This window comes from Psammomys obesus, unplaced genomic scaffold, assembly GCF_907164565.1.
Source record: "Psammomys obesus unplaced genomic scaffold, mPsaObe1.curated_primary_1811, whole genome shotgun sequence".
In the NCBI taxonomy this organism is placed as follows: Eukaryota; Metazoa; Chordata; class Mammalia; order Rodentia; family Muridae; genus Psammomys; species Psammomys obesus.
Window position 1 is genome coordinate 16609328 of NW_026585644.1, and position 72089 is coordinate 16681416.

Below are 72089 nucleotides of genomic sequence, written 5' to 3' on the forward strand. Positions count from 1 at the left end.
CTGGCTCTGGAGAAAGGGTGGTTCCTTCCCCCAGAAGAGAGGAACTAAAAGAAAAACTCAGAACACCAGCTTTGACCATTGATGTCTTTTCCAGGAGTACAAGGCTGCTGCCACCGCTGTGGCTTGTTTCTCAACCGTGGGCAAATTCTTCTGGGTGCTCTCACCCTTTGCTTGTCTTCACAAATTTTCTTATAGGTTCTCCCTGGTAATGTAATCCTATTACATATTCATGCAGGGCTCTGGCACAGAAGAAGCTCAGGCAAAGGCTAAAAGGCTGATTCTAAGGCAGGAGGCATGTGCTGGCAGCTTTGAAAAGATTGAGATTGGGTCATGCCCGGCATCTTCATCTCTGATGCCATCACTTTCTAAGAAATATCTGTCGTGAATGCAACATGCCAGAAACACATGCCATTAAGTGTTTATCTTTCCACAATGTCAGAAATTATTGAAAGTAAAGCTCATAGGGTTTAGAGGTTTCACTAGAAACAATGTCATAAAATATGCTTATCTTAGTCACCTGGATGAGGTTCTTTATTACAGTATTAATTATTAATATTAACTCTCCTATCACACAGGACACACTATATCCACATATCTATATGCATATATACATAGGTTACAGAAGAAATACAAATCAAAGATGCTGCAACCGAGTTCAAGAGGGTTAAAAGAAGGATAAGAGAGTGTATTTGGTATGATAAATCTGACCAAGGCAAAAGGAGCTGCCCTGGACTTCTGGAGCTGTTGCTGGAACTGTGGGGTCAGGTTTGAGAGCAAAGGGGCAGAACCTGGCTATGAGGTGAAAGATTGAATGGGGTCCTGATGTGTCAAGTCCAGATCCAGATGGGTGAATGGATGGACAGCTAGGCATATGAGTAGGTTCTTTTTATGCAGCAGGGGATGAAACTGAGTCTGACAAAGCCTCAGGTCCCAAATAATGCAGCAAGTATCAGAAAATGCTTGGTCTTGTGGGGCCCAACCAACATGATGATAGGTGCCCATCACTTCATGTGGTATAGAGGAGGACCTTATATCCTTTTCTTGGTCTGGTGTTTCAGTAAGTTGGTAGGTCTGGCTTCCCTGATAAGATTTTAATAATCCATGTACCTACATAGTTCACTTAACTTCACTAAATATATAGAATGACTCTCTTTTTACTCCTAAGGATGCCATTTATCCATCTTGTGGTAGATGGGGGGTGTCTAGCAGATGGTACAGTTTCAGGATCCACCCAGGATCTACAGCCACTTCTCTCTCAAAATGGAGTCACAGTCGGCTTGTGAAATGGAGTCTCCTATGGCACTGTGTATCCTGAAAAAGCAAATATACATTCCGTGTGGAGTAACTTAGAGTAGGCATAGCTTGTTCTCAACAGTGTCTGAGCTCAGGAACCACACCAACCCAACGATCTGGATGTTCTCCACCATGTTACCAGGGAGGGGGTGGGGCTAGCAGTGCTCTGCCTTCTACATCAGGCAGGTCTGTATCTTTCTAGTTACCAAAAAATGCCAAGCACCTAATAGGTGCCGGGCACAAATGTCAGGCACCTACTAAGTGCCAACCATTAAGGATGCAGATGCCTGCAGTTGGTATAATCTCTGTAGGTGATGTGAGAGGGACTCAGGACATGGTTTACTTGCTCTGCAAGCATAGGAACCTTAGTTCAACCCCCCCCCAATACTCACATAAAAAGCCAGGAACCAAGTACTGGGGAGTGAACACAGACAGATTCCAATAGCTCACAGCCAGCCAGCTAAGACAGAATGGTGAGTTTCAGGTCCAGTGAGATAGCCTGTCTCAGGGCGTCAAGGTAGAGAGCAAAAGAGAAAGGTTCCCAATGTCCTGCTTTGGCCTTTTCATGAGTATTCAGCACATACATACATTCCCCATCATCCCCTCACATGCACAAATAAATAAGTAATTAAATAAATGAAAGACAAAGCCAAGCATGAGTGTATGCTTATAATCTTAGAACCAGAGAGGTAAAGACAGACAGCTGCCTTGAACTCCCTGGTTAGCCCACTAGCCTACCTAGTTTGCTCTAGGCCACAGAGAGGTCCTGTCTCAATAAACATGATGAAAAGTTCCTGAAGAAAAACATTTAAGTGTTGCCTTTGGCTTCTACATGCACAGACAGACTGTGTGTGTGCGCGCGCGCACACACACACACACACACACACACACACACTCACACACATGTCAAATAAAGGAACAAGGCTTCAGCCTAGTCACCAGAGGGGCCTTCCTGCAGAAACGACAGAGAATCCACAATCAAACAGAGAGGATAAGTGTGAGGTGGACTCCAGGATCCTGGAACCATGAGCTTGGTTGTCCTGCTGAAGGCCGGTGAGTGGGAGAAGTTCTGAGTGGAAAGGCTAGGGCAAAGCCTGGCCTGCTGAGGGGTTCATCCCCGCAGGAGTTCTTTTGATCCTAAATGAAGGTTTTAAGCTGGAGGTTGACATAATTGGATTTTAACTTGAAAAGATCAATTTGGCATCCACTTTCCCAGATAAGACTAACCAGAAACAGCTTTTGGATCAATTGCAAGTTACCTAGACCTAGAACGGGCCATTTCCAGCCATCTTCCTGTACTTTTGCGGATCAATAGCTGGACCATTTTGCACAGATGTAGCTAAGAGCTAGAGAGATGCTGGCTAACCGGGCTCTCTCTCACATGTTTTGTCACAGAGTTTTGTTTTTGTTTTTTTAAAGTCTTTCTGAAGAGTTGAATAGGCTGGGGTAGAGTCAGGAGCAGCAACACTCAGCGTCCTTGTTTGGAGAAATCCAATAAACGAATGTAATGCGAAGATTGGCCACAGAGATTTGTCAGCCCAAGATTAAGGGAAGAATGTCAAAGAAAGTCAAAGAACTCTGATGTGTCCCCTAGAACGAGCCATGATGAAAACCTAATTGTTTATGTTTGCTTCCCCTCCCACCAGGTGTGTGGCTGTTTGAAACAGGGTCCTGGGATATCCATGGCTGTGCCATTGTTTACTGCCACTGTTTAATCCTGAAAACAGCTGTCACCGCCCTCAGCATCACCACCCTGACTGGACACGAGGAGGTAAAGTCTGAGGTTGGGCAGATGACTGGCAGACCAGGTTCATATGCAGGTTGCTGGAGTCTAAGGGATGTGCTCTGTCTCTTGTTACATGCTTCAAGCATCAAAGAGCCAAAAGATAAGTGTTTGAGAGGAGGTATGCACACAGAACGACGGAAGGGGAGTGACGGAGGCTAATAATAGCTTCCCTCAGGCTTCCTAGGGCTGTCTGGAGGATCACATTTGTTAATGGACCAGAAAGTGTACTGGATAAATAGAAAGGATTTCTCTCACGCCCACATCAGCCAGGGTGGGTTCAGAGTAGGAGTGAGAGGAACACAGACTTGGACTCTTGAATTTTATTCTTCTTCGAGGCTTTCTTGGCACCTCCTCAACCAGAAGGGAGGGTCAGGCAGCTAGCTACCTCATCCTTTTAATGGAAGGCAGACCCATCTGTCAGCTGTGTGGAGGACATTCCTGAGTGCTGTGTCCTCCAATCTCCCATGCTTGAACTCCCCCCCCCCATACAATTATGGGACATTTTCACTTCCTAGTGGGATGGCATCAAGATAAGCTTCAACCGGGGCAGACCCAGCCAGAGTTTCTGTGTTTTGGTCTCTGGGTCAGGGGAGCATGCTTGGGAGAAGAGATATGTTTAAAATCACAGGGATTTTTCCAGGCTGCCTGCAGCAAATAGGACTGGCTGGATTGTAAACAGCTGTGTCTGGTAGCCAGGGAGTGACAAGAGGGCTCTGTGACCCAAGTCTGAGTACTCTAGGAGAAATGTGTGACCTGTCCAAGGGCAGAGATCCTGCCCCAGCAGCTTCTGTGGTCAGCATGGACACTCCTGGTTTCAGCTCCTGTTTCAGTGATGGACTACTGGTTTTCTCTGCATAAAGTTCTGTTGGTTTTACAGATTTAGGCCTAAAGAAGCTTAAAGTTATCACCACTCATGAAAATCTGCTCAGGTGGTACAAAGCTCCTCCTGTTCTCTCTTTTGTCTCTAGGTATATAGAGTTGTGTTGTTCAGAATGACGGCCTGATGGTCAAACCTACACAACAGTCAGGCTCCTTTACTCCTAGGCTGCATTCTTCCAAGTCCAGGCATAGACGTATCCATCGTGCAGGAAAGGGAAGTGGAGACTTACCATCTGCTGCTTCTGCTCGCCATACCCTTTTCACTTGCCCTGGTTTCCAAACACTACCCCCTGCCCCGGATCCTCCCATGCCCCCCAAAATGCTGTCCAACCTTACAGCCCAAAACATTTATCCTTCTGCCTTCATGACAAGGGCTCTCTGTTGAGCATAGTGGCCCCCAGCAAAGGTATCCAAGTCCAGGGAGGACCCATCTGAAGGGGAGGAGGGGAAGAATTTTGTCCACACCCCAGTAGCCACTACTCAACAGAAGAGGGTGGGAAAGCTAAGGAAGTAGAAAAGCAAGAATAATAGAAACCAGATGAGAGTGTCCCCCCAATATTTTAAGGAAAGGAGAGATTCAAGCCAGTGTGATTGACATGGAACCTACTGATAAGCCTCAGAAAGACATGGTCCACATTCCAAAGAGGACCACAGGATGCTGAGGGGAAGGAGGCCAATACTTCTGACTGAGAAGTGATCATCTTCCTAAAGGTGGTCATCTTCCTAAAGAATGCTCAGTCAGGAATATTGGAATAGCAGTGCTAAGGTGGCACCAGGATTCTGAGGCCCTGGCTTTAACTATTTTCACTCTCTTTGGCTCTTTAATCTGAACTGCACCAAGTCACCTAACAATTTCATTCAAGTTTTAATTTATGTATTTACTGTGTGTGTGTGTGTGTGTGTGTGTGTGTGTGTGTGTGTGTGTGCTGGTCTTTGCCCATGCCATGATAAACACATATGCGTCAGAGCATAATTTGCATGAGTTAGTTCTCTTTTTACAGTGAATTCCAGGGATCAACTCATGTTGTTACGGCTGACAGCAAATGCCTTGACTCACAAGTCATCTTGATGATCCATTTTTCACTTAACTTTAAAACCATACTTTTTTTAAAAAAATTATTTAATCTTTAAGCCTTGGATCAAGATAACTTAGAAAGCCACAGAATCATGTGTACACCCAGGCAGGCCTGTTCAGCCCATGTCTTCTGGCTCTGTTCTTTCGTCCTGCTGTGTTCTTTCCTCTTGGAACTTTCTCTCTTGAAATGACCATGCTCCTCTCCAAGTCCACTGTTAGGGGAGGTCCTCCTCCCCTTCCATCTGACCTTAGTTTATCAGGTCTCATCAGGACTGGCTACATTGTCCTCCTCTGTAGCCTGGTAAGGCTGTTCCCCTCTCAGGGGGAGGTAGTTAAAGATCTCGCCACAGAGTTCATGTCAGAGACAGCCCCTGTTGCCATTACTAGGGAACTCACTTGGATACTGAGCTGCCATGGAATACAAAGGGAATAAATTGTAATTAACATAAAAAAAGAAATAAAAAAATAAAATTAAAAAAAGAAAATTAAAAAAAGAAAGCAATGACCGTACTCAAGTCTGTGGTGTTTGATCCCTTTTCTCCACTTAATAAACTTGCTAACTCTGAGGTACTCTGATTATTCCTGAAACTCTTCTGCAACGTAGTCAAGGATCTGATTGTAGATGAGTGCAAGTCCCTGAAGGATGAGCCCTTCCACAGGAGAAAGTGCTGGGTTGTGCCTCTCCAGTTTCTCCACTGCCTTTGACACCTTTGGTGGCACACATGCCAATGTGCATGTGTGGAGGTCAGAGGACACCTTTGTGGGAGCGGTTCAACTACTGAATGCTTGACTGCCACTGACCTACCCAGCCTCACTCTGATGGTTTTCCTTTTTCCTCTCCTTCACCTCTTTTTCTTACACATAATGAGTACTGCAGGTACCAAGAAAATGGAACCCCATAGGTATTTCCACACCTGCTTCCCTGGTCAAATAGAATACTTTGTGGCTTGCCCAGGAGTATGTCACCATTAAGTGCTAGTCCCCGAGGTGACCCAAGCTACTCTCTTGCTTTTGAGAGAAGCAGAAAAGTCATTCAAGGTCCTAAGGTAAACCATCTCTTGGTAATACCCAGTGAGCTAATGTCTTGACTTGGTACATTTTCAGACTCAGACTGCCACCTCCTTGCTAAGGCTTTTATCTTCTTTGTATGGGTTTTGGATTTCCTATACAGTTCTTCCTCCTCCTTTTGTACAGCCTATGGTATCTTAGCCTTTACCTGCGTACTGTCTCATAACCTCCTACTTATGACTTCAAATTCTTCCTTTATGTGGACTCCCCTGCTCAGCTCCCATTACTATTTTTAAATCTTAATTGAGCAGTATTTTTGGAGAAGGAACTCCAAAATTTTGCAAGCCTGAGTAAATGAAATTAAATTCCATAGATTCTCTTGATTCTGTATATATGTATCTTACTGTATCTTAATTCTGTGCTAAAGAGGTGCAACATGGTATACTCAAAGAATGTCACCCAGGTAGATAGATGGGAAGGCTGCTAGCCACGTGAGCCTTGGGAATGCCCAACACCCAGGAGATGGCTGCAGTGAGCAGAATAGAAAGAGCTCAAGGACAAACTGATTATCTCGGGGTCCCTAAAGGGGAACACAGAGAGAGGTTGAGTACCTCTACCTCGGCATTTTTATTTTCTTTCCATTTCAGTTTTGAGCCACAATATGAGCTAAAGCACAAACAAAACCAGCTTTGTCCTAAATGTTTGGGTGTGCTCCGATGTAATGTAGTTGTGTTTATGTTTTTTTTTCTGTTTGTTTGTTTGTTTGTTTAGTTTGTTTCCTTATTTATTTGGTTGTTGTTAGCCTGTGTTCATAATTTTTGCAGTAAAATCTTTGTGTGTTTTATTTTGTGCATGTGTGTTTACCTGTGTGTGCGCACGTGCACCAAGTGCACGCATTGCCTGCGGCAGCCAGATGTGTTTTCAGGGTCCCTCCAACTGGAGTTCCACACAACTGTCAGCCACCCTGTGGTGCTGGGGACCAAACCTGGGTCCTTTGCACGAGCAACCAGTGCTCTTACCCACTGAGCCTTTTCTCCAGCCTAGTAACTATTATTTTATGTCAGCACTCATGTGTCATTTTATATGTTTTTTTTTTTTTTCTGGATGTCAGTTTGTGTTTATAATGTGACATTCTTGTTTTGTAGATATATGTGCATGAGAGACTACAATATAGTCTTTGTCTAAATATCTGGATTGGATTTTTTTTTTTTTTTTGCTTTTCTACGAAAACTGGTTATTCAAGGTTGCTTTCCCAAGTCAGTCCTAGCAAAAGTGCGACACACAAGAACTAACTATACACTGGTATGAAATTAAGGAAAAAAAAAAAAGATTCATAGTTTGTCAAAGAGCAGAGCACAATTTCTTTCATTAATTTGTTGGTGCTCTTTTTATTTATTAAAAAGTATATAAGCTTTTAATTTAAGGATATGCTCATGTGTGTAACGTATGCATGTATTCATGTTTACATGTTTGCGTGTGTGTGTGTGGGCACCTATGCGTGGAGGACAGAGGTTGAGGGTGAGTGTCTCCCTCCATCACTCTCCCCTTCTCTTTTGATAGGGCTTCTCACAGATTGGCTACACTGACTGAGTAGTGAACCCCAGGTGCCACACCACACCTGGCTTTTCACGTGCATGTCAGGGATCTGAATACATGTTCATGCTCGAACTGCTGGCGCTTTACCCACCGAGGTCTCGTCTCAGCCCCTCAACAAACACGTCTTTTTAAACCCTTTTAAAATGGTGAGTGTGTGCTGCCCTATAACTTTGTCTTCTGACTGAAGATTCAGTCTGAATGCTGTACTGTCTTGGCTCACAGATGCATGTACATTCCTGCAGGTTGCTTTAGGTTATAATCTATGTGAGAAAGTACTCTCTCCAGCCGCTCTATCAAATGGCCTTATACATAAGTAAACACTCAACAGAAAATATGCTCAGATTCCTTACTTCGCGTACTCAACCAAGTATCTACAAAAAGTTAATGTAGATCTCTGGGAAGACAGAATAAATAGGCCTCTGTATATTAATCTGTATATTAATCTGTATCTGCCTGTGTTTATAAGTATAGTTTCCTTAAGGTACAGTGTCCACATTTTCTGTCTTTTACATGCAGTACCTTGGGTTTTCATTAATAAAGAATTATTCCATTTTGTTAAAAATGTTCTTTTTTTAATTTGTTTTGGTTTTTTGTTTGTTTGTCTTGTTTGGTTGGTTTTTTGAGTCAGGGTTTCTCTATGTAGCCTTGGTAGTCCTGGACTCCCATTGTAAACAAGGCTGGCCTTGAACTCACAGGGATGCACCTGCTTCTGCCTCCCCAACTGCACCGGTGTTAAAATGTTTAATTAAAAATCATATATGAGCCAGGCAGTGGTGGGCAACCTCTCTAATCCCAGCACTCAGGAGGCAGAGGCGGCTGGGTGTCTGTCTGCAGCGGAAGTTTTGGCTTCATTAAAAACTCACTTGTTATGTAAATATCTTTTGTTTCGATCCCAGGTGTGGGATATGGGACTGCCTTAGTTTATCCATAGCTGATAACAGCCTCTGTGACTCTGACAGGGGCATGGTCTTCCTGTCTGGAGTTAGTGGAATTCTGAGGACTCTGGGAGAGAATAAATACCAGAGGAAGAGGCTTCCAGGAGACAAATGGAGAAGGGAGAAAGCTGCCTGTTCATCCTGCTCTGTTTGCTTTTTGCTGTTGCTGGACTGCTGGATATCCTGATGACTGAGATTGTTATTTTCCCAAAGAACCTGATAACCCTAACCAGCCAGAAGTAGTCAAGGAGAACTCTGCCCTCTAACCTTCTTTCTCTTCTAACTCTAACTCTCCCTACTAACCTTCTTTCTCTCCTATCTAGTGTTGAGGTGTTGAAAAGATTTAGGAGTGGTAAGGCATGGAGAAGGGAAGTAGAGGCATAATGAACCCCATATAAAGTAGAGTTTTAAAAAACAGTGCCTACAAATATCCTTGAGTTCGAGGCCAGCCTAGTCTATAAAGCAAGTCCAGGACAGACAGTGTTATATAGAGAAACCCTGTCTCAAAAAACCTAAAAAAATAAATAAAATTACATAGTAAAAAGATAACAAAAAAAAAAAAAAGAGGAACCAATAAACACAACAAAAAGAAATAAAAAGTTGTAGGTGTAGACTATGGTTTGGGTAAAATGTTTTCTAAAAAGGAGACCTTCTGTGTGGCAAAGTAAAATAGTATAGACATGTTAGCAAGCCCCCACTATTGCTGTCTGTAAGACAGCTTCATTCATTAATTGAGTCATATTACACACTGTGGGGAGTTGGATGAGAAAAGTCCCCCAGAGGCTCTTTTATTTGAATAGTTGATTTCCTGTTGGTGACACTGTTTGGGGAGGTAGAGGAGGTAGAACCTCACTGAAGAAAGCATGGCACTGTGGGTAGAGATGGGCTTCGAGAGCGTCTACTCTGATTTCACTCCCAGTTTGCTGTCTCTTCTTCCTGTGTGTGTGCTTGAGACAAGCTCTCTTGGCTTTTTGTTCCTGCTGTATGCCTTTCTTGCCATTATCGATATCAGCTTGTCCCGAAGTGTGTTGTGCTCTGAATGTCGTACCCGGTTTCTGTTCTATTTAGTCTGTGTCCCTTGCTCCCCCATGTTTACAAATCTGCGATTCAACAAACACCAGTAATTTGCTCACAACCACCCTGTTGAAATGTGGGACAGGTTTTGGCCCAGTCTACCTAGTGTGGAATCATTTTCTATGTTTGTTTGTTTGTTTGAGACAGGGTTTCTCAGTGTAGCCTTGGTTGTCCTAGACTGGCTTTATAGGCAAGGCTGGCCTCGAACTCAGAGAGATCCACCTGCCTCTGCTTCCCAGAGTGCTGGGATTACAGGTATGCACTGCCCCTTGAAAAGTCCTCATACCAGCAGCCTCCAGGACTCCCGTGGCCATTCTTCTGACTCCCATTCTGTTTCCTTCTTCTCCACAGCAACCAGAACATTTCTCACGCATCTCTCTTCCAGATTAAAGAAAAATGAAATATTCATTTATGGAATGGCAGAAGAAGGATCTCTGAACATTTATTCTCCCATAAAAGTGGGAATTCTGGGGGCTAAAATGAAGACTCAAAGAGTAAAGGCATTTGCTTTTCTTACAAAGAGCCCAAGTGAAGCCCACAGCAGTTGTATCAGGCGGCTCGCAGCTGCCTGTGACTCTGGCCACAAGGGTTCTGGTACCCTCTTCTGAATCTTCCACAGGCATCGGCACTCCTGTGCATTCATCCACACATATACACACAATTAAACATAAATCATTTATTATAATGAGAACACTGGCAAAACCTTAAAACCAGTGCGCGAGTCCTGCCACACATGGGGCCCTTTTCCTTGGCCAGTTCCACTCGGAGCTCGCAGCTTTCTTCAGCCAATGATTCAGTGTTACGGCATCTCTAACAGTTTGGGGCCTTAGAAGTCATCTTCCCAGCTTCATACATCTCAGGGACTCTTTGGAAGGAATCCAGTCCTGCCACCCACTGCAAAACCTTGGTGACTTTCTGGAACTTGTTGAAAGCCTCTGTGACTCCCTTACTCCTGCCTTTTGCAAAAAACACATGGATGACACTGTGAAGGTCTGCTGTCAGATTGAGACGTAGTCTGTATCAGTGGAAAGCATAAGGTTTCCTTCTCACTTATCTATCATCTATCTATCTATCTATCTATCTATCTATCTATCTATCTACCTCTATCTGTCTGTCTGTCTCTGTGTATCTCAACAATTACAGGTGCTTTGCCCATGCCCTCATCTTCAATTTTTCATTTTCTTATGCTCCTTTCCTGTCAAACTGCACATTTTTTCACTTCGCTGCTGTGTTTGCTGCTCTGTGCTGTGCACTTGAGAAAGAGCAACACACAGCAGCTGCAGCATAGACCAAATGTTCTTCTGTTTTAAAATTTCCTCCAGCAAACCTATTAACCCCTTACTTTTTAATTCAGCCTCATTCAATTTCTCAGGACATGGCCATGATACACTATATCATTTGCCAGAATGTAGCACAGAGACCTCTAGCCCAGTTTACAATATAGTATTTGTGCCCTTGGAGCTTCCTGTGCAAGATCCCCAGCGTCTGTATTTCTTTTGATATTATGGTCTTCCAAAACCTCCCTAGAGTGTCTGGTTAAGTGCTGCTTACAACATTCCTGAGAGTCTGTACCCTGCAATTCTAAACTTCCTTATTCAACCTGCTAAGCAGCTGCGAAGCCTACAATCCACAGGTGGTCAGGTTAATTATAGCAACAACCTCACTCCTGATTCCATTTTCCAGAATTAGTTCTCTTCTATGATGTAAGAGAACACCTGACAGAAAATCAACATAAGGGATTATAATTTTATGTTGCCCTATGATGTTCAGGACACAGTTTATCACAGGGGGATAGGCATGGTGGCAGTAATGTGAGGTGGTTGGCCATATTTTGTCCTCAGCCAAGAAACACAGAGGTATGCTCAGCCCAATTTCTCCTTTGTTCCAAAGGAGATCAACAATCAGAGCCAGTATTTCCAGGAAACTGAAGAATGTATGTTTATGAAATAGCTGGATCTTGGTAAAAAGCAATGAGTTTTTGGAAGTAGTTATCGGTCCTAATTTTTGTTACCAGCTCTGAATCACCGCAAAGAGATATAAGCCTGGCATTTAGTTGATTGTCCACCATGATGAGAAAGCATGGGTCTGTGAAAGTGAGTAGTCTAATATTTCAGAGTGAGCAGAATGAGTCAGAAGTTTTCCCACACCCTTTTTCAGAGGAGAATAACTATTTGACCTGCTTGGGGGAAACTGAAGAGGTGTTTGTGCAGAAATGAACTTGAGTTGACTTGATTCAAAGTTGTTTTTCTGTGAACAGCTCTATCATAAGGCATTGGCTTGAATCCTAGTTGTGTTTGCTGGCTAAGGCTCTACTGGTTGAGACTAATAGGAAGCCAAACAAAAACATTTAAAAGGAGAAGTGGAAAAGAATATGGAGAATGTGCAAATTCTTATTTCTAAGTGATCTTAAAGGCCATATGAATAAATTCCCCTCAGGTGATGGGCACTCTCATCTCTGATTGGCTTAGCAGGCAGGAAGTGAAGGCTAAGGTGGAGCTTTAACATGCCTTCAGCATCATTGTTGCCATACTCTGTCATAGCTGTGGAACACATTCAGAAATGCTGGGAGATGGACTTGAAAACATCAGTGAGTGGAACCATCTGCCTTCCTCCAAGAATAAAGTGGGCAGTCAGATAAGAGTACTTTTTGTGACTTTGAGATTAATGATCTTTAAACAGGTAAAACCACATTAAAGGGATTGCCACATAAGATTTAAATGAAGCAAGTTTGAACTCTTGTAGCCGCAGAATGCTTGTAGAGAGCAACACAGCTCTGAGAAGTGGTACAGCTCAAAGATCTCAGAGACTTTGACATTCCAGTCAAAAGCAGTCAGTGCCTGACAGAGTGGGTGTCCAGGTCTCCTACAGGAGTAGCAGAGCAGGTCTGTGTCAGGCAGGCCTTGAAACATGGGCTCTCACCTGTCTGATGCTGTGGCAGTAATGAGATGCTTTGCCTGTAGCCTCAGGTTGAGTCCTTGAGGCTTGCTTGAGTGAACTCTCTGCTCAGATGAAAGCTTCAGGCATGAAGATGCAGGAAGTTAGTCTCTGGAGAATTCTCTGGCAGCTAGAATGAAGTCTGTCTCTGGAGAATTCCCTGCAATCCTCACACATAAGTAGCTGAGTCAATCTCGAATCTCCATCTCTTAGGGCAATACCCAGGGGGCTGGCCCTGGGAAAGGGCTTTGCAGTCTTTGTGTCTTCCTCCTCCAGTGGTGAAAGTGTGTGTTGGAGCCCAGGGACTAACAAGTCTGAAGACCAGCAGGACCCTGACCTTCTGTATCTCTACCCACATCCAGTTAATGAAAGAAGTGTTCTCAGAAGTCCCTAAAAAGTTCTGTTGTTATGGTCTTTGTATGCTGCCATCTGCTGTTTCACTGACCTGGTTATGCTTGGGGACTTTGGCTGTCAAAAACTGGGGTCTTCACTTAGCTGGGGATTTTGTTTCCCCTGGGGCTTCCGTACTCTATGGTCTCTATTGCTCCGTACCAAGACTGGAAGCTCTGCAGAGGCAAGGGAGCTCTTAGCAGCAGTGGCTCCTATCCTCATCATAATGGTTGCATACAACCATATTAAATATAATGTAGCTAAATATTCCAATCAAAGGTTGGAAGAATAGATTTTAAAATAGTATCAGTTTAGACGTCTATGAAAACCACCATTGATATTGAAAGACAGAAATAACCCAGAAGTAACAGAATGGGAGAAGGCAAACAAAGGTGAAAGGTCAAACATATAGCCCACTCATAGCTGAGTAGCTACAATCACTTCACAGAGAATGACCTTCCAGTGAGTTTTTGTCAAAGACATATCATAATGTCAAATGGGTAAGTTAGAAAATCTCTGCAATAATAAGCATATGCATCTCAGTGTTGCGCATGGAGCTGTGAAGGACACCTGGCTGAATTGAAGGAGAAACAGACAGTTTAACTGCCATGTGAAACCTGATGACTAAATGTCAACAATAAACAGCACTTAGATTATCAACAAAGAAAGACAAGACTTGAACAATACTACACACCAGTTATAGGAGCCGGTAGGCTCTAATGAGTATCGAAGGGACCTTGACAGAACATGCAGGCTTCCCACACAAAGGAGATATTCTCAGGTAGATCCAGTTATGACATAAATTAAAAAAAAGACAACTAAAACCTAAACTCTGAGAATAAGATGAAAAAAGCAGCAATGGAAAGAAACTGGGGCCACTCCCTGTGAAGTAAAAGTCGAAAGCACTTCTAGGGTTAGGGGAAGGAAACACAGAGAAAGTGGGCATTAGTCTAGACAAATAAAGCAAAAATAAAACCTATCAAAATTTAGTGATGCACAGATAGAACCCAGACAATACCAGCTCTTAATGACTCACAGCTCTTGGTTAAGAAAGATCTCAATCATGGAAAGATTTCCATGTGTAAAAGTGCAGAGAAGAGAATGGAGAAAAGATGGAGTCAATGTGTGCACAAAAGGAAAAGAGGAAAACAGAGATGAAGATCTTGCTTTCTAGAAAGAGACAGAACATCTGTGAACAGGCACAGGGAAGGAGAACAAATGTCCAAACTAACCAAAAGAGTAAGCTTGAAAAGAAACAAATATGAATACACTTGTAACTACTCAGTAGACAACACACAGTGCTTGGGGATACCTTCATAACGAGTTTGACAGAATGCTTGCCCAGCAAGTGCAAAGCCCTAGGTTCCATCCTTACCATACCCTGCTCAAGGTCAGGTGATACTGGGTAAAACTTTTTCTCCAAGAAAAAAATATACTAAAACACACACACACACACACACACACACACACACACACACACACACACACCAGAAAGTTTCACTGCTGAATCCAGCCTAACATTTAAGGAATAATTCACACCAAATCTTTTTATCCTTATCCAAAGACAAATTAAAGCATGGAAGAGGAAGTAATATTTTCGAGTTCATTTTAAGAATTCTTTATTACTCTGATACCAAAAACCAGACAATGACTTCTTAAGAAAAGTGTTATAGTTATTTTTTTTTATAAAACTGTGCTTGTTTTTCAGTTTCTCTCTTAACCTGGATATCACACAAATAATTGAGACTCTATTATGTTATTTTTAACAATAACTGAGTAATTTTAAATCTATTAGCCCTCTAAGCTAACTTGGCTTCCTCCCAGCATTCATCCTAGAGAAGATACTTGCACTTTGTAGCTTTCCTGCTGAGCTCTCTCTAGTGGTGTCTCCTAGACCTCTGCCCATGGGTGAATCTCTAACATTCTCCTCTAATTCATCCTCCCCTGGCTGGAAGAGGAAGTCCAGCCCTCTTCTCTCTTCTGCTCATCAATTGGCTATAAGCTGCTTTATTGGCATTTCAGGGGAGAGTTGGAGAGCAGTGTTTACACACCATTGAGACAGGAGATTCTCAGAACAAGGATTGAAACCAGATATGGGGGTTACAGAAGTCAACATTTGAATTACACAATACTGTTATGCCTACAGAATACTACAAACCAACTTCCTACCTAATTTTTATTGCCCTCTTTGGTGCCACACACACCCTTTGCCACCCATGAATCCATATAGCTGCCCTCTCTTTTGTAACTTCCATTAGGTCCATTCATTGATTGACCTCTGTCCATGCTACCCCGTCTTCAACTGTGCTCCCGTCCCACTTGCTCTGTGGTTCATGCCTGTTAATGAGACAGGACACACTTTCAACTTTTCTTCTCTCTTTACAGATGAGGACCATTTCTTCTCCCTTTCTTATTCCTTACCTTCACTCCAGAAATTTTCACTTCTAATTTTGTTTCTTTTTTGAGCGTTTGTGACAAGGATTGGGAATGGAGAAACAGGGAAAGAAAATTCAGAGCCTGGAGACAAGAAGACATACATGCTAGAGCATGGGTAAGATGGGAAAAGAGAGGAGAGCAACATTGTCCCAGCAGAAGGGAAGCTTTGGAAGAGGTGTGGACCACATGGGAGGAGCAGCTTCCAAGCAGGCATTAGCATGGCTCTGTGGTTTAAACAAACACAGACATGAGGGAATGAGGAGGTGGTAGAGGGCTGAAGAACATCCCTGGGAGAGGAGGTCTGTTCTCTGAAGGATCAAGTATTTTTTTTCTCTGTGTGCAGAGCCTTGGTTGACCTGGGTTGGCAGCTCAGAACAGTGATACAAATGGCCATGGTGATCTTCAATACTTTATGAAGAAGTCTCTCCTGTGTTAATAAATTTTGTCATAAAACCAAACGAAGTACCCAAAGCATTCTATTGTATATCAATGTGCATTTTAGTTTTTTTTTTTTTCACGTGAATCTATCTTCTCAGGTAAACCCACTGAAATACTTTGTGCAAATTCAACACTATGGGTTTTTCTAGATAGAAGCCACATGGGCCTCCTTATAGACCAGGAGGTTTGCTCACACATGCTACCCCATGTCCACAGAAGCTCCAGTCACATGCTGAGCTAGGAAAACCTCTCAGATATCTTTCATCTGTGCTTTTGCAAGGACTATAGCGTTACAGACAAAGGGTTATTTTCATGTCTGTCTTCATCATTATTATTGTAAGAAATTAATATCACCCACCTTATCTAGGAATGCTTCAAGGGTCTTGACCTGACCTGAACCATGAACCCAAACTCAAGTGAACCACATTGATTTGCAAAACTGCCTGCTGAAATTGAACCCACATAGTAATTGGACCCGAAACGCACACTGAGATGTCTTCTGAAAGCTGGACTTGGCCTGATGTTATTTTGAAAGGTAATTAAGGTTTGCAAGAATGCCTCTGACTGGTCGGTCATCAGAGGTCTGTGTGTAACATGAGTCGAAGCACATGCAGTGTGACCAAAATAATTAAAGAAGAGAAAAACCATCCTAGACCTTAACATGACTGAGCTATCAGCTTTCAAACTGCTGCCAGCAAGAGAAGCAGAGCATAGCCCAGTGCAACCTGGGCTATCTGCACTTGATCTCTGGGGCAGAGGAGGGATGCTGCTCAGAGTCAGCCCCAGTGGAGGCATCCTAGGGCTCCAGAGAGCCATGAAATCACATCTAGCTGAGACCTAGGCTTGGGGGTAGCTCTTGTGGGCAGCAGAATGGGAGAAGAGAGAAGCATGCACACAATAGCATAAGAGAGGCACATCTCATTGTCAGCAAATAGATGTTTTTAAAAGCTGTTGAGAAAAGATGTTACCAGCTCCTAAGAGATCCCTTTCTCTGTATCTATGTCAGTCTTTAGTTAGTGACTTGGTTTGCTTGAGTCCCTCCACTTTGGTACATGTCTAATGGTTTAGAATTTGAACTTGTCAGTCATTCAGGTCAGGGATGGGGTTTGGGAAGTAGGACAAAGAAAAGAAAAACATAGCCTCATAGTTGCTATTAAAGGCTCAGCTATCTGTGCACCTATGTCCTACTGAGCAGACTGAGGGCTTTGCATGAACTGTGACCCTGAAATTTAAACACGATAGGACAAAGGTCAGCAGCAGATGAACACACAAACAAACTGGAATGAGACCTGGGGTTGTCAAGAAGAGAGAGTTGAGTGAGTTGGGCCATGGAGTTTTTACTCACTTGTGAAAGGTGCACCCAGCAACAGCCAACCCACTTTGTACCAGTGACACTGTGGAAGAAGCAAGGAGAGTCATGCTGGGTAGAGAAGGGTTAACACCTGCTGCTGATGGCAGACTCTCAGGAGGTAAATGACCTGGATCCTTAAGACATTCATGGTACCAGTCTCTCATAATCTCCATCCAACTGTGATGTAAAAGCAAAGCGCATGGCCCTAACTTTGTCAGGAAGATCAGGGTGGAAAGTAAGCATGTGTCTAGTATTAACTTTTTCATTTATCTCTATCTATCTATCTATCTATCTATCTATCTATCTATCTATCTATCTATTTTTGTAATTTATTCATTGTATAGACTGGTTGTCACCCCCTTTCTCCACTATGCTCCTCTCCTCTTCTCCCCTATCTCCTTCCCTTAGTCCATGGAAAGTGGAGTTCTCCTCCCCTGCCATCTGCCCTACCTTATCAAGTCTCATCATTACTGCCTAGATCCTCTTCCTCTGTGGCCTTGCAAGGCCGCATCACCAGGGGTGAGTAATCAAAGAGCAGGCAACTGAGTTCATGACAGAGGCAGCCCCTGTTCCCCTTACTCAAAGACTGAACTGCCTATCTGCTACATCCGAGCAGGGGTTGTAGTATTAAGTTTTACAAGTGTTTTGAAGCCTTCAGATAAGAGAATAGAAATAAAATACAATACAAGCAGTAAACCAACCATTTTACATAGGATCTCAAACAAGTGTACATGTAAGGGGCCTAGAGGTGGAGAGAAGCTTTGAATAGACACAGGCTTATTTTCCACCCTCATCATCCTGGCAAGGTTAGCCCCATGCCCATTGCTTTTACATCACAGTTGGAGGTGGTTGCCTGGTATATATACCTGCCCTTTCCAGCTGAAAGCTCAGGCACACACTTCACAACCCATGTTTCCACTCTGAGAAGGAATGTCTACATAGGAGATTCAAAAACCTTCACCTGCTCTTGCATTCAAGACTGTCACATGTTCCAGGTTGTCATAGGCTATGCAGCCAAGACCCTATCTATCTCAAAAAGAAAACAAAAAGAACAAACAAATAACTCTTGGCTTCACACAAAGAAAAAGTCTACAAGATCAGTGTGATGGATACTCTTGATTGTCATCTTGACAGGATTTAGGGTCACCACGGAGACATACCTCTTGATGAGTATGTGAGGGTACTTTCAGAGTAATTTAACTGAGAGGGGAGGTCTTCCTTTCCTTACACCTTGATTGTAAGCATCACATGGGCTGGGGATCTAAACTGAATGCAAGGAGAAAGTAAGCTGAGCACAAGCGTTCATCTCTCTACTTCCTGACTACAGATGTCATGTGACCAACTGGCTCTTGCCACCATGGTTAACTATATCCTTTAGTTGGGAGCCAAAGTAAACACATCATTCCCTAAGCTGCTTTTGTCAGGTACTTGACACACACACACACACACACACACACACACACACAAAGTCCTGAAAATAGAGGTCATTGCTTATATAAACCTGATTATATGATTTATAGGTTTTTGGAACTTGTTTTTGGTAAGAATGTGGAAGAATTTGGATAGAGATAAAGCTGTGAGCAGAGCTTGAGGAGTGATTCTGACAGGATGTGGAAGACAAACATGGCAATTAAAACAACAAAGATCACACTGACAAGGCTCTGGGGCAGGCAGCAAAGGGCTGTGCTAGGAAATGGTTTAGAGTCCTATTATGTTACATTCTTGGAAAACAAATAGAAAACGGATAAAACAAGAACAATTGACTATTCTCTGTGTCTTGAAAACCTAATTGTTGTTGATTAAATGTTGTGGATAAGGATGTCTGGTAGACAAAATTTCAGCATAATACGCAGGCTATGGCATGGTTATTCTTAATTGCTCTTGGTCGTATCTAAAGTAAAAGAAGGCAGAGACACATGATAGTTGACAAGAAAAGAGCCTGAGAAGGTTAAAGTTGGAGACGAGGGGGTGGGAAGGGAGCAGCTGTGATTGCTGCAGGGGAAAATGATTAGATTGTTGTCACTGAAGAATAATGCCTCACTCTATATTGGGATGGTAAGAAAGGTGATTCGAGAGAAAGCTCACCCAATTAAAAGCAAATTCATGAAAATGCAAATTCATTTGTTAGAAAAGAGCCTGGAGTGACAATGACTCTTCTTAGAAACAACCACACAGGGAAGTGTTTTCTTGAGTTGAGCCACTGAGGAACACAGAGGTCATTACAGCTGTGATGAAGTTTATAGTGAACATAGCAACAACAACACAGCTATTTTTTCAGCCACAGAAGCTGCCAAGAATTGTGGGGTCATGGAGGCTTCCATTGAGGTTCCACAAAGTTCCTGAGAACAATGTGTGGCTAGGTCAGATGCCCCAAGAGGCCATTGAGTGCAGCTGTGAAGATGAAGCTTAAGTTATCACAGACCCTGGGATGTGGGGAATACCAGGACAGTGGAAGGCTATTGAAGAAAGCCACAAGCACCAAGTAGAACCATTGCGATAGAGAGGTCACATGTACCACAGAAATGGAATGGCAGGGCTCCCCAACCCAGAGGACACTGTTTCAAGCCCCAGATGTTGCACGTGGCACTGCAGAAATTCAAACTCACCCCACTGGGTTTTGGTCTTCGTTTGGTCTTACTGCTGTGTCCGTATTTCCTTCACTTGGAAATGCAATGTTGAATTTTTGCGGCTGTATGCCACAACTTTTATTCATTATCACTGTTATATCTTTTATTTTACAGGAGCTCACAGAGGAAAAAAAACTGAGTCTCAGTGGAGACTCTGCACTTTTGAACAATGTCGGAACTGTAAAGGCTTGGGGACTTTCAGAGACTGATAGTTTGGGTGCTGTGTTATGAAGTGAACCTGATTTAAAGTGATGTGTTTAGGTCCCAAATGAATAAAGGATGGACTATTTTCCATTGTCAACTTGACTGGACTTAGAAACATCTAGAAGACACGCCTTGGCCATGACTGTGAGGGTTTTCCAGAGAGGTTTAATTGAGGAGGGAAGATTCACTTGAATGTGGGAGCCACCATCCTAAGGGTTGGAGTCTAGTCCTAAATTTAAAGAATAATACAAATGGTCTGAGCACCAGCATTCACTGCTCTCTGCTTCTTCACTGAAGATGCAATGTGACAACTGCCTCATGGTCTTTTGGCTGCAGCTGAGAGCCCCTCCCACTGTCCCTTTTCCATCATGGACCCTCCAACAGTAAAACAAAACAGATCCTGCATTTTTAAAAGCTGCTTCACTGGGAGAAAGTTAAAAGGCCATTTTGAAAGGTATTCTCTAAAACTAAAACAGATACCAAATGTGTAAGGGCATGTGGATAACACAGACCCCAAACCCACCCACATCATTTTGAAGATTTACTTTTAATTATGTGCATATAATTATGTGGAGGTTTGTGCTCCTGTAACCAGTTGTCCATGTAGGACAGAAGAGGGTGTCAGCTCTCCTAGAGATACAGTTAACAGGTGGTTGTGAGCCCCCTGAGTTTGGTGCTGAGAACCAAACTCATGTCCTCTACAAGGGCAGCAGATACTCTTGATTGCTGAGCCATCTCTCCGTGTACTACCCAGGTCATTTTAATGTTGTTTTGTGCAATTAAAGAAATGAAATCATGTGACTAATAGAAATTGGCAAGGCACATAGTACAAGAGCAAAGTCTTCACGGTCTGCCTCCGTTTCTAACTCAGAACAGGAAATGAGAAAGCACATTAGGCTAATAATTATGATCTAATTAAGAGTCAGCCAAGAGGAAGTTCATTTAAAAGTAGATTATACGAAGAATTTGGAAGGCCTAAGCTGCCTGTTAACCTACTCACTTACTGTTCAGGGTCTCAGTCAGATGGCTGGAGTGTCCACTCTAGCCCTGAGACGTTTCTATGTACGTGGAGCTGTTTTACTTAGAAACTTTGATTCTTCATTGCAGTTTGCCTATCTGTAGCACAGATGCAGCTGCTAACATCTCCCTGATTCCTGTGACATGCTTTAGAGAGTCTCATTAGATGCCTGGCCCTGCACATTTGGTTTGTGTTCAGTGCTTTGACTTTAAATCTACATCTGACCAGATTGGAAGTAGCCAGAAAAAAAGCAACTCACTCAGGGAAGAAATACAATCAGCTGGCTGGGAGCTCTCCCCCATATTCTGGGATGCCTTTGCTCTGCCACATTAATTTCTTTATGAAATACTCACAGGCGTTGCTCATCTCTTCTGAAGCTGTCTGGGAACCCTGGAGGAAAAAGCCTCTTAAAAGGCTGCCCTGAACTAACAGACACATGCATGCTTGTGCAGGCAATTGAAGTGAGCTCTGTGATGGTTGGCTGAGGCCTGAAAGCGGCTGGGGAAAAGCAGATCCTATCAAGGGCAGACCTCAGTCTCCTAGCCTCCCACTGACAGCATCTTCAATCTGCATCCCTCCTCTGTCTCTCTCAAGAAGAACACTTGCTCCCTGTTGGTAATGACAGGGAGCCCCAGTCATTGATATCATAGGGACCAGATACTAAACGTCTTCTGTAACCCATTCTCAGGTGAATTATTAGAAAAGACGAATAAATGCCTCACGGAGTGCTTGGAATAGCCAGTGCCTAGATACTCCAGGGGCAACCCAAGTGGCACATAAGCCATTATCATCTATAGAGGTTACTGTGCACAGCCAGGGCTTTCTTGAGTTACCTTTGTGCCCTGTGCTAATAAATTCACTTAAAACCTGGTGAAGGAAATGAAAGATGGAGTTGAGAGCCTGAGAACGGCTGTGTGGTAACACTCCGACCCACTTTCCTGCTGGCTGTGTTTGTAGTTTATGATGCTTCATACTTTACAACGCTCTTTTTCAGAGCTGTTTCATTTCCTTTGTTTAGGGAATTATTTTGCCTTCTGAAGAGAATTGGTGATGGATAAACAGCACTTGCAAAAGGAAGGGTAGTAACCCTTACTTCTCAGAGAGGGAAAACATGGTTCGGGTGTTTGCAGCATCCTCTCCACTGACAGAGCAGCCAGGACCTCAAGTTTATTTCTCAAGTTTCTGGAGGCAGAGAAGCACAAATGGCAGGGACACTGACTGCTTGTACCTTCCAGCCTGGGCTATTGTTTCATCGCATGAACTGGGAAGGTGAGGCAAGGTATTCAGAAGTTCAGGTCACTAGACAGTGGCTATTACTGTCTATACATGAGGAAACTGAAGCCACACAGCTATGTCAAAGATCCTAAGATTGAGTCATGGTGGAGGCTGTCCTACTTTTTCTAGCTATAAGTGCTTTTATGTAAATGGAAGCAGGCTGCATGTCAGTTCAGTGTACTGAGAAAACAAGTCTTCTTCCAGGGTACCTGGTGTTCTGACCTAGGAGAAAAGAGAACACTCAGGTACAGGCAGGTAGGTTATTGAAAACCATTCCATCACCTTGTCCTTTTGTTCCACCAATAACAGGCACTAATTTGGACTGCTGGCTCACAGAACCTACCACACCACCACACAAAAGTGAATGAGTAAACAATGTGGCTTACCCACACAATTCTATATTATTATTAATCCATAAAAACAAAGGAAGTATGATACGATTCGATTATTAGAATAATCCTGGAAGTTGTCATTAAAAAAATAAAGCAGAGCACAAAGGCTATACAACACATGGTTTAACTTCAAAGCACTGCAGAGATGGAAAACAAGTTATTGGTTTTGGGGAACCATATTGGGAAGTGATTGCCAAAGGAGTGCTGGTATTTCCAGGGGGATAAGGACCACACATTGGAGCTGGCCAGTGGCTGGCAGCACTACAGCACTGTGGGTATGTGTCATGCTTCTGACTCACACCCCTTGTGTCATGTGCACTTTTACCCATTTTCCCATTCCAGCCCTGTTCTCAGTCGGCGGGCCATCCCTCATAGAACTGGCAGACAATTGCCATCTTCGTTGTTGTATCTTCAATCCCTACTTCTACACTGTCAGCCCCACCACTACACTGACACCCCTACTCCACACTGTCACTCCCCACCCATGTACTATCACCCTTTCCCCTGCATTGTCACACACACACACACACACACACACACACACACGCCTTCCTTGGCTAATATTCCTTGGCACATGCACTCATGTTTTGACATGGTGTCCTAAGACTGGCTTGTGGGCTTCCTCCTTGATCCTGAGAGACCTGGTAGAGGCTTGAAATGCCCCGTACAATGAAGCTTTTATTTTTTTTTAATTCTGCATGTATATTATTAACTATTCTGTCTGTGTAATTACCTACCTCAAAGTTCTGTGACCTAGAACAATGACAGTGTTGACTTTACTCATAAATGTGCAGTCTGGGCAGGGCTTGGTGTAACTTGCTCCACCAATCTAAAGGCTGAACCTATCTCAGGGCTCTCTTACACACTGATGTAAGTTGATGTAGTCATTGACCGGGACCTCAGCTGCAATAGTCAGCTGGATCACATAAACACAGCCAAGCCACGTGGCCTGAACTTCCTCACAGTGTGGTGGTGAGGCTCCAAGGTTGGAAGATGGGCAAAGAAGCACAGCTGGAGGTCATGGGGTGTGCCTTCCTCATCCTGCTGGAGATGCTTCCTTAAAGTCAACCCACAATCAAAGTAGGTGAGCTAGACCTCTTCCACTGGAAGAAATGGCAAAAATCTTACAATCTAGGGACAGAGGGAAGCTCTGAGATAAAATACTTGCTACACAAGCCTCACAATGTGGAGCTGATTCCCAGAATGACTGTAAAGGTGGAAGGGCAGGCCAACTCCACAAAACCTTCTTCTAGTTTCCGTGTACATGCTGTGCCATGTGGCACACACACACATCATGTACACACAGAGACACCACTCACTGTCTTGTTAAAGTCCATGCAAACACACCCCCAATCTAAAATTAAAGCTATGAGAGGTTCCTTGGGTCAGGACCCTACCAACCCTTACAATTCGAGTTTGATCCCCAGAACCCACACAGTAGATGGAGAGCAGCAAGCCCTGAAAGCTGGCCTCTGAACCCATACCACACAGTAGCATGTGCATCTGCACACGTACACCCACTCACATGCACACATGCACACACACAAACACAAACACACACACACAAACACACACACACAAACACACACACACAAACACACACACACAGAAATGTATTAACATTTTCTTTTGAAATAAAACAGTAGCTTCCATCCAAGAGCTCAGAGTCATCTTGTCCTCTGCGAAAGCCTCCTTATTCACAGTTAGTGTCTCTTATTCCTTAGACTTCCTGCTGTATGAGATCATGTCAGTTTTGCTCAGTGTCATACTGTTAGACTGTCACAGCCTGACTGAATAGTTGCTAGATGAATAAAGATGTCATGTGAGCAGTGACCATGGCCTTTGAGGGACGGTTAAATAGACATGCTATGCTGGTAGATGACTGGGCATGGGGACCTAGTTCCCATGTCATCGGTTCTTGTAGAAATCTTTCCATTTCTCAGTCCATCTTTGTGTGAGCAGAAATTAGGGATGGAGCATGAACTATGCCGAAATAAGTGGCCCACATACCCATTTGATTCAGTAGCCAGGTGAATGAATTTATGGATACCTTTGTCATCTGCTCTTATAGAGAACTAGGTTGAGGGAAGTGAAGCTCCAAATGACTAAAACCCATGCTTCATAAAAATTATTTTTAGTGTGATTTGAAATTTTCTAATATATATATATATTATATATATTGTTTTTGAACATCAGCCCTGACTCATTAGCCAGCCTAGTATGGCTATTCTCAAGGGAAGTGGATTTTTCCCCATGAGATAGTTATGATATCTAGAGACATCTCACTGTTTCAACTGAGGGAAGGCATCCCGTGATGGACTAAAGCTCTGATGGACAAGAACCTTGATGGACCAACACCTGTCACCCTTCCTACACAAAATAATTAACTGGCTACACATTTGTTGGGAAATACTGGAGCAGAATTAAAGGAAAGAAAGACAAGCCTCACCCCCTTCTTATATAACCTGCTTGTAGGAGATGACATGAATACAGGTGTCAAAGGCACTAATCAGCTGCCTGATCAGACTGCTGGTTGAATGGATGAAGAGAAGTTTTAAGATTCCTTTTCCATCTTAATTTACTGACCTGAGTAAGTGACAGGTAAAACAAACTGAATTCTTGTTTCATTAACATCACTGTTGCTATTAAGGGTAGAATATATTTAGTAACTATTTAGCAAAAAGTATATGGAGACCCACACTTTAAAAGTTTCTGTAAAATCCACATACCATTGAAGAATTGGGTAACGTGGTCAAATTTGCAGAAAGAAAGAATTAAGACTATTGCCCAGTCACCCCAGAAAAATCCTCTTTCCGCTTTCCTGCCCGTGTGTAATATTCCTTAGCTCAGGCAGTTAATGCCACAATAAACAAAGATGACGAGTTAAACATTTCTGCATTCCAAGTCATAATGAACACTAACCAGATCCATAACCTAGGGAGTAGGTACTGTCTGGTAAAGTTGAGTGTTTCTTAAATGCCTATTAAAAGGAAAATTACTTTACATTGATCATGATGAACACACAGACTATGGTATTGTGTGGAAAGTTGAATATACAATAAGTCCCAAGTAAATGCGCTTGGAATTTTGGTTAGATGGAGTTCTATTGATTCATTCTAGTTTCATTTCTATTGCTATTATAAAATACCCAGACCAAAAGGAAAAACAAAACAAACAAACAAAAAACAAAACACCAACTTTGGAGATGAAAACTCTATTTTAGCTTAAAATTCCAAATACAACAGCATAGGGAAGTCAGACTGTGGAAGGAGCTTCAGAGAGCTGGCCACATCACATCTGAGAAAGAGTCGGAGGACAGAAAGAGAGCGAATGCATACACAGACGATTGCTTGCTCAGCTTGATTTTTCTCACTTGTAGACCGTCTGGGATCAAGCTCATGAAATGCTGCGGCTGCTTGCATCCACAGTGGGTCTTCCCATCTCAAGTAACCAAACAAGAAAAACCCTTTATAGACAAACCCCACTGTCCAACCAGTCCTCTAGTGAGACTCTTCCTAACCATTACGATTGGCTAGACACAGATGGGTGGCATTATCTGGAGAGCTTCAGTGGAATTCGGTTTAAGACTGTGACATTTACTTAAAGAGATGCCTGTCAAGATCAACAGGAAACAGGATCCAGGATTCAAGGAGCAGTGGAGGCTCAAGTCCCTCGGATACAATGGAATAGCAGTGTGCATGACCATTGTCTAGGAAATCATCAGAAGAAGACCTGTCCAGGGTCAGCACTAGTGTGGTTATTTTTCAGAATATTTTCTTTCCTCTGTATTTCTAAAGCTGAGTATTAAGCCCAGGGCCTTACAAATGCAAGCTCTCTGTGCTGATGACACGCCTTAGCCTGGTATTTGAAAACCATAGATGGTTAAGCCCACAGGTGCACAGGCCATTGATACAGAGGGCTGACTGCAGCCAGATACTGGCAGACACAGCACCTATCAGACAGTGAATGAGACTGAGAGTCATGGTAGCATCAGACCTATTGACTATAGCAGCAGTAACTGCATTTATTGATCCCGTGGTGAGCTGAGCATGGTTTCTGGGTGATTGTGCATGAATCACTCACAGGGATTGCATGAGCCTACGCCCAGCTCTGTTCTCCTGTGTCACCAATGGGACACTGAGGCCGTTGCTGCTGAAATAGTTTAAGAGATATAAGGCTAAGTGAAAGGGTGGGGACTCAGAAGCCCAAGAAGCTTCGGGGATTCTCTCCTATAGAATACTGCCTTTGCAAGTTATGGGTAGATATCTTTGGTCAAAACAACCCCAAATAAGGGAATGATGCTGCTATTAAATGCCTAGGACAGTCACATCAGCAAGCAGAAACATGGGCTAGCTGGGAGCTCCTGAGGCCCAGGAACCAAATATCATCAATTTCTGTACAGTATCATGACATCACTGCTATACCAGGAACTCTGATCTCTGGAGCTTCAACCCCGTTCTTCTCACACACCCCTTTACCCTCCAGCCACACAGTCCTGTCCTGGTGTGTATCATTAACCTCTGAAGTGGCTTCAGGGTTTAAATAGCCGTGTCTCCTCCGGCAACCATATCCTTTCCTCAAGGAGTTTTAAGCAGATAAGCTAAATCCGAACAATATGCTGTACACGAGAAAGGTGAGGGTTGTAGAACTGTTTTCATGGGGGAAATGGCTTCAACGGAAAGGGTTTAATGGAAGAACACAAGAATAAACACAAATGTCTTCACACTTAAGATGCGCTGTGATTGACTTCAGTGCTGTGGTGGGAGGGGTGGAGATAAACAGCCATCCACTCAGCCTCGCTCTGCTGAAAGTGATGGCTTCCTTCTAGCTGGCACACTTTGCAGGGGTTGGTTGTGCGCAGCTAGGGGCATGAGCGTTGTGGCACCGTGGGACACTGTCTCAGCCTGCGATTTGAGGGTTATGAGCGCGGGGAAGAGACAGTTAAAGCTTCCTCACGCCAGCGAGATGAGTTGTACTACACAGCGCCCATGCCAGGCCAGCAGTCTGGATGGAGCCGAGACACTTAACTGCTCGTGCCAAGCAGTGCCAAGCACCTCTGGAAGCCCCTGCTTTAGGGGTCTAAATCTGGACCCCAGATTTAGATTCATGCTGCAGTCTGGGGGAGTGTTTTGACGTCTGCCGGGCTACCGGGAACAGCGCACTGCACACTGCCTCTGAGATGAGACAGAGCTCTCCAGCCTGGGAGTCTGAGGAAGCCGGACCTGGGCAACGCTGCTCAGGTGAGTCGGGGCTCGGGGACTCAGATGACGAGGGCAGTCCTGCCCATTCCTCTGCTGTGTTTATGGGAACAGTCATTCTGCTGAGGCTGGCTGTTGTGATGTGGCAGATTGATTCCGGAAGATTTCTTGTATTTCCCTAATTCCTTGTGAAAGAGCAGGAACCAGGCTGAGCTTGCGCTTGGGTCATAAAGCCCCCTCCAAAATCAGGAGGGTTATGTTAGAGGGGACCTATCCCAGGAGGAATTGTAGTCCAGAATAGAATTGAGTACCAGCAGCCTAGAATCTGATTAACATGTCCCCAGGGGGATTTCTTGGGAGGCTTCAAATGGGACTGAGATGGTGGCCATGGAATACACAAGGGTGGGGGTGGGGTGGCCAATTTCTAATTCAGAATCCATCCTAGACTTAGCAGGAACCTGCTTGGTATTAGGGGGAAATATCGCATAAGCTGGTAATGTCTGAATTCTTCACAGGAAAAGATGATTATCCTTGCTGCAGCAAGCTTGGGCTCCTTGGGGGATAGAATTATGCCCTGGTTTTGCATTTGTGTTTGCATCCCTGGCATACGGCCTGGTGTTTGACACACATGAGAATGGTTTGTTATCCTGAGAGTGACATGAGATTTGAGTCATAACTCCAGCACATTGGAGAAGCTGCTCAGGGCACCACAAGAGCCATACAGCAGTGTTTCTGTGTAGAGGACCACATAGGCTCAGGTTGGATCAGCTTCTGACTTAGCAGGCATATTGACCTGGTGGTCACAGCCACAGGCTAGGTGAGACTACAGGGTCTTGCAAGCCTAATCCGGGACAGTCTGGCAGAAGTCTGGCTCAGGGTAAGTGAGGGTCTGGAAAGGCAGTGATGGCTCACGGGCAGATTGTTTCATCGTCCAGCAGGTTTATCCTGTCATGAGACTTTGCTGTTTAATCACCCACTGAATCCTTGTCTACCTTTAGGGCTAGGTGCAAGAGCCCCACAGTACTGATGGAGGCGGGTATGAGCTCCTGATTTCCCCTTTGGTCTTGATGTGGAGGTGGCGTGTCTGCTTCATTCATTAACAACATGCTTGGTTTCTGTTTTCCTGCCTCTCTGGCTGTTCTCATTGCCATCCTCTATTCAGGCAGGCCACATGGCTGTATTGCCTGCATTCATCGTTTAAGCTTAACCACAGGCTTCCAAAAAGCTCCTCCAGCTCATGGCTCTTTTTCCTGGGAGCCCCCAGTGTTGTTGTATTAAATTACACTGATCTGCAGCAGCCCAAAGCCGATGTTCCTCGAGGGCGGGGTCTATATGGCTTCATGCCCCAAGAGACTGACATCAAGTGGTATGTGACACACAGGAGGGAGGACCTCATTCAACTTCAGGGAGAGACAAAGAGACAAAGAGAGTACCATCAGGAGGCTACCCCCAGATGGTACTACTGGGGGTGACAGCAGGAAACGCAGACAGTGGCAACCAGAGTCCTGATGCTGTTGCAAAAGGCTGCAGTTCAGAGACCATGAGATGCAGGCTTGGGGCCCAGTGCAGGAAGGTCAGGCAGCCTTAACATATAGGATAACTTAAAATAGGGCCTTTGCTCTGCATGTATAGAGTGCAGCTACAAGCTAGCTGAGGTTGAACTGTAGTGCAGATAAAGCAGGCTGTAGTCTCAGCAGAGCCTTTCCCAGTACAGGGTGGGTCTCAGATGAGCAGTCAACATCAACATTCAGGCAACTGGATAATCTTAAGGTTTGGACCTTTTGTCCCATAATCAAATCCTGGGTTTATGATACAGAAACTAAGTCACATGTTTTTAGGGGGACTAGTGACACCACACTGCTTTCTTCACTGTGCAGCAAGCTTGAGGACCATGGTCCCCATTAACCTTCCAGATCCACCACACCACCTCAGCCCAGATGGCAAGATGTGCACCTGATCTGGGAGCTAGGGTTAGTGCGAAGACTGTGACAGATGCACCAGAACTGGTCTAGGAAAGACACATGGGTAGCCTAGTGCCAGGGAAGATCAGCGTGCAGCTGGCTCTGTGTCCCTGTATTGGAGGCTGGAGAAGTCAGTCAGGTGAGTGGAAGGGTGAGCATGCAGCCGATTGACATGGCTGTGTTAGAGGTTCCGTGGAGTCACCAGAAACTGTTCCACTGCGTACTGTGGATCCCTTGACCTTTTTGCTCAGAGATATCCTAGAACACTGCTCCCATTGGGTGGCAAAGCTGTTGCCTCTGACAGTTCTGGTTAGCAGACCTGATCAGTAGAAAGATCCTGATTAGCAGAAAGGATCCTTCTCCTTCTTCTGTATCGGGTGTTTTCTATACAGCCTCACATGGCTTCTAAACCACCCCTAATTATACCCTGGGTCAAGGCGATGCAGTATGCAGAGGACTGAACCTGTCACAGAATATGCCATACGCCACACATTTGGACACACACAGGCACACACATACACAGGTAGGGGAGGGAGAGAGGGGCACGTGTGGGTAACTGCAACTACCATGGCCTGATGAGCCTAAATCATCCACTGGCTGAGCAAGAAAGAAGTTATATAGAACTTGCTCTCATTAGAGAAATGAGGAGGGTCATGCCATGAAAATCCTGTATACTTAGCAGCAACAACTTTGGTTTATTATACTGAATGTAGATATTCTGCGTGATGGTCAAGGCTGGAAGTATACATCTAAACATTCACTATCTTCTGAAATGCATTCTAAAGCTTTGTACATTGATTGCGAGTGCTATTTATATTTTGGAGTCATAATTCATATTTTAATCCCATTCCCAGACATCTTAGTTTCTTTTACTGTGGCTGTAATAAAATCTCCCGACATAACTAACTTATGGAAGGGAAGGTTTCTTCTGGCTTGTAGGGCTAGGGCATAGTTCATCATGGTGGGTATGTTCCAGAGGCAGTAGCTTGAGGGAGCTGATGACAACACACCCACAGGGATGAACCATGACAGCATACACTTTAGTGTTCAGCTTGCTAAGGGATGACGCTGCCCACATTGAGAAGGTTTCCCTAAAGTAAATGCCTCAAGTAATGTCATCAACCTCCCCCAAATATATACCCAGAGATCTCCCAGGTGATTCTAGATCCTGTCAAGTTGACAGCAAATCATCACATCAAGGCTTTTCTTTAAAACAGCTTAATGACCTTTGATACAATTTAAATGTGCTTATATTAGTTATTTTATGCTGCTCTATCCAAAATACTTGATGTGTTGACTTCAAGGAGGAGGGAGTTACTTTGGCTTACAATGTCATAGGGTTGAGGCCGGGTTGCTTGTGTTTAATGGAACTAGGTAGAACATTAAGGCCACAAAAGTAGGTAGCCTGACAGCTTCTTTACCACATGGTAGAAACAGAGGGTGAGGATGGAACAAGGAGGGACAACCTCCAAAGTCCTACCCACCTGCCTACCTCATGACCAACTCTTCCTTTAATTAGGTTCCCCCCCAACCCCACTGAAGTCTGCAGAATCTCCCAATATAGTACTATCTGCTAGGGACCAAGCCTTCAACAGATGAACCTCTGGGTCATTTCATCTCAAACCCATAAGTACTTGGATTCTTTTAGCTGTGTTCTGAACCCCATTCCTTCCCTCTACAGGTGGGGAAAGTCAGCTGTCATTATCATCAAGGCACAGGAGGTGGGGGAGGGGGTCTCCCTGACTTAGCTAAAGTCTCTCTTCATACATCCTCCAGAAACACAAGAGAGAGCCCTTTAGGTTTCTTCTTGGTGACTTTACAAATTGATGGTAAATAGAGAGTGAGATGTTTGACATGAATGAAATGGTGTTAGTGAGGCTTCGAAAGTAAGGCAGGGAAGTCCTTAGGTGCAGGGAAGGAGGCCTGTGAGGTGGTGTGTGGAAGGTGCCAGTAGGGCAACAGGTATGTGTGTATGGGGGGGGGGGAGTATAGCAGGTTTGAACGCCACATCCATCTATTTATTCATTAAATGCAGGAGGCCTTAAAATAAAACAAAGACATGAATGTGGGGAAAAGGCCTTGGAGGGGAGAAGGGGTGGCAGCAGTAGTCGAGAAGCAATTAGAATGCATTTTCATACATGTTTGAAAATGTTCAAAAACAAATTTAATTCACTTAAAAAATCAAATGAAGTAAACAAATGCCTACTCTCTGCGGGGTTCTTCTCTCAGCATGATATCAAGTGAAACTGTTGGGGCTCTCATGTCCAAGCAGCTGAAAGAAAATTGTACAGAGAAACAAAGGAAAATGAACAGTGTGGCAGGGCTAAGCATCTGGACGGCTGCTTAGACCACGAGGGAAAGGCTGTGCTTTAGGACCTAAGAGTGTAACAAGTGTAGAACCTGGAGGTAGGTCTCCCAGGACACATTGGAGGAACCGAAGGGAAACCGTTCCACATGGAAGACCAATGGGGCAGGATAAAGCCCAGCCACAGGTCGGCGAGAAGTCTGTGCATTGCTCAATGTGGAATATAAAGCATATTGCAGATGTTGTGGGTATGATGTACATTCAGATGTGTGTGTTGTGTTACAGTCAGGCAATGGCAGTTTCTAACCCTCCACGATCTAAGCTTCAGGAAGATTGGATTTATGGGAGCTGACATATCTACAGGTGAGGATTTTGGCAGAGATCTAGGCTGCCAGCTAAATCTGCCTTTCCCTGAGTGGGTAAGGAGTCAGGGTTGAATATCCCCTACCGAGAAGTCCCCAGGCCTGTGTGTGCCCTGGAAGGACTGGGCTAAAGAAAAGCATGGTGAGTGATTGTACAATTGTACAATGTCCTGGAGAACAGCATATTCCCTAAAAGTCTTAATGATTTCCACACATGGGACATCACAGTGGCCACTTGCCCCCATGTTCATGTTCTTCAGAAAACAAAGTGGACAGACCAGGACAGGTTCAAACCCTTGTATGAACTATCCTTGTCTGGCCTGGCATAAACACTTCTTATACTGATGATCTGTCCTATCCAGGTGAGGCTGGATAGGAGACATCCGTCTCTGGGGCTGATCTGCGGAAACCAGGGCTCCGAATCTCCTACTTCCGTGTGGTGCTAACTAATGTAGCAGGCCTGGAAATTGTTTACCCAGCCTGACTGTCAGGGACAGGGTGTCTGCTGTTGCTGCTGCTGAGCTGTACTCCAGGCTAGCCCTGGAGCCTCCTGGCAACTCTCTTATCCCCATCTCCCCTCTCCCTGAAGCAGCACTGGTGATATGTCTGTCACCGCATCAGGCTTTGTGTGTGGGTTCTGTGTGTCGAACTGGGCTCCTCCAGCTTTCTGGGCTACTGAGCTTTTGCCCAGTCAACCATCTTCCCAGCCCTCCGTCTCTCTGCTTCCTATATACTTGGTCTCACATGAACTGTCTGACCTGCCTCTCACAGTCTCTTTCCGCCACCCCCACTGTGGCTTAATGGCCTGTAAACAAGCCACTAACTGCCTCAGGGGAGAGGGAGATGAGGCGAGGATGTCTTATAAATAAGACTCCACCTGTGTTAATGGGTCAGTGAAATTAATTTTTAAATATCAAGGCCTGAAGCAAACCTCTTCTGTAGGGGTGGGTTATGGGGGATACGGTGGGGGCGGTGTCCAGTAGTGGAGCATGGAGGAGATGCTGGTTGAGGGAGGGCAGTACCCCGGGGAGAAAGAATGCAGGACTAGGTCCAGTGCTGGGGGCAGAACTTTGCTGAGGTCTGAAGCTGCTTGGTGCTCAGGTTGGGAAAGTAGGATGCTGAGCCTCAGATTGCCAATGTCCCTGACTTCAGTCTGCTCTGTGGATGGGGTTCTCCAACAGCCCTAGCCCTGTCTCCACCTCACCCCCTCTCTGGATCCTGCCCGGTTTTCTGCGTGCTGTGTTCCTCTCCAGGCCGTGAGAACGCATCATAAAGAACAGAAGCACACAGTCAGCGCACAGGACACTGTCTCCCTTCAGCTGGTTTTAGGTGCCCCTTCCCCCTGCATCACTGTGCCATTCCCTAAGCTTTCCCAGGCAGCTATGTACGCTCTGATATCTCACTAGAGAACAGACCACACATCTGTGTACGGGGCTCAGGGATGGGACCAGTCATGCAGTGTGACCTAGAAGTGTGACCTATACTCATTCACCTCTCTCTGCAGTTCTGCCCTTCTGTCTTCCTCACCTCACTCAATACCATCAGCTGAAAAAAGGCAATGACCAGAAAGAAGTGACAAAAGCCACATGTGCCCAAACAATCTACAAGAAGTGAGATAGCCTGGGGTCGTACTAGTGGGCTGATATTTTCAACAAAATGGCCGGCAGCTGCACCCACGGGGATTCCCCAGCTGCGGAAGAGGGGGGAAGCTTCTGTCTGTTAGTGATGGGCAAGGAGGCAGGAAGAAGTTGGGCCATTTTACGAACAGATGGGATTATCTCTGGAGATTCACTTCTCACTTCTTTGAGGTACACTGTGAACATGATACTTAATAAAATGGTTAAAATGTTTAGATTTAATTTAGCTCTTCAACTCTATGATGATTTCACTAGCATGCATTAATCCCTTTTAAGGGTCTCTGAAGGCGCTGGAGGAAAGGACAGGACCATGCTTTCCCTAACATATAGTCTCACCTAGGCTGCTGAGTGTTCTTGAAGAAACTCTGGCTAGTCGGGTCAGCTCTGTATGACGAGATGACTTCTCTTCAAAGATTCATTGACACACATGGCAAAAGTTATTTTATGTAGCTTGGGTAAGTGTTATGCGTGTGTGTGTTCTGAACACACAACAGCAAGTTCTATCATGCTCCTCAGCAAAAAAAAAAACTAGGTCTTCTTGGCACAGAGGTGGTACACGGAGGCAGCCACCCAGCCTAGGCAACCAATGCTCACTAGTGAGGTGGACCAGGTGTTGTGAACAGGTACAGCCTTCTTATTGGCTGCCATCACAGGCAGTGCTGGGAATGATACTTATCCTAGACTCCCACAACAGGACAGAGGCCACTAAATTAAATATGGAATCTTCGAGCTTTCCACTGTGCTGTGTATGGAAGGAATGCTGTGCAAGAGCCACCATTATTAATGATGTCTGCTTAGTTCCATCAATAGGATACAGCACCCTGAGACATCTATTTAATCCCCCAGGCAAGAAGTAGAACTCAAAGAAGAAAAACAAAACAAAACAAAACAAAAACAAAAACAAAAAAACTAAGAAGTGAAATAGTGTAAAAGTGAGTCTCTGAGAGATGGGACATGGCTGATTTTCTTCACGCCTCACCATGTCCTGTTGTCTGACATCAGGCAACATCGTGAACACGGACAGTGTTCACGTTTATCTTTCCCACTGGTTCCTTCCAGGTATCTCTCATGTTATACTGTGTACATTTTAAGGTTGGTTTCTGGATGAGACTTTCTATCTAACTGGAGCGCTAAAATGCTGGAACTTCAAAGGAAGCCAAACCAAACCGTGTTGTGCGCTTTGGGGAGGAGTGGAGCATCTTTAGTGAGCTGAGCTAATGGCCAGTCCCGAACACAAGGGATTCACTAGAAACCAACCCACAAAGAGAGGATGGCAGTGTCTGCTGCCTAACAGATACTCAACATAGGAAACACATTCTTGTTGTGGTTCTAGTTTTATGAAATTCTTTGTAGCAGGATGCCTTACATCTGGCAGCACAGCTTTTGGGAGGCTCCTTGCCCAAGTGCTTACAGACTTAAACCTGCAGACTTCCTCAGCTGGTATTCCTTATATACAAGTACAATAGTGCTGGGATTCTAAAGCCCAATTAAGTGGAAAAGGTCCCTCCAGAGGTAACAATAGGCCAGAGCCCAGCAGCAACAACAACAAAAAAAAGCTACTTAGTTGGCCTCCTTTGTTAAAAAAGAATCCTTAAAGAAAGCCCCCCTCGGAATCCCCTGAATGGGGACTGAACCAACCTCCCATCCTTCGAGTCACACACAGGGTTAATTGAATACTGGGGATGGGGGTGGGTCCTTCTTTTGTGGCAGAAGCTGGTCACAAAACAAAACCCAGTCCTGGGGTATTGAAGGGGTTTCTAGCTCACACCCCTTTTGGAAATTAAGCCTTAGAGTTCTGCCTTACAGGCCAGCCTAGAGCCCTGCAGAGAGACCTCAATCTTTCCAACATACAAAATTTCCTGGAAAGGGGGAATGCAACATTTCAAGTCATCGGCTGAATGCAGACTCCCCGACAGTCAGCTTTGCCCCTCTTTGTCCCTGGTACACTGGATGTGCAGCTGGCTCCTGTGGCAGAGTGGGTGGAGGATGGTGAGCCTGTCAGTTGTGCAGCCTCGGTCACATCCCCATCCCCCACAGTAAGCAGCGCGAGGGTAATTAAACCTCAGTGGCCTGGAAAGTTTAGAGGACACCAAGCGCCTGCTGCTTCCCAAGCCTCCTCTCTAGCCTGGGAGACTGGCTTTAGTTACTTTGTGTCTCTCCAGGTAAACAAGCTTGGGAAAGGTCACAGGTGGAAACTGAATGGCATCTTGCTTGTGTGAAAGGTTTGCTTAATTAAATACTCACAAAAGTAACTAATTGTAGAAAAAAAAAAAAAAAAGGAGAGAGAGAGCTAAATTAATTAACTAATTTTAACCCAAAATCGAGGGTTAGATTTGTTTTCACATGCCGGTTTTTTGGGGGTGCTATCTTATTAAATAGGATATTTTCTTTAAATACCAAATATTTGGGGAAGTGCTAATATTCTTTTTTTATTTTTGCAGCACACAAGCAGGGGATATGAAAAGCAGGGTTTCTTGTAAGAGCCATGATAATTTGATAATTGCTATGATATATATAAATTACAGGCTGCGCAACAGGTTGTAGTACAGGGAACTTTATTGTGGGAAAGGCCAGGGACAGTGGGAGAAGAGAGTATGGAGGGACAGGCAGTGGGAGAAGAGAATCAGAGGGCTGTGAGAAAGAGAGACAGAAAGAGGGATGGAGGGAGGGAGAGAGAGAGATGGGGGAGGGATTTGTCTCAGACACAGAGAGGGCGGGAGAAACCAAGGCAGAGAGAGGCACGCAGTGTGGGCAGGTCCTTTGTACATGGATCTGGTGCGCACACACCTAGCGGCTGCTGCTGGTGACTTCACATTGCTGAGCAACCTAGGAGTGAGCTGGTGCATCGACTCCTGCACTAACAATAATAGATGCCATGTTTTCTCAGGCAAAGCATTCCATTGTTTTGGACCTGGGCATTCTTTACTTTTTAACCTAAAAAACATTGTTTACAGTTTCATCCAAATATACAATGTGTTGTGATTATATTCACCTCCCATTACCCTCAGTCACCAACTTTCTTTTCCCTCTGAACTCTTTTTTTTTTTTCTCAAGTTGTCCTCCAGTGGCAACACCGTTGAAGAAATGGCACCCTTCCTTTGCATTGGCAAGCAATGTCACTAGCTTCTTGGGAAGGAATGGGGTTTAGGGTTACCCCTCTATCCATGATGGCTCATGGAAGGGCCCCATCTTGTGCAGCTATCCACAGCTACTGTGTGTTCGTAGCCACCATCCTACTTTTCTTCTCTGTTGCTGTGATAAAGACCGTGACTAAAAGAACATTGGGGAAGAATCGATGTGTCACAATCACAGCCCAGAACTGAGGGAAGTCAAGGGAGAAACTGCAGAGAAGTGCTGTGTTCTGGCTTGCTGCCTAAGCTTGAATTCACTACCTTCCTTATCCTTTCCAGGATCACCAACTGAAAGTAGCACGCCCACAGTAGGCTAGACCCTCCCATGTCAACCAATAATCAAGAAAATGCCACACAGATTTGTGTACAGGCCAATCTGATGGAGGTCACTCCTCTTCCCAGGTGGCTTGAGTCGGGCTGACACTAACCATCCCAGTTGTAATTGTTCTGTGTCTTACCTGAATGGCAGCCTCTCTTCCCTAGCCTCATTTCTCCCTCCCTTCTATTACATTTCCTAGGCCTTGGGGACAGGGATGATATAGGTGTCCTGATTAAGAGTAAATACTCAACAATCATTCTTTTTTTTTTTTTTTTCCAGCTCTTAGACCAGATAGATAGGCACCTCTGCATTCAATGTCACATTCTGCAAAAAAGAAATTTCTCTGCCCTGGGATGAGAGTGGCATTAATCTATGAGTATAAATATCAATATTTAGAAGGAAGTTTGACAACATAGCCACTTAGGGAAAGTTGAGCAGTATGCCCCTTACTTGGACCCATGCCCTCCCTTGTCATGGGCTTTTGACCAGGCGCAGCCTCCTTCCACAGAGGAGGTATGTACTTAGCTTTGTGAGTATTCACTGTGTCCTCAGTGATGATAACAGACGCAGCATGTGTGGAGAGTTGTGCTCTACACCTGCTCAGGCAGGCATCTTAGTTCTGTTCAGGGTACTTGTTCCACAGCTGCAAGTGAGTGGCTAGGCCAGTACAACTCGCATAGAAAGTGAGAGCCAGTTCTGCGTGAGCTCCTGTACCAGCTGTCTTCTCCAGGGAAAACATCTCTTCCTGGATGCCATACTCACAAGGCATTTTATAGATAGAGGGTCCATGTCTTCCTCTTGCTCAGAATGCTGGTTTGGAATTCTCGTGTGGACATGAACCATGTGGAGTTCCTCACTTCAAGGCTGGTTCATTATAGGACTGGGAATGAAAAGCCAAAAGAAAGCCACCAAAATGTCCTAACGAGGGTGCCTAGAATTTCCACACAGGCACTCTGGAAAAGGACAGGAGTCCAAGGATACAGCTTAGCCCCCGAAGTGGTGGCCTCTGCTTGTGGCTACTTACCCCCATCAAGTGGTGGCCTCTGCTCCCTCTCAGTGCCCTGTCGACTGCCCCCCAATGCCTGCTCCTTGAAATCTTCTAGAAATGGCCTTCCTTGTTCTATTTGCTCTTGGAAGCAGTACTGTTGAGCTCCAAGGTGCCTTTCCTCTCTGACTGGACCCCATCTTCCAACTAGAAGGATATATGCCTTGTATACATGCCAAGCAAGAAGGCCCGGAGGAGTATGGCACATTCATTTTTTCTAATCACACACCCAATGGCAGCCTACTGAGTTGAAGCTAACTTCCTCAACCACTTCCAAATTTCTTTACAGTTCAGCCCCCCTTGGGGATATTGGCAAGTTCTCTTATTGCTGTGAGGAAAGTTTCTGAAAACGTCACTTCAGGGAGGAAGGGCTTGTTTTGGCTCACAGTTTAAGGGTGTTGTGCAGTGTAAAGTCGCTCAAGCAGAAGCTTCAAGGCAGCTGGTCATACTGTGTCTGCAGTCAGGCAGGAGGTGAATGTAGGTTCTCAGCTCACTTCCTCTTTTCTATTTAGTGTGCATACTGGCTGGTTTTATGTGAACTTGACAAAAGCCAGAAGAGGGAAGAGGGAAATTCAGCCGAGAAAATACCCCTTTCAGATTGGCCTGTAGGGTTCTTGGTTGCTGATTAACGTGGGAGGGACCAGCTCACTGGGGGTGGGGCCATCCCTGAGCACAAGCTGAGCAAGCCATGTTAGCAAGCCTGTAAGCAGAACCCTTCCGTGGTGACCTCATCTGATTCTGTCTCCAGGTTCCTGTCCTCTTCCAGCTTCTGCCCTGACTTCACTCCATGAAGGATCATGCTACGGAACTGTAAGCTAAAACAAGCTGTTTCCTTCTCATGCTGCTTTTGCTCATGGTGTTATACTACAGCTATAAAAAAAATCCTAATTTAGTGTGGGACCCCAGACCATGTAATTCTGTCACCCACAATAAGGGTGGGGCTTCTCAACACAATCAACCTAATGTAGATGCTCTCAAGTATGTCCAGATGTTTGTCTCCTAGGTGATTGTAGATTCTGTGACACTGATAGTCACTGCACATGGCTTTTGTTCACAAGGGCACCACAGAACTTCGAGATCCAATCCTAGCACAAGTGTATTGGGAAACACAGCCCAAGTGTCCATGCTTCTGAGCACTTGAGTTTCTGTATTGACTAGGTGACACACTCCTGGAAAACCTCTCCACCTCCATAGTACCTATGCTCCTCCATGTTGATCACACCCAGTGTGGAAGACAGGAAGACAAGAGGGGTACTGGTGATCTTGCGGTTGTATGTGCCATAGTCAGTAGATGGTGTAGATTGCTTTGTAAATAGTAAGGACCATTTGGGTGTTTATGGGTACATGGTGAGAAGAGTACCTGCAAGTGGCATGCTATGAATGGAGCCACGTCCCCCTCTACTTCCTCCTTCCCTCCTCTTCCTCTTAGTCCTTTTTCTCCCTTCTCTTTCGTCCTCCTCCACCTTCTTCATTCTACCTTTTCTTCCTTTTCTACCTCCTCTTTCTACCCTTCCCACCTGTCTTCCTCCCCTTCCTCCTTCCTCTTTCACTTCCTCTTCATTTTTCTGTTCCTCTTCTGACTACTTCTTCCTTTTAAGGAACTTGGGTAATATGAAGTAAGCATGAAGAAGAAACCCCCTTCTCAGGCTTTAGGGACCTGCAGGAGGATGGTCCGCCTGTTCTTTAAAGTTGGGCAAGCCCCATCAGGTGGCTGCTACACATTCTGCCTTCCATTTGATAGCTACTCTTTTACTATACAATGATGTCTATTTTTGTGTAGTTGTCTCCTGATGACCTCCAAGAGTGGCACATTTTTAACCAATTCTTCCTTTCATCTCTGCATTTTGTCCTTTCCTTTTTGGTCCCTGAATGGTTGAATTTTCTGTGGTGGCTGCTGTACTAAGAGGCTGATCTCACCAGGGTCCCTAAAAAAGGCTCTTGTGTGGATTTTGATGCTGAGACTTCAGCTTTGACCCCTGCCGCTGCTAAATGCCTTTGGTGGTAAGGAGACCAAGAGCTATTCTGTGGTATCAATGGACACCCAGATTTGAAGACAGCAGAGCCCACACTGCTGCTTTGGGAAATAACTCTTTGTCTCTTTGACATGTGAGAGAACTAATTATATTATCATCACCATGTCCTCTCTGTCCACATCTTCCAGGATGGTGGGCAGCTACCATGACCTGTTATGACACTTTTCATAGTGTTTCCAGAGACAATGCCTGGAAGAAAAAGACCAGAGTACAGGACCTGTCCTAAAATTGCTTGGAGGAACAGAAAAACAGTCAGGCTTACATATTTCTTCTTTCTAGCTAAGGTTGTTTGTTTGTTTGTTTGTTTATTTTTAAGAAGGTCAGCCACCAGGTGTGATGTATCACACCTGTAATCTCAACACTGAGGGAGGCAGAGACAGGTAGATCTCTGTGAGTTCAAGGACAGCCTGGTCTACAAAGTGGGTTTCAGAACAGACAAATCTACACAGAGAAACCCTGTCTCAAAAAAACAAAAACCAAAACAAACAAAAAAACAAAAAGTGTGCGAAAGTTCTTCTTTGAGTCACCAATAAAGCAAATGTTTTTCATGGTCTTTAGGGAAGGACAGTGGCTATCAAGGACTTCTCTGTGCCTGACTCATTTTCTCCAGTTTGAAGAGGCAGCAAGCTGGAACACAGGGCTGGGAATACACAGTGAATTTGACCAACACTTCAGTTTTGAAGTACTGAGGTGGTGGTGTGAATTTGTACACTTGTAAAACAACATTGATCTCCCAGAGTTGTCTTGTTGGCGTTCTTTTTGTCTTCTCTTCATGTCTAAGAAAATGACTCTCTGAGCTTCTAGGCACACTGGCCTGGGTAGAGAGCTTGAACCTGTGAACTAAAGTCTAAAAGAGGACTGACTGATTGAAGGAATTTGCTGTAGCAGTGGTCCATGGCCCCCAGAACACTGGCCTCTCCCCCCAGAAGAGAAGAAGAGGACAAAGCCTGCTAGATATCTTAGTTTTTGTCACAGCAAGGAACAGATCCTCTGTCACAGTCATGGAAGCTACACTCTAGGGGAAGGTCTCATTTGGCTACCGAGGAAGCTGATGTAGCCTCCTCGTGAGGCTTTCTTGGTTCTGATTCTGGAAGTGATACATTTCCCATGAGGTTGCTTGTTTTCCTTGGCAAAAGTCTACTGTCTACTGCCATCTTTGCTTCTGGAAGAGGGAGCTGAGCAATGCTGGTTGCCCAGTTGCCCACTCTGGGTGCCAAGCATTTCCGTACAAACACTGCACAGTATAACCTGTGCACCTGAGTGGTGGTATCTCCTTGCTCCCCTTTTACATGGTGTAGGAGATGAAATTGCTGAAAACTGAGCAAAGGACCTACTTTCTATCATGCAACACCCAAAGTGATGAAAATAGGGTGCAAAATGTCATGTTCCAAGGCCAGATAGCTGGTCATGTTTTCAAATTTCTCACTTTGGAAGCCACTGGAGTGTATACTCTAAGTATGGTGATGGGGAAAATAATGATTTGATTTGATCCAAGCTTGGCCCTTGTGTTAACATCCAGCATTTTTGTTTGTTTGTTTATAAAGCAGAAATGGAATTGGGTAAAGGCTACAATCTGAGCAGGAACACACCTAACTCTCTCCCTCAAAGTGGTCTCAATATAGCAGGATGCAAGGTAAGAGGATAGATAGGATAGAGAATGCTACAGCAACCTTACTGAGCACAGCGCCACATGGTGCCATTGAAGTCCACTTCCAAGAGATGAAACTCAGAACACCCAACAAGAATTAAAGCCTAGACTCCTGTGAGCTATTGGAATGAGAAATGTACTCAGGCATCAGAGCTGAGCAGCTTGTCAAGCCAGGGGCTGGATAAAAATCTCACACTGTATAATATCTCCTCTCAGAGCTGGTAGCAAGAATACATACACAGACACTGGCCCAAGTTTGAGATGAGAGTCTTAGGGGGCATAGCCACACATGCCTGGTATGGAGGTCCCAACAAGCACCAACCCACATTGCCTACAAATTCTGAGGTAGGAGTGGAGCTACAGTTCAAAAGTAATCAGAGCTCAGAAGCCATCAGGGCAAACTTACTAGTGACCACCATTCCAGGAACATGCCTGCACTCTGTGAGGCATTTCTGTGAGTCCAGGGATGTAAAATGTTAGGAAAGTGAGCCCAGATCACATGTGGGAACTTACCACCAAGAACTTTTTACCAAAATGACTACTTCATATCGGATACATCAACAAGGACAGAGCAGGCCTTCGATCATTTTAAAGGAGAAAGGAAAGTGACATAGCCCAAATTACACAACATGAGTCAACAAAAGTCATGGCAACATGAAAATAGTCACTGAAGGAAAGTAAGTAGGCTGGCTTGGAGATTCCCTTTCCCTCGCTCTTTATTGTCTGTTGGAACATCTTTGATGACCTTGTCTCAGATGACCTTGAATCCAGGTGACCAGCACAGCCTGGCATTGAGCAGGAGCAGAATGTTGGTGTTGGTCTTATTGATGGTCTACCACTTTGAGTACCCTAAAGAGGTGCTGCTCCCATAATCCTCCAGACATGGTTCAAAAATGGCTGTTGTCAGGTCCCTCTGCCCCAGTGGGAACTGTGGCCACCGGCTAAAGATGCTCTGGGAAATAGCAGGTGTGAACAAGCAGCTGGTTTGTTTTGCCTGGTGTGACACAGTGGAAAAGCCCAGTGTGTACAGTGCATCTTATTACAGAGCCAGTAGAGACAGGTCCCCTCTGAGGGCTGGCTCACTGTTACCAGCCCCCTTTCTACAGCATCTCTCTAGACATTTCCTGTCATGTCCTTTTTTTTGTGTTCCCTAGTCCTGTGCTAACGAGGATCTTTGAAAAATGACTGGTATGGTAATGATCTACGGAACTTACCGGAGATAGCAATTAAACATGGTTAATGGCTGGGGTACACTGACACATTAAGAGGTCTGCAGACAGCGATTTATGAAGACAGCTCTGCCGCCTACTTGGTACCCGATGCATTTTTCTAGTTTCCGCTTAGGCAGGCTGGTCTGCGTTTGGAATGATTACCAGGCCTCTTTCAGTATCTCTCACTGCCAGGCCACCAAAAAAAAAAAAAAAAAAAAAGCATATTAACAAGTTTTTCGGTTCCTCCTGGTGTTCTAGTATCTCATGGTCCTGAGGTAGGTTTTGTCCTCATGAATCCATGTCAATAGTTCAATTTTTAGGAAAAAAATAAAAAGGAAAAAGGTGGTGAAAATGAATATCAAAAGAGAAAGTGCTAAGATCTAGGGAGATAGATGGCTCAATTGAAAATATTCTTGTCATCCAAGCATGAAGTCTCTGTGGTTTTGTGTCCAGCCCCACATAAAATTCCAAGCTTGTAGCTACTCTAGTTAGCGCTTCTATTGTTATGACAAAGCAGCATGCCCAAAGCAACTTGGGAAGGAAAGGGTTTACTCTGGCTTGCTGGTTACAGTCCGTTGCACAGGGAACTCAGAGCAAAACCTCAAAGAAAGAATCTGAAGGCAGAAATTCAAGCAGAGGCCATGGAAGAGTACTGCCTACAGGCTTCCTCTTGATGGCTCATTCAGCCTGCTTTCTTATACAACACAGGACCACCTGCTCAGGGGTAGCCCCACCCACAGTGGGCTGGGCCCTCCTGCAGCAATCAGTAACCAAGAAAGTGCCCAACAAACATGCCCATGGGCCAATCAAATGGAGACAGTTCTTCAACTGAATGAGACTCCATCTTCTCGGGTGACTCTAATTTGTGTGAAGTTGACAAAACCTAACCAGTACTTGTGTCACACACTTATAGTCCCAAGGTCAGGGAAACAGATACTGGGGAGTCCTGGGGCTTATTGGCCAGCTAGTCTAGCTGTATTGGTGAGCTGACTCCACCGTCACTAAGAGATTTTGTTTCAACAGTAAATTGGAGGGGTTGAAGAAGACAGAAGACATTGATCTCTGCGCTCTACATACACAGGCACACATGAGCCTGTTCATCCTCTCACACAGGCATACAGAAATTTTTATCCACACACATACCAAGAAAAATTGTAGATTTGACATTAGAGATGTTTTATAGGTATACAAGATGACTTGATAGTAATAATTTAAATTAATTACTGGGCTTCACTGCCCTAAACTTTGCTTGATTTCTGGCTATAACAAATATTCTTCTTCCTGAAGGGAAAAAAACAGCCTACCTCACCAGTGGTCAGCAGGTTCCAGGAACATCACTTCCTTTATCCAGCATCCTACCTCTGTGACTTGTAAAGAAACCAACCCAACTTCCAGTGGCACAACAGAGCTCATAGATGCCACATTCTTCAATATCTGCACTTCCTCTAACATTTGGATATGTTTTCATTTGCTGGTCTGGGCCTTGTAAAGACCCCACTAAGTCTAAAAGGAGTGTTGATAATTCAATTTATAAACCAACTTTCTGAGTAATCATTATGATATTCTTTTCTCTTTGTAGCCAAGAATGTATGCTCTCTTATCTTTGATGGTCCCTGACACTTTTACATCACAAGACTCAAAGCAGAAGTGTCCAGACAATTAGGAGATAACTCAAGCTGCTGAATTTGAAAGCTGGGACATGACTGGTGGAAAATCAGTAGAGGTGAAGACCCTTTCGTGATAAATTGTGAGTGCATTTGGACCATGGGAATAATGTATCTTTGGGCAAGACAATGGGTAGCTTCTTGTTGATACCTCCTGATTGCTATCTGGTGAATCTCTGAAATAAGCACTTTGCTCCCACAGGGTCATGGATAGCATGAGTATCTTGAGTGTCCTAGGGACATCAGTGATATGACACAACGTGTGGAGGAGCCCCTCTGCTTCTACTGGAACCATAATTCAATGCACAGAAAGGACCTCTGCGTTGGACTCAACTTTGACGCATCCTGTCTATAGGGATATGGAGTATTTTTGGGGAAACACTGATGCTAAAGAAACTACAGCTTGTCTTCAGAGTTTGGATCATTCTGAACTACATGGACTTATGTTCAGTGAATTTCATGTTCTTTGGAAATACGTCCTGTCGATGCTGGTATTGAAAAGAAAGATAGAGAAGACACTCTTCCAGACAAGCAAAAGCAGAAGACATGACCTTGGCTCTGTGAGCTACGACAGAGAGGAACACAGCGAAGGCCTCTGGAAACTTCCAGACAAGTGTGGGTGTGTTTTGTCAGATGCCAGAAAGTGGGTACTACAGAAGACTTCCTGTGTTTCCTGTGGATAAATACTTACACAAAACTATTTATTACTGTAATGCAAGCAGGCTACAATATTTCTTATAAATTTCATTTGTTTTAACAGTTGCATTAGTAATTTTGCTTTTGCCTGAATCCTAAGAGGTGTTTTGTTGCTGTTGTTGTTATTGTTTGTTTTTGTTTTCTTTTTCAAATAGAACCAAATACAGGAAAGAACGAAGAATGTGACCATTGCCTGGTTCTCTAGGGCACTGGGAAGAGGTTGCAAATGGTCTCTAAAGGATGGAGAGGTGACATGAGTGGTCGCTCACAAGCTTGAGGCTTTAGAGGCCATCAGGGAGTCTGCCAACAGCTGACTTACTCCGCTTTCATTCACTCAGGATGGCTTGGGATTTCCTCCACCAGTTCTCAGCAGTCGGTTATTAAGGGGGAAGAGTAACAAAAGAACATCTCAGCCACCGGGCATTCTGCATTTGTGGGCGTGGATGGAGGAAACCTCAGCGTAGCCATTGTTAAGAAGCCGGCAGCTGGCAGCTCAGGCCAGCTGCACCGGCTTCACGGCTTCACGGCTTCACGGGGGCTGCTCCCAAGCTGCTGCTTTTCCAGCCTCATTCAAGGCCAAGTGGGACCATGTGCACGCTTGTCGTCCCATAGGTTTGTAGCGAAGTGGGAGGCCATCTAAAGGGCACACAGCCTACCAGGTTAGACTTCAATTTGCATGCAGTGTCTCGTCTCAAGGTCAGTTTTTCCTTGGACCAGAAGTTAGCTTCTGTATGTACATATGTGGAGGTGCATGTGTGAGTGAGTGAGTAGGAGGAGGAAAAGGAAGAGAGCGAACACTTATTTATTCCCAAATCTGTTATTGGGAAATATACTTTATGGCTGGTACTGTCCCCTGGGGTTTCTGTGTGGATTAATATGCTTCAGGCACACACACACATGCACGAACGCCCCATGCCCACCTCCATCCTGACATGATAGATGGCAGGCTCGACCTGGAGCCCAGAAGGTCATACTGTGTTAACAAATGAATCTTGACCCATTCTTTCACTATAGCCTCCAGGAGCCCCAGACTGCTCCTCATTCCTTTCCAACTCAGCCTCCCCCACCCTAAGCAGCAGCTTCCTTTGTTAAGGACCCAGAGGGCAGCTGCTGACTCTAGAGCTGAAGGGAGGAGTAGAGGAAGAAGCTGGTACAGGCCTGACCAGACCTAGTGGCAGGCTGCCAGCTAACAGCCTCCAACAAGCTCCTCTGTTCCCTAGGTAGATTTTTCTTTCATGGATGCCATACCTTTAGAGAAGGGCGGACAGTCTGGGAATCAACTGGACCCTCACAGATAGTATATACAGTTAAAAAATTCTAGACAGCAATCATCCTGTTAAAACTGTACATTACATTACTTTAAACAGGGCTCTGGTGTCCTGCAATGTTGCAAGGCTGCTACAAGGAAGCCGGCCTTTGTTATCCTCCACGCTTTTCCTCCTGCAACCCTGTCCGGTCTTTGCTCTGCCTGACTCAGCTGGTGGAGGCCGGTGAATTATGCATCACTGAAGGAGAGAGGTTGAGACTCTGAGGCTGTGCCTTCAGCACAGGGAGCCCTGCAGACTCGCTTCTGCCTCCCTCCTACCAAACCACTATCCAAACAGCAGGCTAAGATGGTGGAGCCTATGGAAATGGGATGGGGACGCCCATGGGATCATAGCTACAGTAGAGACGTGGTCCAGGTCACCCTCTTCCATCTAGCACAGGGAGCTCTGTCTGAGAGCCCCTCCATATGGTGGAGCACTGTTTTATTTTATTTTTTGTTTTGTTTTGTTTTGTTTTTTTACATTAAATGCTTTCATTTGAAATGAAGTGGGCTGTGCGGCTTCATTCCTGAAAGTCTCAGGAAAAGCCCTTTTTGTCTTTTTTTTTTCTTTTGAAAAGACGATGCCTTCGCCTCCAAAGCTGTGTTGGCTCTCTGAGCCATGGTGGTGTGTTCTCTCCACTTCAAAAATACACAGGGACATGTGGAAGTATTCTAATTTTTTTTGCAGATCCCAAACCATATGCACCAAATTTTCGCAGACTTGATCTTAATGTAGATAAAAGTGAAAACCCCCGAGGGGCCCCCACGCTGTAGAAATCCCTGCATTGTAGACTCTAATTTAATCATCCCTAGCCACAGAATTTCTCTGCATAAATTACAGCCTCCATGATAACATCGCTTTCACAAAAGGTGGCCTCTAATCGATCCACTCTCCCGGAGATGACTGGGCTTTCCAAGCAGAGGAGGGATGTGCAGCTTGAGAGAGCTGTGGATTGCACCTGGGGCTTCCGAGACTGAGCAGCCGCTGATGGCTGTTTGCTTATTCAGCTGATTTTACTTTTCACCTTGACATTTGCTAACTGTTTGGTTTTTATTTTCTGGGAATAGAGGGGTATTGGCGACTGCCTCCACTTAGGCATCTGGAGGAGGGGCATCTAGTGGATTAGCTCAGCATGGAAACTGGTGGTAGAAGCCTTTCTCAGCATGCATCTATCTCCTGCCCCCCTCCTCTCTTTCTCCCAGTCCCTAAAAAACATGAGTTCTTTTTTTTTTAATGTCATTTTCATGTTTTGGGGGTATGCTCAAATATGACTGAGAGCAATGTCCGTTCAAGCTGTGATGAACATGTTTGGGGTTCTAGCCTCCCTTCTCCCAGACATTAGCACCCAAAAGAAGTCTTTCTCTGGACCAGGGAGCATGCTTTGAAATCCTTCCTATTGAAGGGAGGCCCTCAGTCAGCCATTGGTCTGTACCTGCTTTGTAATGACTGAGAACACTCTGGATGATCCCTTTGAAAGAACATGTTGGGGAAGATTCTCCCAGAAGTAGCTGGTCTCCATCCTTGGAACTTTGTCCCACAAAGAACTTCAGACCAAAGGACTATAAGAACTGGTCAATACACCACTCTTCACTTCAATGGGGTTCATTTGGGACAAATTAATCATTTGCACATGTTCTCAAATGGAAGGGTGCTTTTAGTGTTAAAATTCTCAAAGGAGATTGCGCCTCACACGCACATGTGTAAAGAAAGACTATATATTTATATATATATATATAAATATAATATATATTATTATATATACACATATATATGTATATGCCAAAAAAATCTATTAGGCACTGTAGCATAACTTTTGACTCTGTTATTGGGGTCTTTTTCCTACCTATGCCATCCCTACCCTGTCCAACTCCCCAATATAGGAAGGAGAGAAAGAAGGTTAGAGGGGAAAGGGACCCCAATAGCGTTAGATTGTGATTAGGGGGGTTCGAGTTCCTCGGTACAAATTTGATCTTTGTTGCGAGGATATCTCCAATGGACAGCCAGCAATCCAGCAAACAGCAGCAGCAGGAGGAGGAACCGTGACCACCGTCTCCTCTCTCAGGGCTCTGGCATTTATCATACACTTGCAGACACTATCAGCAGCTGGCAAAATCACGTCCCTGCCAGGGCACAAAACAAATAGTTAGCTGCTATGGACAATCTGAAGCGTCCCCATACTCTACACCAGGGATTAAAACAAAACACATCCACATAACATTTCTGTATTTTAAAAGAAACCAAACTTCTCAATACAGTGCACAAGCATACAACAGGTATTTATTTAATAAAGGCAAAAGGATTGAGTGAAAATTCTGCAAACTGTCACAGTCCTGCATGAATGTGTTGATTAAGCTGCGGAGGTGTTCCAGTGGATAAGAGAGTTTTCTTAGTAAGCATGAAGGCCAGGTTTCAAATACCCCAAACCCACATAAAATCTGGGATTTGCTTCACACACCTATAAGCCCTGGAGGGAGGGAAAGAACCTTTGCTGGGGTTTGCTGGTCAACTGTTGAGCAGCAGTGAGCTCTGGATTCGATGAAAGACCCTGTCCCAAGGAAATAGGCAGAGGGTATAGACCAGGACACTCAACATTCCCCCTTTGACCTCTTTACATGTGTGCCAGGGCTCAAGCCTTGCACATATGTGTACAACCAAACACATACAATGCTGTAATTGTAAACAATTCAAATTTCTACTGTAGTTTGCAATCCTGGTAATATAATAACATCATCCCTGATAAAATATCAACACAGAGAAACATAGATATTTATTTTTTTTTGGGGGGGGGAGAGAGCTGGAGACAGGACATATATGTATGTATAGGCAAAGGCAAATTGCAGATGCTGGCAGGGGCTGCTGGCCTGCTGTCCACACTGTGTCTACACAACGGTGTTCAGGAGCCAAGATGCTGAGTGTAATGACACAGGGAATCCGATACACCCTTTGGATGGTAAAGGTTTTTATGCACGTTCTGCTTCTGTATAAATAGGAAGGCGCTGAATAGAGGAAATAAACAGCCGTGGTGATGACTAAAGCCCAACAGCAAATGTTCCTTTCTGCACTACTCACCCTTCAGCCCTCACTATGATGTTAAGAGCTAGATGTGTCCCTGACAATCACTGTGTCCAAGTTACACATACAATGTGTAACTTGAAGTAGTGAGGCCGAGGGTTCTTTCCAGGAAAATGTGCCAAGGTGTGAGCCTCACTTGTGTTCAAAGAAAGGCTAGATCATTCTGGAAATGGATCTTAGCCCAACACTTGCCAATTTTGTTTGTATATACTTCACACAATATACATTGATGTCACTCTTTACCTTAAGAAAGGCTAATCTGATGAGACAATCCCATGGGTTTTGTCTTTTGCTATAAGTAGTTTCTTTGCTGGATGCATCCTTGAAGTCAGAGAATTATCACCCCTGGTCTTGGAGACCTTATTCTCTGAATTTCCAATTTGTTGTTTTCATGACTTTTCTGTGTAACTCTGACTTCTTCATTCTCAGTGAAAGAGTCTTCATCTTTGTGTGTGTGTGTGTGTGTGTGTGTGTGTGTGTGTGTGTGTGTGCCTGTGCATGGAGGCTACAGGCTGACACCAGATGTTTCCTTAAGACAGCTTTCCACTAAATTTTTTTTAAGACAGAATTTCTCAGTAAACTTGGAACTCATGGACTTAGCTAAACTGTCTCAGTGAGCTCCAGGGGCCCTCCCGTCTCTTCCCTCCCACCCCACTGCTGGCATCACAGACGCACATTACTGCTTCCAGCTTTTTACACTGGGCACTAGGGACCAGAACTTAGATCCCGAAGCTCAGACCCCAGGCACCTCACCCACTGAGCCACATCCCAGACTGGACAGTCTTCATCTATAGAAGCTGTAGCAAAGCGTCCTTGCAGAGCTAAAGCACGGAATGCTGTTTGGCAGGAAAATCCTGCAGCACACAACAGAAGCTTAAAAAACAGCAGCGATTTCCTGTCCTGGGTGTGCACAGCAGCCTTCCATGCCTGTGCTTTCACAACTGTGGATTTAATGATGGCAGATTGAAAATATTCAGGAAAAAAAAAATCCCTCTGTACTGAACACATACAGATCCATTTCTTTTTGCCAGAGACGTGCAGTGTAAGGCTCATTTGCAGAGCTTTTACATAGCTTTAGGTGTGGTAAGCAATAGAGAGAAAGTTTAAAGCACACTGGAGATTGTGGTAGGTTACATGCAAATGTCACACCATTTTACATGAGCACTTGAGCATCTGCAGATGTTGGCATCTGTTGCGGGTCTGAGAACTAATCCCCAGTAAATACAGAAGGCAGACTGAACGTTACTTGGTGTCATGCCTTTGTCGTTATTTAAGGCAAGTATATTCTTCTGGATTAAGCATTAAATGGTCATAATTGCAGCTGATTTAAAATATACATAAGACAACCTCTTAGCTTTCCCACCATTCTGTTAATGACTCAGACAAATTAGACTCCCTGGATCTTTCACTGTGAACAGAGTGGCATTACACATAACCCCCAAATCCTCAGCAGAGCACGGAAGCTGCTTGTGTAGGAATATGGGTCTTGAGAGAAATGTATGCATTGGAACCTCAGCTCCTCTTTATACTTGCCCTACAGGTAGCCTGGAGTGGGACTGGGGCCGTGCCCGGCTCTTCGGTGCAGTGTGGCCAAGAAACCAGCTGTACTGATATTGAGGTTTTTTTTAGGGTGTCCTCCCACAGTGTGACCCCCAGGCCTGTGAGCTGCTAGGTCTCTACTCCATCTGCAAGGGAAAGAGTGGAAGAGATGAGGGCCAACAGTTCTCCTCTTCCTGGGTAGCTCTTCCCCCTTGCCATAGACTGGGAGTCTGTTTTCCCAGTTGGAAACTCACATGAGTCTGAAATTTATTCTATAGAGTCAGGCAGGCATTGAAATGTGTGCTTGTACATATGTACATGGAAGCCAGAAGTTGATCAGATGTTTTTCTCCATTGTTTAGGGTATTAGTTTTGAGACAGAGTCTCACATTCTGATTTGTCTAGACTAGCTGGTCAGTGGGGCCCAGGGATCATCCTGTCTCTGTGGGACCAGCACAGGGTTGCAGGCAATGGCTCTAGGGTTTGTTTGTTTATTTGTTTGTTTGTTTCTGTGAGTGCTGAGAATACAAACTGAGGTCCCCAAACACTTGTCAAGCACATTGCTGTGTTATTCCCCCAGGTCCTTTTCCTAACTCTGCATTTGGAAATACCATGAAAATGTGATCTGGTGGGTGGCTAAAGAAAAACTCATCCTTTGGAGGTCAGTGGAGGGAAGCAGGTTGTGAAGACAGTAGGAGTGGGCTGACTAGAAGCCTGGGCCCAAGGACAAGGAGAGACAAGCCAGATAGGCCAGCAGTGAGGCCCAGACTCGAGAGCCATTTCAGTCTGAGTCTATTGGCCTGACTGTCCACTAGCTGAGCCATTTATCCACAGGAAAATAATAGCTCAGCCTTGTTGCTTTGGGCTGCAGGTAGGTCAATGAGCATCCCCAAAGAGAGCTAAAGAGTCTGTGGAGGGAAAAACAGTCAAACACACAATGGCAGATCAAGATCTTTTAAATTCTTTGAGTACATGCTTTAACCTTCCTTCCTCAGTTCATTTTATAGAAACATACCCTCTTTCCACCTGCCATGGGGCATTTAGTCCCAGAATGACTCTACACTGTTACTCTCAAAATTTCTTTGGGGTCCATGGTGATTTTCCAAGAAAGATAGCTACAGACTCAATGCATGCTTATAGCAGTCACATGAAAAAGCTTGAACAAAGCAACCATGCACAAAGACCAAAGCATTAAGCACTATCTTGTCCCAAGAACACTATAGACATGCCTAGTCCAACCTATGCATGATATCCAGGGGCTTCTAATTAGCCCAGTTCCCACTTCACTCCCCAAACTGTTTCCATACCTGAAGGCTCAGACAGTACTGTTCTCTGCCAGAGACACTCACTTTAGGTAGCAGCTCCTAGCAAAAATGGAGGGCCAGCATCATGGACCTTATTTCCTTCACAGCCAGGGTGCTTCATAGCCTTCCGCTGTGGTGGTTGGTATTTCGTCTGCAATGATTTTCAGTGCTTTCGTCAAGCTAGTCCAATTTGCATTGGCTGAAAGAACATATACCTTTATCTACCTGTCTGTTCTCCTGGGATCGCTATTGTTTTTAGGCCGGGAGTGTGGGCACCCTTGTGTTCTCCTCCCCCATGATAACGCTGTGCCTTCAGGAGAGAGGTGCTGAGGGAGCCCAGCCTGGCCCAGGTACTAACACTGCCCCCTGTGGCTTAAAGCAGCGAAACTAGAGTGGCTGGCTGCCAGAAACCAGTGCCTCACTCACAGTGCCTGTTTGGAGCGTTGCTGTGTTCTGAGCAAAGGCCAATAAGGGCATTACTCATGATGTGTGCAGGGTACAAAGAAGTGTAGGTCAGAGATCCTTGTCTGGGAGGCTTGTTCTGAAAAATGACAGAGCCCTAAGCTGTCAACGGAGCAGTGGCAGGGTTTTCCCCTCCAGAAAACTACCTCCTACTCCTGCACAACTGGCCTTGGGGGCCTTCCGTCTGTATCTATGCTGTGTGGCCTGCCCTACCCCCTATCACTGCTACCCTTCATGTGACATCTCTGCACACTCTGCCTGACATTGCCCTTGACATCACCTTCTGCTGTTCAATGGCTCCGCTTGCTCAGGGACCCTATGGATGTCCCACATTCTCCACTCATTTGATTTTCCCATTAGCAGGCCAGAGCTCCCTGGGTCCATAGAGCTGAGAGCATTCTTATTATATGCTTTTAATTATTTAGATAAAAGAATCCCAGGACCAGATTTATCCTGCAGCCTAGAGATGATCTGAGACTTAAACACAATTCCCCTTTGAAAAATCCACATTTCACAAAATCGATTCAATTGAAGACATTTAGAAAAAAATTGCAGATTTAAAGGGCTTGCTGATTTTCAGCATTCTAAGTGGATCATGAGTATGTAGCCACCTGCTATTCATTCTGGAGACAGTAAGCTGATGATTTATCTTCTTTTTGGACAATTGAAGGTGTCAACTGTTGGGATGGGAAGATAACTCTGCATGCCAAGTGCCTGCTACATGAGTAGACACACACACACACATACACACACACACGCACACACACACACACAGAAACAAAGTTTGGGGACGGTTTGTAGCCCCAGCTTGGGGAAAGGCAGACAGGACAGAAAGGCAGACTGGAGCTACCTGGCTTGTCAGCCCAGCCAAACAAACACCCATAGGGTTCAGTGAGAGTTGCTGGCTCAAAGAGAAGATGGAGAACAACTGAAGAAGACAATGGAACAATCTTGTGTCTAGAGCTGAGACTGAGCAGGTAAGTGGAGGGACAGCTGGTGGGGAGATCCCTGGAGACGAGGGGGTTCTCCAGGCACTGTACAACCCCAACTCTGCATTTGCTATTAGAGGAAGAACTCCTACAGGTTGAGCCAGATCTGGACTTATAGTCACCATTTGCCCATTTTGAACTTCATGACTTTAAAACAACTGTTCAGTTTTATTCTGATATTTAGTTTTCTTCTCTTAAAAAAATCACCAACAAATAAAATATTCACCAATATGTATTTGGAGGATTTGTTAAATCAATTGATCAAATAAATCATTAAGTGAAAGAATCTCTGTTCATGTTCCTGAAAACTGAAGAGTGCCCTTTCATGTAATAGAATGAATACTTTATAGATGTTTAACAACTTACAAATAAAAATATAATCCATTAGGAAGTTATTTTGTTGTTGTATTTTGTTTGAAACCAACATACAATTAATGCTCTCATTTTGTTGGGAAGTTTGAAAGAAGCTCTTTAGAAAGTAATTGTAATTTACTAATTTTTCTTACAACTTGTGGTAGACCAGATGTCCCAAAACTGCCTCTGTAACTTTTAGCATTTCTGGAGGCAAATATTTTTTAACTGTATGACTTGATTCTCAAGATAGTTAGGAACCTGAATTACAGCCAAAGATGTGAACACACATTGGTTTGACTCAGAAACAAAACTCATGGGGATAATTTTCAATTTATTTGTCAAGGGGCTTCAATATAAAAACCATAGGAGGCAGAGTTGAGACTTTGAATCCACTTGCCTCCTAGATGAAACCTCCTCCCCTCCCCTTTTCTTGGTGTGATCCAGGAGGAGGCTTACACCCATAGTGAGAATTCTGTTAGGGAGACTGCCTGCCAGCTTGGACCATGTACAAGAATATTTGGCTGTGTCCACCTATCTTGGGATTTAAATAAAACTAGATGAGAAGAACTTCCTAAAATTTTTGGAACAGTGACTGACTCATAAAAGGTCACCACTGAGAGGACAAAACAAGATACTCCAGCTCTGGCCCCTTGGCCAAAGCAAACACAAACCATCCCAGACAAATTAACTCTACTGAAGTCACCTTTCTAAGTCTAGAGCTCATTTGGAATGAGTATGTGTGAAATTAACATAAGTTAGATGAGATACAGAGCACAGATCATCCACATGAAGAAAGAATTAGAGGATTAGGACACACTTGAATAACGTGCCCCACCAGGATCAAAAGGAGCAGAAATAAGGCAAGCTGATGGCACTTCCTAGACCCCCATCAGAGGAATATCTCTTTAGTATGAAAAGCAAATGACATAAATAGAAGAGACAATGCTTGCAGAGATAATGAACTATTTATTCTGAATCTAAATTCTTGGTGAGTTCTAAAGATAGATCCAGGTGACCAATTTTGGAACCTCATCTCACAGTCTTGACCAGAGGAAAAAACACTCTTGAGCCCAAGTCTATCTGAAGAGATATCTCGAAGACCATAGAACCAGTGACTGTTTGTTACACAGTGAAGCTGATAAGATGTGGATTTTACTAGGTAGACCAGATGGAGAATAGAGAAGGCTGTGCTGACTCTCTTTGTGTGTTCATGCAGTAGGAGAGTATCATCCAGTCATGGCTGCTTGCATGTGCCGTGTCACTGTAAAAACTGGCAATACCTGAGAGCTATTTATTGAGTCAGTCCCTGTGGTCACAGCAAACACCACACCTGACACTTCACTGTTTTCTCACCACCACCTGAGAAAAGTAGAAGTTTATTTGCTTTTAGTTTGTCTTTTTCTTAGAGTTTCCCTATGTAATCCAGGCTAACTTTGAACCCTGATCCTCCTGCTTTGGCCTCTTAAAGCATAAGTTATGAGTAAAGGGGAAGGGTTGCTACCACACCCTGTGACAAGCACTTTGGAAGGACAAAGATGACCTTACCTTTACCTGGATGACCTCTGCACCTCCATATATGAAATAATAGCAGTGAGAATGGTAAACTATTGTTTTGATTTACTCCCAATTTTCAAAAAGTTTAAATGGTATTATCTAAGACTGAGAGCCACAGGGTTCCTAGTGCAGAAGAAAGCCAGCCCCCTGATGAAAACAAATGTGATCTGCTGTGCTTACATTTTAAAATGGAGTCTCCTAGACATCAACGTGAAATTTGAGTTTTGCAAAGACTGGAAAAATTTAAATTAACTAAACATTTTGCCATTTGTTGTTTTGATTGTGAGACAAGTATTTGTTATGCATCTATGGTGATTTGAATAAGAATGACCTCCACAGGTTCATAGATTTGAATACAAGTGAGTGGCACTACTTGTGGACTTTGGGAGTAAGTGTAGCCTTATTGGTAGAAGTCCATCACTGGGAGTGAGCTTTGAGGCTTTGAAAAACCCATTCCAAGCCCAGAGTCCCCCTCTTCCTGCTGCTTATGGATCCAGATGTAGAGCTCTTAGCTCCTTCTCCAGCACCATGTCTACCTTCGTGCCACCATGCTTCTTGCCATGATGATAACAGACTAAACCTCTGGATCTGTAAGTAAGCCCCAATTAAATGCTTTCTCTTATAAGGATTGCCTTGGCCATGATGTTTCTTCACAACAAACAACATGTTGCTGGATGTTGACCAAGACAACATCCAGGCTGGCTTCAAACTCAGAAAGAACTCTAGATCTTTCTCTCTAAGTCTTCAGAGTGCTGAGATAACAGTATTACTGAAACCAGGGAAAAGAGATTAAATCATTAAAAGCAACATTTTCTCTCTCTCTTGTCTTTCTTTCTTTCTTTTTTTCTTTCTTTCTTCTTCTCTTTCTCTCTCTCTCTCTCTCTCTCTTTGAGATAGGGTTTCTCTGTGTAACCCTGGATGTCCTGAACCTAGCTTTGTAGATCAGGTTGGCCTTGAACTCAGAGATCTCCCAGTGCCTGCCTCCTGAGTGCTGGGATTAAAGGCATGTGTCACCAAGAGCTGGCTCTAAAGCACACATTCTTAATATCCAGGATTAGGCCTCATAAATTGTCATGACTGCAATGTTTTTCTAAAGGAGATTCCTAAAAATTGATGTAATGACAAAGACAGATGAACAAAAGAGAAAAGTGATAGAGGGAGGGAATAGAGAAAGGGAAAGAGAGAGACAGAACAACAGAAGAAAAGTGGTGATGGAAGAAGGGAAGGAGAGAAAAGGAGAAGAAAAAAGCAGACAGGGCAACGGAAGAGGAGGAGTGATGGAAAAGGAAAGAAAGGGAGGAAAGATGAAAGAAGGAAGGAGACAGACCAACAAATACGAGAGAGAGGGTGGGGAAGGAGGGACAGATACAGACAGACAAATAGGCAAATAGGCAAACAGACAGGCAGGCAGACAGACAGAAAGACACAGATTTTGACTGAAGCTGAATCTTTCAGGCAGGCCACTTGCCTTGCCAAAGCTGAGACACTGGAAGGGTGGAGACTTTGAATGGCCCATGCTCTTTCTGTAATTGTTTCACTTTCTTTGAAAGTGAGTCTCTGGTAATCTGACACAGGCATACCCTTCCTCCACCTCTGTCTCTTATGTTTTCTGTCTATCTGCAAAGTATAGGCAGACCTCAGAACAATTATTTCACCATCTCTCTGAAACTAGACACTGAACTAGTGCTGGTTAGCCAAGAGATGAGGGTAGTCCAGATGAAAAACAAAACAAAAAACAAAAAACAAACAAACAAACAAAAAAACCCTACATTGCCTGTCTGAGGAAAGACAGTGATAGGAAGGTAACAGAGTAAGAAAGAAAGAGAAGAAACCCTGACCAATTTGGTCCAGCTGCCCTCCCCTCCACACTCACAAGGCCAAGGGAATGTGATTCTAAATCTACAAAGCTTCAATTTTCAGTCATTCATGAACATTGTCATAAACATCAGCATCGTTTTGTGGAGAGAGATTCTAGTAGGTCCAGAGTACCCCAGCCCCCAACAAATAAAGACATGTGCATTTTGCATTTTTATTGAGGAATAGGGTAAATCAGAGATGTTACAGAAATTAAAATTCAGGCTGACAAACTGTGTAAGATTTTATGGCTCTTGCACTGAGCCCCTCTAGACATATACATTCTGTTTTCTACTTTAAAATATTCACCATTCTTTTGTCAATCAGTTCGGCACACTGGGATAGGAACATTGGGAAAGGAAACATACTTAGAATTCTGTGGCTCCATTCTTCTATTGCATTTCAATTAGAGACGCCATTTGTCTTGTGTGCTTTATCTCTAGGAACACCCCCATGTGCTGCTGGAAGATAACACTCTTCTCGGGTCTCTGAAGTTGCTGGGTTTAGCTGTGTGTCTCCTAACACCCCGTAGGTGTATGTAATCTCACTGTAACAGAATGTTGTCATGTCTTGTTGACTAATTAAGCTCCCTCATTCCAAATCTCAGCAGCTGAAAGTTCAAGTGTTAAATGGTAGGAGAGCAAATCCAAGAGGGGATGTGCAAGGAGGCTGCCCGGGCACTGGCTAGGTTTTGCTTCTTGTTCTTATGCTGTTTTTTTTTTTTTCCTTTTGGTGCCAGGTGCAGCCTGGTTGACTATGCTACTGGGCTCAATGCAGAGCCAAGTGCACTATGCAAGCATGAGATTAGGAGCCACGTTCCATGTGGCTCATAGGGAAAGAGCTCATTCTTTCAGCATGGTGTTTCATTGTGAGTATGGGAAATGGTGTCACTGATTTTTTTGTTAAGTCACAGCAAACATGGAGGTTTAGTAGACAGTGTGCCAGGATCCTGAGAGTATACCCAGGCTATCACCAATCCAAAGGTAAGATTCCTTCCCTCAATGTATAGAAAGACAGGTTGGCATACAGAAGGTAGTTTGGTTGGTGTCCTGGTTAAGTTTTATTGTCAACTAGCCACAGTCTAGAGTCAGTTGGGTAGAAGGAATGTCCATTAAAGGATTACTCAGTAATATTCGGTGGTGGCCGTGACTGAAAGGTTTTCTTGATTAAGGACTGATGTGAGAGGGTTCAGTCCACTGTGGGCGGCACCATTCCTAGGTAGGTAAGCTTTTATACTATGTAAGAAAGTTAGCTAGCACAACCCAGATAGCAAGATAGTAAGAAGTATTTTTCCATGCTTCTGCTTTAGTTCCTGCTCTGACTTCTCATAGCAGTAGACTGTCAGAAGTAAATTAACGCTATTTCCTGTGCGATTCTCTGCCTCATCCCTCTGGTTTGAGATGTGAGTTCACAGGGGTTCCTGACACCACAACCTTTGCACCATCATCCTGAACTACTCTAACCCTCTGAAACCATAAGCCTGATTAAATGTTTTCTTTTATAATTTGCCTTGGTCATGATGTCTTATCACAGCCATAGAAAAGTCATAAAGATGCAGGTACTACCAGCTGCCCTGTAACGGTAACTATTGCTCAGACTTACAGCCCTACCAGGTGACTCCAGGCAGACATGACTTGTCCATCTGAGGGTGGATGAGAAGTGGTGTGGATAAGAGAGTTTCAGATTTTAATCTATATCCAGTGTGGTTTTTACACTCATCAAAAAAGGTTTAAGGAATAGGTATAAAGAATAAGATAACATATGAGCTGTCACAGCACTTTGTGGGGGTCTCCAAGTTTAGAGCATGGTGTGTTTTCCCTCCTTCCACGAACATTCCTCTACTGATCTCAAAGGTGATAATTCATCTCAAGTGTGAAGTAGCTTGAAGAGAGAAAAGAAACCGATTGATTAGTCTACGTGGTGCCCAAGATTCAGAATACCAGAAGCCAAGCATGCCAACCTCTTTATTCCACAGGCAATGAAGGTTCACTATCATTAGCAACAGAGGGGACCAATGTGAGTCAGCAAATGCCACAAATTAGGAAGCAGAAAAAGCATAATTAAAAGAATTAGGGATGCTGAATCTCAGAGTGTACAGTGTTCCTTTGTTTTGACAAGTTTAATTCAATTTTACTTAGAATGATATTTCATAGTATACTAATGAATGTAGTCTTGTCTATTTTGTAAAATTATAAAATATCATGAATATGACCCTTCACTGCTATGCTGTTATTATATGGGCTTTGACAGCTGAGGTAAGACTACCATTGGGCTGGGTTTGTAGAACAGCAATCTGAAAGTGAGTGCACATTCATAAGGGGCAGAGATAGTTGGTGGTGCTGCTTTGGAAATCTGTGTGTGTGTGTGTGTGTGTGTGTGTGTGTGTGTGTGCGCGTGCTCACGAACGCGCATGCACGGACACGTGTGCGTGCTATCTGGCCAGTGTGATCCAGGGACTTGCCTGTCTCTTCCCAGTGCTGGTTTTACAGGGCACACCATAGTGTCTGACTTTCTTAAGATGGCTTCTGTGGGTTGTCCTCAAGACCTCATGTTTGCTGAGCACTGACCGTTGCCCCAATCTCAGAGTCTCCACTGAAGAGCCAGTCTTCTCCAAGCAGCAGGACTTCCAGATACCCTTAATTCTGGTGACAGTTTCTTTCTCCTTCTAAGCCTTACTGAAAATACTGCATGTTCTCAGACAATTCCTTCCAAATCTCTGCTTTCACCTTTATTAAGATCACTTTATCAGACAGGAACACTCCATAATTTGCACACAAGTGATGTTTCCATATGTGTATGTGGTGAAAAGCGGGCATGTTCTCACATCAACTCCTTCCTTCCTGACCAGCCTCCCATTCTTCCTTCCTTCCTTCCTTCCTCCCCTCCCCTGTCCCTCCCTCCCTCCCTCTCAACTTTCCTTCCTTCTTCTTCCTGTTCTTTCTCTCCCTCCCTTAATTCCCCATTTTCCTCTACTTGTAGCACATTTCAAGTACATAATACAATATTTTTTAACTCGAGCCACCACATAATATATTTGCTTTCTATAATTGTTTGCACTGCATGCTTGAAGCTTTCCATCTTGTGGCCAACCCCTCCTTGTCTGTGGCAATTTACGTTGCTGCAGTCACCAAGGAAAACAGCATGATGGCTCATAAAGTCATTCCAAATAGTGGTAGAACACAATCTACCATACCACTTCTAAAACTAAAATTGGATCTTAAAGATAGCTCACCTCCCTCTGCTGCAAGACTGATTGCAGTTTCAAGGAATCAATTCAAGTGTCCACTAGCAGGTCAGTGAATAAAGAAAATGTGACACATACACATGAAAAAAGATATCACATACATGTAATGAATATGTATAAATATGACATATGTATGCACCTATGTACATATGCATGCCAGATGAATGCTGGAAAAAAAATATTCAAATAGGAGAATTTTTGTCATTCTGTTTTCAAATGGACAACACTTCTTAAATTGTGGTATATAAAAAAGCAGATACTGTTTCCAAAATTCACATGCTTGATCCTGAGAACCAAAAGTCATCTCTGCAGATAATTTCAAGACTACCAAATCCATCCCCATCAGTGGGAACAGGTTGTATTCATGGTGTTTCAGTCAGAACATATCTGCTCAAGAGATATGCAGAGAAACTGCAAGCCATTCCTGGATATTTTTTTAAATTTACTTTTATTAATTACAGTTTATTCACTTTGTATCCCAGCTGTAGCCTCCTTCCCCACCCCCTCGCAACCCTACCCTGCCTCCCTCTTTTTCTCCTATGCCCATCCCCCAGTCCAATGATAGGGCAGCCTTCCATCTGACCTTACTCTATCAGACCTAATCAGGACTGGCTTTATTGTCTTCCTCTGTGGACTGGTGAGGCTGCTCCGCCCTTCAGGTGGAGGTGATCAAAGAGCCAGCCCACAAGTTCATGTCAGAGAGGGAACCTGTTCCTATTATTGGGGAACCCTCTTGGACACTGAGCTGCCATGGGCTACTTCAGTGCAGGGGTTCTAAGTTATCTCCATGAATGGTCCTTGTTTGGAGTATCAGTCTCAGAAAAGACCCCTGGGCCCAGATTTTTTGGTTCTGTTGCTCTCCTTGTGGAGCTCTTGTTCCTTCCAGGTCTTTCTATCTCCCCCTTCTTTCATAAGATTCTGTGCACTCTACCCCAAGTTTGGCTATGAATCTCAGCATAGGTTTTGATACCCTGCTGGGTGGAGTCTTTCAGAGGTCCTCTGTGGTAGGCTCCTGTAACTAAGGTGCATTTTTAACAAAAATAGGAGAAGTTCTCTATCTCTATCTTATCTTCATTGGATTTTTGTACTCTTTTTCATATTTATACATATGAAACAAAGCATCCACAAAGCTCAGGCTTGTCTTACATAGTAGAGATCTAGCAGGAAGAGAGTGTTACCTTATGAGAAGTTGGTAAATATTTATAGTCACTTTTTCTGCTAAAAAAAATAAAGTCTGTGTTAATCTGGAATGTGACAGATAGGCAGGATCCTGTCCAAATGGCCCAAATTCTTGAGCACTGAGCTTAGATTTGTCACCATTTTGCCACATACCATTTTGGTTTCTGGAGCATATTAGGTTATTTATTTATTTGTTTATTTATTTATGAAATAGTAGAGTCCTTCTCAAATGCTTCCTTCCTCTCTCCAGGAACACCTCCTGCCCAATTTTACTTTCTCTGCATGGTGTTTTTGAGGAACAGACATGAGTTGCCTGGAATATAAGCACCACATGATAAAATTCAAACTTGACTTGCAACTTGATGTTTTTTTCTCATATTCCAGATCATGGATGCTGTGAGGAGAACACAGATGTCAAAGAGAGATGGTGACAGCCTATTGGGGTTTTCTCTGTATTTAGCCAGTGTGTTCATACATGTCTGTTTATAGCAGCCTGCTGTGGTAGGGGCTAGGGCATCATCCTGGCTGCTGGTGTGTCTCTCAGATCTGTTCAGCTATGACATGCCTGAAGACTATGCCACCAGATCTATTACTCATTTGTTTCTTCATTTAGGATGCTTGCCTTTAGCTGACCACTTTGGTGAATAAGATAATAATTTTACCTTTAATGGTTATTAAACTGAGTTGTATATTTGGGGGTAGACATATGTGATCCTCACTGAGGAGGCTAGAGAGTTAAAGGCCAATCTGGTCTAAAGAGCAAACCACTGGAGAAATTGTACAAGCACAGAAAGGGCCTTGCAAGGCTGGTTAAATGCAGGAAACTGAGCAGAAAGACTTAAGCCAACTCCTGCTGTGGAGAGTTTTCAGCTCCGAGAAAGAATTCTTTGTAGGTACCCAGAAGCCTGAAGAGGATATGATCAATTCTGCCTAGAGACCAGGAAAGAAGAAATGATGGAGATATAGCTCAGTCAATGGAGTGATTGCCTTGGTTCAGTTTCTAACACCACCTGCATTGGATGTGGTAGTAGATACCTGTGGTACCAATACTGATGAGACGGAAGTAGAAAATCAGAAGTTAGTTCAAAGTTGTCCTGGGCTTCACAGCAAGATTCACGCCAACTTTGACTACAAGAGTCCCAATTTGAGAGAGAGACAGACAGACAGAGACAGAAAGTACAAAACTATGCTTGTAGTCTCCTGTCTACAAGCATAGCACAGGATGTGCACAGAGAGACATTTTTTAAATTTTTATTTATTCACTTTATATGCCTATCGCAGTCTCCTCCCTCCTCTCCTCCTGGTCCCACTCTCCCACCCTTTTCCCCTTTTCCCTTCTTCCCTTCCCCTCAGAAAAGCCTCTCCCCCCCCGCCCCAGTACATTAAGTCACACCAAGACTAAGCACATTCTCATCCACTGAGGCCCAACAAGGTAGCCCAGCTAGGGGAAAGTGATCTAAAAGCAGGCAACAAAGTCCAGGTCAGAGACAGCTCCCAATTCAATTGCTAGGAGACCCTCATGAAGACCAAGCTGCCCATCAGCTACATATGTGCAGGGGGCCAACATCCAGTCAATGCCTGCTCTTTGGTTGGTGGTTCAGTCTCTGTAAGTCCCCCCGTGGGCCCGGGGACTCTGTTAGTTGACTCTGTTGGTCTTCTTGTGAAGTTAATGTCCTCTCCGGGTCCCTCTAACCTTCTTCCAACTTTTCCAAAGACATCCCAAGCTCTGCCCAGTGTTTGACTGTGGGTCTCTGCATCTGTTTTGATCAGCTGCTGGATGGGGCCTCTCAGAGGACCGTTATGGCAGTCTCCTGTCTACAAGCACAGCAGAGTATCGTTAATACTGTCAAGGTTTGGCTCTCTATCTCCCATGGGATGGGTTTCAAGTTGGACCAGAAATTGTTTGTTCCTTCTCTCAGTATTTGTTCCATCTTTTTTTTTTCTTTGCACTGTTACAAAGATAAACTTTGAGTCGAAGGCCTTGTGGGTGAGTTGGTGTGCCCATCCCTCCACTTGAGTCCTGCCTGGCTATAGGATGTGGCCACTTTAGTCTCCATTAACCCCCTTCCCCGCAGCTAGGAGTCTTAGCTAGAGTCATCCTCATATCCATCCAGGAACCTACCCTGTCATGAGTCTCAAGCTTTTTCCCAGAAGTGTCTCCTACATCAGTTTTCCTTCTCCCAGCCCTCTCACCTCCTACCCTCTTTCTCTCCCCACTTGATTACCATTCTTGTTCCCCTTCCCACCCCTTCTTCCACCCAGTTCTCTCTTGTCATCACAGTTCCAATGTCTATTATATTTCCCCTTCTGAAGAAGATTCAATCATCCTCCCTTGGGCCTTCCTTCTTACTTAGCTTCTTTGGGTCTGTGGATTGTAAAATAATTATCCTGTACAATATGGATAATATCCACTTATAAGTGAGTACATGACATATGTGTGTTTCTGGGTCAGGATAATATTTTCTAGTTCCATCCATTTGTCCACAAATTTCATGACTCCTTTGTTTTTAATAGCTGAGTAATATTCCATTGTGTAAATGTACCAGATTTTCTTTACTCATTCTTGGGTTGAGGGACATCTTGGTTGTTTCCAGTTTCTGGCTGCTATGAATAAACTTGCTATGAACATAGATGAGATGATATCCTTGTGCAATGGTGGAGTGTCTTTTGAGTATATGCTCAGGAGTGGTATAACTGACTCTTGAGGTAGAACTGCTCCAATTTTTTTTTTGAGAAAGAGCCAGATTGATATCCAAAGTGGTTGTCCAAGTTTGCATTCTCACCAGCAATGGAAGTGTGCTGTCCTTGTTCCACATCCTATCCAGCATGTGCTTTCACTTGGGTTTTTGATCTTAGCCATTCCAGTGTAAGATGTTATCTCAGGGTCATTTTGATTTGCATTTCCTTTATGATCAAGGATATTGAGTATGTCTTTAAGTGTTTCTCTGCAATTTAAGATTCCTCTGTTGAGAATTCTCTCCTTAGCTCTGTACCCCATTTTTTTAAATTGGATTACTTGGTTTGTTCGTGTTTAACTTCTTAAGTTCTTTATATATTCTGGATATTAGCTCTCTGTCAGATTTAGGGTTAGTGAAGATCCTTTTCCAATCTGTAGGCTGCCTTTTTTCTTTCTATTGACAGCGTTCTTTACATTACAGAATTTTTTCAGTTTCGTAGGGTCCCATTTATTAATTGTTGATCTTAGTGTCTGAGCTGTTGGTGTTCTATTCAGAAAGTTGTCTCCTGTGCCAGTGAGTTCAAGACTCTTCCCCACTTTTTCTTCTATTGGGTTTAACTAAGCAAGTGAAAGACCTCTATGACAAAAAAATTCAAATTTTCTGAAAAAATTGAAGATGTCAGAAAGTAGAAAGATTTTCCATGCCCATGGATCGGTAGAATTAACATAGTAAAAATGGCCATCTTATCAAAAGCAATCTCTCTTTAAAATTCTAACACAATTCTTTGCAGAACTTGAAAGAGAAAATCCTCAACTTCAAACCCAGAATAGCTAAAACAATCCTTTACAATAAAAGAACTGCTCATGGCATCACCATCCCTGATCCCTGATTTCAAGCTGTACTACAATGTAATAGTAATGGAAACTGCATGGTATTGGCATAAAAACAGACAGGCTGATTAATGAAATCAAATCGAAGACTCAGAAATAAACCAACACACTATGGACACTTGATTTTTGGTAAAGAAACCAAAATTGTAAAATGTAAAAAAGTCAGCATCTTCAACAAGTGGTGTTGCTCTAACTGGATGTCTGCATGTGGAAGGGTGCAAATAGATACATATCTGTCACCCTGCACAAAACTCAAGTCCAAGTAGATCAAAGTCCATAACATAAAACCAGATGCATTAAACCACGTAGAGACACATTAAAAGAGAAACTAGACCTTTAAAAGATATGTTTTCCAACCAATAAGGTTCTATCAAGCCCAGTCCTGGAGTCTGAAGATAATAGTACTTGATTTTCCTTTTTTGTGTGTATCATGTGTGTGGTAATATACGTAGGGTCATATATGTGTGTGTGTGTGTGTGTGTGTGTGTGTGTGTGTGTGTGTGTACATGAATGTGTATATGTGTCACATTTGTGTGGATTTCTGGGTTCTAGAAGTCAACTCTTTTGTCATTCTTCAGGAGCCATCTGCCTTGTTTGTTTTGATACCAATTCTTTCACTGAACCTGGAGTTGTGATTATGCTGGTTGCCCTTAAGTACCAGGGATCCTCCTATTTGTGCCTCCCTAGTACTGGGATAACAATAGGCATAAGCTTTTCCATATGGGCTCTGAGGATTGAGCTAGGTCCTCATGCCTGCAGAGCAAACACTCCATAGATTAAGCTGCCTCTATCCCCATCAACTGGTTTTGGGGGAGAGTCTAAGCATTTCAGAAGTAGAATGAAGGGAAGGAAGACATCTGAAGCATAAGATATTAATGAGTTTCACCTTGTTTTTGAGGCATCTTTCTTAAATTATGTTTTCTGAGTCTTCAACGGTCAGTGCATTTTACCATAGACCCAGAAGACAGGTCCTATCTGATTTCATAATAATAAAATGAAGGCCTACAGGTCATGTTAGCGGGTCTAGGGCCACAGAACCAGGAAGTGTGGAGGAGTGTGGAGAGCAGGTCCATGTCAGGTGACCCCATCTTTCTACCCATTACACCTTTTAGAAAGGTAAGATGTTTTCTAGAAACTGGCCTTCATGCTATGTAAGGGATGAAGCCATCAGCATGTTTTGCTTTGTTTTGATATGAAATGGCATACTGAAGGAGGCAAGAGATTGAATTTAGAGAAAGTTAGCTTGGAGTTTCAGTGGTCAAGGCAAGATATGGTGCCACCCTTCAAAACACAGGACCAGGAGGAGAAAGAGTTCAACAACTGAGCTGTTAGGATGTCTGCTGAGCTGATTAGACAGGGCTGAGGGAGAGAGATACATTTTACATTGTGACCACCAAGGAAAGAGATATAAACATGTTTGGCAAAGCAACTAATAACCAGGTTTAAAAATTAGTTATGCTCTTTCTCTTGGGTTCATCTACAGTTCTGTCAAAGCTGAAGTCTTTCAGGTGTTGTGACTTCCTCTCTCCTGTCCAATCAAAAAGGGCAAAGACCTCAAGGTTGTCAGGGAACACCTGCCATTCTCTTCTCACCTTATGTTGTGCATTACAGCAAAGCTTGTTTGTCCATCTGCATGAGTCCTTCAGCTGCTGTCACAGGAGTCAAATACCAGTGGCTTAAGCAGCAGTGACTCATCTGACAGTTCTAGAGTATAGAACCTGAGATTAAAGAGGAGCCAGAGGTAGGCCCTCTGACAGCTGGGAGGAGAATATTTACCATGCTCCTTTCCAGCTTTTGTTGTCTTGATCCCATCTCTGAACTCTCCTGTCTTCAATTCAGTGTGATGCTCCTTCTGTGGATATACACGACTTGGGCTAAGGACCAAGTGCACTCAAGCATGCATCGTAACCAATCACAGCCAGTGTTCTTCTTTCCAGATACAACCACAAGTGAAGAATGGAAATCAGGAAGTCAATGTGAGATTATTTAAGGAGACATAATTCATTCCATGCCATCATCCAAGGCTAACCCATGCACAAATGTTCACAAGGACAGGGGTGATATCATCACCAAAAGCCTGTGCTGAAAATGCCACCCACCATTGCTGATGACATCCACCTACATTCACACCCACCTGCCACTTCTGCTGTTTATTCTGATGGTGTCATTGTCTGGGCATGTAAGTCTGGTGCAGTGTTAAGTTTCAAATGCTTTGCTCTCCAGGAGACCATGTAGAGGTCTCTTGAACTCAGGCACAATCCTGGAGCATCTTTCTTATGGAAGAGCTATCATGATACTTAGAGGTCCACTTGGGAGACTCCCGCTTACTTTAGAACTCTCACCTTGGCTTTACACAGAGATTCCAGGAAGGGGAAAAAAAGTGTAGCCAAGGCCATCAGTGTGCTGGGGAGAATATGACTACTAGCACACAATGTAGAAAAGACCCCGAGAAGTACAGGTATGATCATACATAGGGAGCACACTCATCTTGGTGATTCTAGTGCAGTCTTCCTGTGGTGATGTGAGGATCCTTTGTGGGATGCTGAGGTCATAAATCCCCAGCATCATTTATGAAAACAGTGACCTTAAAGAAGAAGCTGGAAGGAGGTCGTATAAGGAAATAGACTAACCCTAGGAACCACCTAGGAACCACCTCCCAGCCTCCAGATCTGTGAGCAATAATTTCTGTTGTTTATAAGTTCTCCTGTGTAAGGCAGGGCTAAATCGTGGTTGTACCCAACAATAGATAGGCTCCAATTTTCTTTTTTGGGTGAGTTTTCTTCCTATGGCTTTTTCGCTAGATGTGTAGCATTTTCATGGACAAGCCTCCACTTGATCACAAGGCTGTTTCTGGGAGTGCTGTTTGAAGTTTCTCCTTCATTCTGCTGCAACTATTTAATGTATATCATACCTGAGAGACAAGTAGATTTTCCAGGACGTGATATCAATATGTGATATCAAGCTGTTATAATCCCAACTCAAATCTACCATGTGTCCCCACTTTGAGCTGAGACCACCAAACCTCCCAAAACACTAAATTGGTGTTTTGGAATCTGAGGCCTATCTGACAGTAAAACAGTGTCCTATATACACCACATATTTTGCTCATTTTTCCGAGTTATAAAGGTTATTATAGCTAATAAAGTTGGATGGAGTTAGGAGATGGTTATCTCAAGCAATGAGTCATACTTCTGTTTCTAGAGAAAATATTAAGCACATTTACAATTCTACCTAAACTCATGACAGTTGTGTGCTATCTATGGCATGGAAAGGATTCCACGTGGAACAAAGGACCTGAGTCTACATAGTCTAACTTAGATATCCAACGGAGGCTGCTCACTCTATGGTCAGTTTTCTGTGAGCAGAAGGAGAGGAACAGGGGTGGACGATAGCATAGTCACCTGCCTGGGCAGATCTAGACAAGTGGTACCCTCCCATTGTGGGTGGTCAGAATTTACTGAATGAATGAATGAATGGATGAATGGATGGATGGATGAGTGAAGTGAATGGAAATGTAGAATAATGTGCCTTGCCTTTACAATGCTTCTTAACCTAGGAAATCCCAGAATCTTTGATTCTCTGGTTTCCAATCTCCCCATATTTAAAAGACAGCATCAATACAATTCAGAAATGATGCAAAAGGTTTCATTGCTGAGCTGCCCCAGACCTGCATCTGACGTTCTGAAAGAGGAACTGAGTGAATACTCAGTGCTGATGCCTGCACTGGCTTCCAGGCATCAACCAAGCCATCTGCTCTGGTGGCATCATGCCCACTTGCAAGCTGGCCTAACAGTTTTAAAGAGCTCTGCATGCCAATCACACCTGATCTTAGATAGCTCACCTGCATATCCCAAAGTGTGACGAGATGAAATAGTCACTGGCTGATGGAAGCAGCTTCAAGTGATGAGCCTCTGTTTCACTTAAAATGGCCCTATTTTGTCAGTGGTGAGTGCCCTTCAGATAGCCATTATTAAATCTGACTTTCCCTAAGTGACCATTGCTGCCCTGATCACGTGCCAAGTAGATGAAATAATGAACACAGGTCATGTCAGGATCTTGATACATTGTAAACCTTCAGAATGTCCTACGCTCTTGTGTTTGAAAATAAACACAGCAAGCAAGCACCCAGAATATCAGTGCATTGTCTTCCCATAACAAGAAAACATCTGTTACACTAGAATCTAGTTTGTATTTTGGAAAAGATGCAGCAGAAAGCATAAAGTGAGCAAATCGCCTTCTAAAACCACCATGGCAAAGACCCAACATGAACATTAAAGTTCGCTGACAGAAAGTCACTCTGATGGGTTTACTTTGAAAATCTGGAGATGGATGTTCAGTTCAGAGGAGGAAGGGTACTCACAGGTGTTAAAATAATTACTTACTATCAGATAGCAAATGGGAAGCTAAGATAAAGACCCAGAGTCTTAAATCCCAGAGTATACGTTATTGTCCTAATACACAGACTTAACTATTTAAAATAGTCAAGACAGAATACTGTGTGTGTGTTACTTTTTATTTTCCAGTTTCTTGAGTGGTTGTTTCTGAGCATCCTTTGTCCACCCACTCAAATATTTCATCAGTAAAATGGCTATACATAGGTGTGTGTGTGTGTGTGTGTGTGTGTGTGTGTGTGTGTGTGTGTATACAGGCAAGCATGTTCTTATGTGTGTACATGCTTGTGGAGGCCAGATGTTTATGTCACGTGTCTTCATCACTCACTTAATTTTTTGAGACAAGGTCTCTCACTGAACCTGGGGTACACTAATTCAGTTAGATTGGCTGACTGGCCATCACTCTTTCCTACCCAGAACTGAATTATGGGCATGTGTCCCAAGCTCTGCCTCAAAGACCTTGAAACATATACTTAGTCAATCACGTGTTTTGATTAAGCATCCTCTGTTTTCATCCACACTCTCACTCTGCCTGGTTTTGTGTCTCTGTATCTTTAGTAACTCGAAGCTGAATGCACAGCGGGGCTGGGCTCAGCGACGACCTGGGCTAAACACAGGGCACTGAAAAGGAATGACGAAGATGACAGGAGTGAACGGCAAAGAGAACGAACACCAAGAATAGTTGCAGATCAAAATGATGTTGGCTTTTTAAAGAAACTCCAGCCCTTTAAGGGTTGTCTTTATCTACTTTTCAGTTATAGTATTTTCTGTGTATACACGTTCCAGCGCATTCCTAGTTGTCTGTGAGGGGGCTGGGCTGAACTTGAAGTGCAATTTATGAAACAGTTTATGTTCCTCTAATTGTTTTATTTGAACTCTAGGTATGAGTTGGATTCCTCCACAGGAGGATCAGAGGCTGCCGTGTCCAGATCCTGAGTGTGCATTTGGACACTTTGGGGCAAATAGGAGGGAAGTATGCCTGTTCTCTGTGCCGTCCCTTCTCTCCCCCAGGTGCTCTTGAGCATCTCCCCTTTGCACTACTCCTTTCTGCTCCAAAATCTGGAGGCAGAAGGACACGTAAGAGGAAACTCAAGCCTTCCAGATGAAAAGGCAGCCATTTCCAAAGGACAGGAGTAGTATGGTGTGGGCCCTTCTGGTGTTTTGTACGTACTACCAAATGGAGAGGCTATGAGATTGTCGCTCTTCACAGGGACATACTCCCCACTCTGGGTTGGGAACAAAATGGTGGTACCTTGGTGTCTTTGCCCTCTCAGAATTTCCACAGAGTCAGGTGGTTGTCAGCTGGGTTCTTAGTGGCTGGAGGATACTGGTATGAAACCCGTCTGATGTTT

The 72089-nt window shown here is 44.0% G+C and overlaps 1 long non-coding RNA gene across 1 annotated transcript; it reads left to right on the plus strand.

Annotated features, from left to right (window-relative positions):
* The first annotated feature begins 27526 nt into the window (after window positions 1-27526).
* Window positions 27527-46094, plus strand: LOC129688286 (uncharacterized). Its single transcript, XR_008721911.1, has 3 exons — window positions 27527-27951; window positions 45141-45308; window positions 45428-46094. It is a non-coding gene; the product is annotated as an uncharacterized LOC129688286 (long non-coding RNA).
* The last annotated feature ends 25995 nt before the right edge of the window (window positions 46095-72089 follow it).